Consider the following 72089-nt stretch of genomic DNA (forward strand, 5'->3'; position numbering starts at 1 on the left):
GCTCATTTTAGCTGTAAACGAAAACATGCCTAATAATTCTGCACACCTGAATATAAGGAGTTTTTCACTTCCAGCCTTCACGGACAATTATATATCACATATAAATGATTAAACACAAAATTAACAGTAGTTATTAAGACTGATGTGGTTTGGAATTGGTAAAATGTGTTTGGAAAAAAAATATGACCAGAATATCAACATGCCTAATAATTCTGCACACAGTGTATATATATTCAGTATATATATATATATATATATATATATATATATATATATATATATATATTCGGACTTTCATTTAATATATACAGACTTTCATTTTATATATTCTGACTTTCATTCCATATATTCAGACTTTTAATTTATATATTCGGACTTTCATTCCATATATTCAGACATTCATTGCATATATATTCGGACTTTAATTCAATATATACAGACTTTAATTTTATATATTCTGACTTTCATTCCATATATTCAGACTTTCATTTTATATACTCTGACTTTCATTCCATATATTCAGACTTTCATTCAATATTCAGACTTTCATTCCATATATTCAGACCTTCATTCTATATATTCAGAGTTTCTTTCCATAGTTGTAGTTGTATGGTATGTAAATTATAAAGCAATAATATAAGTAAAATATAAGGTAATATATTATTCCAGAAGAGTTATATTTATTTATATTTATAATTATATTTATTGTATTGGAATGTATAATAGTTATCTACCTAAATTATAAAACATCTTTATGAAAGGTAATATTTATTTCATTATATTAAATATGTTTGTTATATTTTATTATCATCTTAAACATCATGGATCTGTATTTTCTATGATAAAAATGCATATCTGATATGACTTATTATATAATTAGCATCAAACAAACAATATAATTCATATTCTCAAGGATTAAAGATTAATCAGGGGAAAAAAGAGAAAAATGATTGCACAACCATCAATTAGGTGGCGATATACACCAAGTACGTGAATGACCTTTGAACAGAAAAAGAAAGAAGCAGTATGGTGCTCTTTTTCTTAGCGTCTGTTTCCATAGTGACTGACGATTCGTTGCTCTGTTGATGTCTTGTGTGTTAACCATAAACATACTCTGTGTTAAATTAATTTATTCCAGGACGCGTTTTTGGAACCAGCATACCTCGAGTAAGCAAGGTTTGGGTTAATCAACCGAGAGTTCAGGTTTACGTTTTTTTTGAGGAAAACATTTCAGGAATTTTCTCCATATAGTGGACTTTGGTGCCCCGAGTTTGAACTTCCCAAATGTAGTTTAAGTGCGGCCTCAAACGATCCCAAATGTGGTTGTAAACGATCCCAGCCAAGGATGGAGGGTCTTATCTAGCGAAATGATAGGTTATTTTCATAAAAATTATACAGTTTATATACTTTTTTAATGTTTTAAAACATTTTAATGGTTTTTTTCCTTCGTGTCCGAGGCAATTAAGCAGCGACATCGCTGAAATTCCTCCGCATTCAACTTACTGCGGTCAAGCCAGCCTCATCTTGAAAATACACGGTCATGCCAGCCGCACTTTTTTAGTTTGCGCATCTAGTCGTGTACTTACGGTGCTCGAAGTGGTCAAAATGGATGTAAAGACGCTGTCAGAACGCCGTTTTTTTATGCTTTAGCTGATATTTTCAATAGATTGCTGTTCATGAATACTACTGCATAAAATCTAATTTAACACTGAAAATATCATAAAGCGACATCAGAATAGTTACTTATTGCTATTTCCATCAGAATGTAAAAAGTATCAGTACAATTTAAGATTTTTTTTAACATTGATTTTAATGATTCTGAATACATTATATATATGACTTATTTCTGTATCAAAGCTGATTGTTTTAGCATCATTAGTCCAGTCAAATGATCATTCAAAAATAATTCTAATATTCTAATTTGCTGCTCAGAAAACATTTATTAATATATTATGTTAAGTGGCGGAGCCAGAGGGGTGTCCGGGGTGGCACTGGACACCCCTGACATCCGATTGGCCACCCCGGGTGCCACCCCAAAATTTTATTTGTTGCTGGCAGTTCCTGATGCTGATTGACATCTCATTTGTCTAAAGAAGTTTTTGAATTTTGCCGGCAACGCTGCTCAAGCTATTTTCAAATCAAAGACGAGCCGAAGACAAGAGCATGGTGTCAAGGTAAGACGAATAATAAAACGTCATATTTGAAATACGTTTTATAGTTTATTATAAGGTTTGTTTGCTGAGTAACGTTTATTATCCGCTGTGTAAGTTAACGAGGCGCCGACGACATTAGTTAACTTAATGAGATTAGAGAGATCAATTCGCGCTTTAGACAGTAACGCTATACTTCATCTGTGCTAGTATGCACATACCATGTATGTAAGTTATTATATTTAATTTACGATGCTCAAATATTTTGCTAATTTTTCGGAGGTATAATGTTAGGCTAGCTGTTTGTGAGTTAAATTTAGTTGAAATGGAATAGCCAGCTCATATACTTTCTTCAGAATAATGTTATTTAGATCGGTTGCTGATTTTAATGTGCAGGTATGATAATGGATATTTTTAATTAGGATAAATATGTTTCTAACTGGATCAGATGTAACCAGACTGTAATATTTTTGCACAGGGTCAATTAAACATGAAAAGAAAGGGCGAGATATCAGACTTCTTTATATAGAAGCACAAACAGGCAGATCAGGTTCAAACAGACCCGACCCTTTGCACTGGATCCCACAGCAGCTCCATACCTGAGACTAGTCAGAGTCAGTGTGGTCAGACTTCAGGTCCACCAGCAGGTCAGAGCATCTACTAGGCAATCACATGTTTCAACCAATGTTAGAATTTAAGCTGAGCTTCAGGAAAGTTCAACTAAAAAATCAAATTCTGTCATTACTTATTAACTCACAACAAAGTGAGTAGATGATGAGTAAATTATAATATTTTCATATTTTGAATTATATGTTGGTAATGAAATAGATTTGGGTTTTCTAAACACTTTCATTGTGTTTGTGTGTGTGTGCATCTTTGTGACATATCAGGATACAAATTTGTATAACGGTATGAGTATGACAGGTATTTCAGGAGAAGGTGACTTATGAGGACATTGCCCAGTGTTCGCCAAATGTTCCCTGTGAGGGTTGGATTAGGGCAATAGAAAATAGTTTGTAGAGTATATAAACAATGGAAACCTATAGAATGTCCTCACAATTCACAAAAATGTGTGTGTGTGTTTTCACTATTCTATGGGAACTAATGGATTGTGTTGTAAATAGATGTATCAAGGGATGACACAGAGACCTCTGGCTCTGAGCAAGACAGTGAGCCAGAGCTGCAGGGCGGTGAACCTCCGGTTCTTGATGTTCGAACACCGCAGGTTGGTACCCGTAGCATACCTCGAAAGGGCTTAGATTGGTGGCCGAAGATGTATGTAGGTTATTAGATAGTTCAGCCCAGACGAGGTAGCGAGCCCAGGAGCGCTGATGTTCACCCGCAAAGCATCGAAGGAAGCGCTCCAGTTGTTGGTTGGCCCGCTCCGTCTGGCCGTTTGTCTGAGGATGGTGACCGGACGATAGGCTGGCGGTGGTGCCGACCAGACGGCAGAAGGCCTGCCAGAACTTGGCCGTGAACTGGGGTCCTCTGTCCGAGATGATGTCCTTGGGAAACCCATGCAAGCGGACTACGTGCTCGAGTATAAGCTCCGCGGTGGTCTTGGCAGCCTTCGAGAAGCGATCCACAATGGTCAAGATGGTGTTCTTGCCTTGAGAGTCAGGGAGTCCAGTGACGAAATCGACCGAGATGTAACTCCAGGGGCATTTGGGGATGGGGAGGGGCTGCAGCTCGCCGGTGGATGGTGAGTTGGTGGTTTTGGAGTGAGCGCAGATGGTACATGCCTGGACGTACTCCTGTACGTCTCTCCTCAACGTCCTCCACCAAAACGCCCTGCCGATAAAGGAGGTGGTCCTCTGGACCCCCTGATGTCCTGCCAATGTGTAATCGTGACCCCACTGGAGAACTTCTTTGCGTAGATGGTCGGGCACAAAGAGTCGCCCAGTGGGGGTTTCCGGTGGGGGGGGTTCCTGACTGTGACTCTGGTGGACTCTCTCTTCTAACCCCCACTGGAGAGGAGCCAGGATGATGTGAGGAGGCAGGACAGGCACGGGCTCCGAGGTGGTGGTATCTCGTTGATGTTGGCGGGAGATGGCGTCCGCTTTGGCATTCTTCGAACCGGGCCAGTAGGAGAGGTGGAAGTTAAAGTGTTCGAAGAATAATGCCCACTGCGCCTGCCTGGGGTTAAGCTGTTTGGTCTGGCGGATGACGGTGAGGTTCTGAGAGGGCGTCCAGGGCGGTGTTAGTGAGTGGGAGTGGATGACGGTTCTTGATCGTGATCTGGTTGAGTCCCCGGTAGTCAACACATGGGCGGAGACCTCCGTCCTTTTTCTTCACAAAGAAGAAGCCCGCGGCCGCCGGGGAGCTGGAAGGACGGATAGTGCCGGCCCGAAATCCTTCAGCCACGTACTCCTCCATCGCCTGATGTTCGGTGGCCGACAGGGAGTACAGATGGCAGCGGGGAGGTACCGCGCCCGGCACGAGATCAATAGCAAGATCGTAGGGGCGATGAGGTGGTAGGAGAGCGGCACGACTCTTACTAAAGACCTCGGCCAGATCGCGGTACGGGACGGGGATGTTCTCCAGTTTGACATCGGGGACCTCGGACTCCCCTGAACACGTCCCAGCCTTCGCCTGGAGACAGAGCTCCTGACAGGTCGCCCCCCAGTGGACAATTCTGTTGGTGGTCCAGGAGATGAACGGGTCGTGCGTGATGAGCCACGGGTGCCCCAGGATGATAGGAGGTGAGGTGATCTTGGTGATGAAGAAGTGGATCTTTTCAGCATGGTTGTCGATGAGGAGGTGGAGTTCTTTGGTGCGGTGAGTGACGGGGCTGAAGTTGAGGGGGCGACCGTTGATGGCTGTGATATTTAAAGGCTGGGATAACACCTCAATCTCAATCCCCAATTGGGCGGCATAAGCCTGATCGATAAAATTCCCAGCCGCACCTGAATCGACAAATGCGGTGGTCACGATCCGTCGGTGGCCCATGAGGATTGATACCTGAAGGAGCAGCCGGGAATCAGCGGGACAGGATTTAGTGGTAGCGGAACCAGATGAAGACCTCCCCCTCTTCACCTGGTCTGGCCGTTTCCCGGACGCAAAGGGCAGATTGCACGATGGTGATCTGGGGAGGCGCAATAGGCACATAGACCTTCGCGGTAGCGTCTGGCCCTTTCCGCTGCCGTCAGGGAGGTGCGCCCTATCTGCATGGGTTCCCCGGCTCCCGATGAGTGGGCCTCTGGAGCGGCTGGTGGAGGAGGAGATGGCGCAGCGACAGCGTGGGTGAAGGTTTGATCCGGATGGCGGTGGCGGATGGTGGAGCCTGTGGAGAGATGAGAAAAACGTTTAGATACATGTCCCATGCGTTGATCCACCCGGAGGGCTAGCTGGATCATGCCCTCCAGAGTGGACGGCAGCTCACGCACAGCCAGTTCTTCTTTCAGACGGGTGGAAAGTCCCTCGTAGAAGGCTGTGCGGAGCGCCGCATCACTCCACTAAGTTTGGACGGCGAGTGTACGGAATTCCATGGTGTATTTGCTGACGCTGCGCTCGCCCTGCCTCAGGTGGTATAGACGGGAGGCGGCCCTGAGCTGGCTGGTGAACTCGGGATAGGAGTGCGCAGCGATCCCGTCAGCTTTCAGAACCGCCGCAGCCCACTCAGCTGCCTGTCCGGTGAGAAGGGAGATGAGGAGAGCGATTCTGCTGCGGTCGGAGGGATAGCGTGCTGGCTGAAACTCAAATAACAGTGAGAGGTTAGTTAGAAAAACATCGCACCGGGTTCCGGACCCATCCCATTTGTCCGGAAGTAAGATTTTAGGTTGAAGGGCGGGACGGACTGGTTCTGCGGGGGCAATCTGTGCAGCAGCCAGGTCATCATAGTCCGATTGCAGGGCGGTGAGGTCGGACTGGAGAGCCCCGCACTCCGCCCGAAGACCCGCGGTCTCGGCGCGAAGCGCGTTGACTTCCGCCCGAAGCCTCACCAACTCCTGCCTCAGACTAATGATTTCCCCCGACTGCTGCTGGATCACACCCCACAGTGGCTCCAGATCCACCGGGACCATTTCGGAACCAGACATTCTGTCACGGAGGCTGGACGAGAAATGAATGGTCGAGATAAGTCCCCTTGTAGCGTGACGGAAAACTCAAACGCGGAAGTACACGAGTGAGCAGGTAAATCACGCAGTTGGTCTGAGAACGCTCCGATAAGGAGTAGAGATTTCCACCAAGAAATCCGCGTTCTCACACGCACACAGACAGGTAAATAAGCGCTCCGAAGAGCAGAGAGTTTACTCACGTGAATTGGGTAGAAATAGGGACCTGACGTGGAGTCGAGCATGAACTCAATGTCTGGTGCTAGACAACACCTGCTTCCTGCTTAAATACCTGCGTGAAGTTACTTCCGGGTCCTCGTGACCTCACGTGATCTGGTACGTGTGACAATCTAAGAGCATTTGTGTTAAAAAAAAAAAAAAAAAAAAAAAAAAAAGGTGAAGAAGTGAAAATCCAGATCCCTATGTATTTATGTTCTTACAAAGTCAAAACAGTGCAACATTTCTATAACATTATGTAAATTGTCACTTTTCATGAATGAATTTAATTATGCATATTATTATTATTATTATTATTATTATTATTATTATTATTATTATGTGAATAAATACAGAGAAAGCGCAAAATTTGGGTTGATATTCCCTTTATTTTTTCCAGAACTGTACAGTTAATGACTTGATAATTAATACAGCCATGATGACTGTGAATATATATAGTGAAATTTGGACATTACGTAAAAGTCCTAGTAAGCACACATGCTTGGAAGAATTTTATGAGTATTTGAAAATGGGACAAGCTTAATAAAGTGCAAGGATGCACTTTTACGCTTGGGGTGAATTTGCCTTTAATTTTTTTTATTAGCATTTGCAAAATGGGACATGATGCAAAAGTGCTAGAATGCAGATATGCTTGGGGTGAATTTGCCTTTAATTTTCTCCAAAACTATACAGTAAAATGACTTGAAAATTAATACAGTAATAGTCAGAGTGACTGTGAACAATTAAAGGAATGAGCAAACCTGTAAAGGAAAGATTGTTGTGAATGTTTGAGTATGGGACATGATGTTAAAGTGCAAGGATGCACTTATGCTTGGGGTGAATTTGCCTTTTTTGCGAAAAATATACAGTAAAATGACTTAAAAAAATTAATACAGTAATAGTCTGTGACATACAGTAATAGAGTGACTGTGAACTGGAATCAATTGAAAGAATGAAGACAGATGAGGGAGAAGATCGACCGGGTCATGCCGTTAGTTCGGGAACATCTGAAATTACATTTTATGTAGTAATATTCGTGAAAAGCAATCTATTGAAAACATCAGCTAAAGCATAAAGAAAACGCCGTTCTGACAGCGTCTTTACATCCATTTTCTGGTAATGAACTCCACTCTATTATCTTAAAGGCAGGGTAACATTCAACTATACACATTTCTTACATTCACAAGAGAATCAGAAAACAAACACCACCAATAACAAAAAACCTTTAAATCATCATCATAAAGTTTTACTTCAGACCTCTGATTTCTTAATATATATGCATTTGTTTGTTTTTTACCATATATTTATTTATTTGTATTGTTTTCTTAATTTATCTTTGCAATCACTCTGAGTTACAGACATTCTTAGTGACTTTCAGTGGAACCTTTTGGGGGAAAAGTGAGCGAGGGGGGTGGTGTTGTTTGCTCTCTTTGGAGATCTCTTCTCCAGATCAGTTTTATTGTTTTGTTGATTACTGTGCTTTACAAATAATGGACAGACACAGGTACTGTGGTAACATAATGGTAAGTGTTGTTACTGTGATACTGTAACTATAAATACCACAGTAAAACTGTGGTTACTGAGGTAAACCCATAGTAAATGTTGTGGTTATTGTGCTTTAACTAATACCACATTAAAAGTACAGTCACTGTGGTAAAACCATGGAAAGTTTTGTGTTACTGTGCTTTAACTACAAATAACAAATAAAAACACAGTTACTGTGGTAAAAACATGGTAAGTGCTGTGTTACTGTACTTTAAATACAAAGAGTATACAGTAAACCCAGTTACTATTGCAAAAGCATGATAAGTGTTGTGATTACCATACTTTAGCTACAAATACCACAGTAAAACTACATTTTCGGTGGGAGACGCATGGTATATGTTGTAGTTGCTGTGCATTGTCTACACATGACATGGTCGAACAACATTTGCTATGGTAAAAAAAAATATATATATATATGGTAAATGTGTGGACTGTTTACATGATCATGCTTATCACACAATACTTGGTTGATTTGCAACCCACTGTTACAATGTCAACTAATTTGAATGCATACGCTGCCATTTTGACACATGACCCTATGTAATGTGATGCAGAACACTGAAATAATTAAAATAGATTATTGCCCTTACTTACCTGTTTGAAGGTGCACAAGCATCAGGTGAACTGAGCCAACTGAGCCTCACTGGTGACCTCACTGTCGTTGACTATGATGCATGGTATTTGTACCATGTATCATATGCACACAAATTGGACTTAGGCGTATGCATTACATGCAAGATCTTTAATTTCTTTTTATTTTTTTTTCCCACAGTATTTTTTAAAAAAAGCTCAAAACTGGGATGTCAAACAAATTCATCCAAAATGTTTTTATGCATTTTTTTAAATTTTATTTATTTATTTATTTTTATTTCTTTTATGTAAATATACATGTAACATGTACATTTGATTTAAAGGAGAATTTAAATCAAATGTAGAGGTGATTATTTTTGATCACTGTTTGCCTTTTAAGGTGACATGAGGGCAGAACACCCACAAGTGACAATGACATCTTCCAGCAATGTAATTGCTGTCAGTGTGAACGCATTTCAAGGGTGTGCCATATTTGAAAAAAAATTTTCACTAATCTAAAGTATTCAGCAAAATGACATAAATTTGTTAATTTATGGCATGTCATTTTGATTTGTTTCTCTTTTCATAATTTCTCTATTCATAGTTCTGCTTCATCAGTGAGAAAGAGTATACAGCTTTTGTGCCACGCTCTCCAGTCGGCCCCTGTACTCCAGGTTTCTGTAGTTACATTGGGGGACTCCGTCCATTCCATACAGCAGACCCCAGCAGCAGCAAGCAATCACTGCAGTGCTGTCACTGTCTCCTGTAAAGAGAAAAGTATGCACAGGCTTAGAGTCCAACAGAAATTAAGTGTGTATGTGCATTTTTAAGAGTTGCACTTCCTTGAGGTTGATCTTTGTCTGTTGTATGTCGTATTTAACCTGCATAGGATAAAGTGGTTAACCATGGTTTTATTATAGCAAAAGTGTAGTAACCATGGTTTGTTGGTGTATTGATTACCATTTGTAAAACCACAGTTTTACTACAAACACCATGAATAAACTATGGTTAGAATACCAAAACCATGGATAATTTGTAGTTACCATGGTTTAAGTATAGTAACCATGTTTTTTTGGTTTTATTTGTAGTAAAATCATGGTTAATTTTAGTAAGAGAAATGGATGGATAGATGGATGGATAGTTAAAACATTTGCCATTAATATTTTGGTCCCATTTTTTATTAGGTGTCTTCAACTACTATGTACTTAAATACATAATAACTTAATAATAAATCTTTGTTTTGTACAATCTTGTCTTCTTGACTGACCTATCGGTAAGCCCTTAGCTATTTAACTCCTTAATAGTTAAATATTTAGGTTTGTATGTTAGCATGGACTCATTTTTTTGCCGTGGGTATTGTGGCAGAGGAGCCCTGCAAAACCACAGTACCTGCCACACCAATGCCTGCTCAGATCATGCCTGCTACTTCAGGGCCTGTTCACACCATGACTGTTACACCAGGGCCTGCTCACATCAGGTCATGCTCCTCTAGATTTGACCTGGTGGTCTCCTGTTCCAGAGTCTGCCTCTGATCCATGGCCAGGTCCACCAGTGTTTCACTGTCTGCCACTGATCCATGGCCCAGGTCCTCCAGTGTTTTACTGTCTGCCACTGCTTCACGGGCTGCTTCACGGGCTGCTTCACAGGCTGCTTCACACCCCAATGTGGGGTTTGGGTTTTGTTTCATGTTCATGTTTTAATGTCTTTTATTTTGATATTTAGTCATGGTTCCTGTCTTGTCATGTGATTCCCTTGATGATCACTTGCTCATTGGTTGGATGTTTGGATTTTAGATTTCACCTTGTTTAAAACTGCACTTGGGTTCATCGTCACAATTCGACTTCAGTGGACATTTGTTACTAGTTCATTTTATATATTTATTTTGAACTTTGTTTTGTTCTGAATTGTTTAAATGTTTAAAAAATGGCTACAATGTTGTGAACTGTATCTTTAAATAAAACTTTTATGAAGTCATCCATCCAGCTATTCTATTATCCAAACCTCTTTGTCCATATCAGGGTCAAGGGGAGCTAGTGCCTAACCCAGCATCTTGAGCCACAGGTGAGGAAACTCCCTGGATGAATGGCCAGTCCATCACAAGGCTCACACATAGATTTTAATAAGTATTTGGTAACACTTTCTATGAAGCCCATATTTATAATACATTATAAGGGTATTCTTAAGGCATTATAATGAATGCATAATGCATTATAAAAAAAAACTTAATAATAATATGTTATATCATCTTATAAATAATCATAACAATTTTGGTACAATTATAATGCTTACACATTTGCAGTTAAAACAATAGATTATGATTATTTATAACACATAATGAACACCATATTAAATCTTATTTTACATTTATAATGGACTACATATCTTGACATTGTTTAAGATCTGCACAGTATCTTTCTACATCTTTTAAGTGGTTAGGTGTGGAGTGTTATTTGAGTGTTCCCTGTGAGGCTGATATTAATTTTGATTTGAGCTAGTTTAAACTAAAAAAAACTTAATTTAAACTGAAAAAACTGCACTGTTTATATGTTAGTTTACATTTTATTTTGGTGCTCCCCTTAGTCTACTGAATATATTTGACTATAAGCAATGCTGCAACTACATGTCAACTGAGTATTAGTAAGCTTATGTTAAGTTTAGGGTAGGTAGAATGTTGACGTGTTGCAAAGTTACTTATAGTCAGTTTGTCTTTTGGGGAACCATCAAAATTAAGTGTTAGCATATTAGTTAGACATACTACTAATACTCCAGTGGCTGCTAGTTGACATGTAGTTGCAGAGTTACTAATCAACAGCTGACTATAGTGTACCATCAAAATAATCAAACTGATATTACAGTAAAAATTGTTCAAAGCAAACGTGTCATATTACACATTCATCTGATCTGATATCTGATCTTATGGCTGTTTGAGAAAAAAAAAAAATTATTATAACTATACTTATAAGTGGTCATTGATTGCTTTAAGTAAAGTAGCATACGAAAAATGGCAAGATATGAGGCTTATAATACATTATAACTATGAGAAATATAATCCATTGTAACTTAAGTGGATGCAACATGTTCATTGTGTGTTATAAATCATCATACTCTTAAGCTATAACCACAAATAAGTAAATATTATAATACATTAAAACTTTTCTTATGAATATTCATAAGATGATATAAGATATTATAAGTGTTTTTTATTATTATTGTTTTTTTTTATAATGCATTATGCATTCATCATAATACCTTAAGAATACCCTTATAATTGTCAGGCATTCACCACAGCCACCCCCACCGTCTACGTCACAGCAAACTTGCTCCCAGTCACCTGTTTCCACTTTGCTCCACCCTATATAAGCCGTCAGCATTCAGTAGCTCATTGTCTGGTCTACCGTTCACACCCTGATGCTAGCTCCAGACCTCTCCTTGCACTCTCAGCCAGACTCTTCTGCAAACTACCTGGATTCCTCTTTCCATTTCCCTATGGTCTCATCCGCTCAACTTATGCATAAACTTACAGATAAGCATTCCATTTGCTCAACCCTTACTTGCACTTCAGAATATCATCTTTGTCAGTAAAACTCCCTGTTGGTTTGCACCTAATCTTTGTTTCTGGTCTCATCCTTGTAACAACGTGACAGAAGACCAGACTAAAACAGACAATGAGCACTGGAGCACCTACTGCACCCGACCCCTTCACGGATTTGGTGAATGCCCTCAAAGCGTCTTTGTTACCTGCACCAACGGCAACATCTGTCTCAGGAAGTCCCATGGCCGTGCTGGTAACATTCTCGGGAGACGCGGCTGAGTGTAGTGTTTTTCTGCTCCAAGTCGATCTTTACATCTGGATGCAACCACAACGTTTTCCAGCACAGAGCTCCAAAGTCGGATTTCTCATTTCCCTCCTCTCTGGTAAGGCCCTTCAATGGGTAAAAGCCATTTGGAAAACTAACAGCAATATTATCAACTCATTTGAACAGTTTACAACCTATTTTTCCGAAGTTTTCAGTACAGCTACCGGTACACTAACCACTTCCAATCAGCTGTTTCGTCCCACACACTGGCTTCAGCTAGCGGCTGGAATGAGGTAGCACTCCTCAACATTTACCGCCAAGGACTCAACCGGGAGATTCGCGCCGCCATGACGTTGTATGATGACACCATCGGACTGGAATCCTTTCTAAAACGTACAACCAGAATTTCACAGCGCCTAGCCGCCTGCCAGCCACCTGTAACCACTCCTCAGTCTGCGTCGGTGGCTGCCTGTCTACCAGTACCAGAACCCATGAAAGTAGATTCAACTCGTCTCACTTGCACAGAAAGGAACCGCCGTTTGTCGTCTGGATTATGTTGGTACTGCGGCAACTGCCCCGTCAAACCCCCACGCCCCATGGTGAGTACCATTCGATCAGAAGTTGAAATAAATGATCTAACTCAAATACCAGTTACTCTCCATACCTTAGAACGATCTATTTCTGTATCTGCTTTGATTGATTCAGGTTCCTCCGGCAACTTCATCCCTCAAGAATGCTTAAATCAACTCCAACTCACCCGTCAACGACATTGCCATGAATATTCTGTGAAAACCATTCAGTGATCATCTGGAACCTGGACGAGGACATCCGTAACGTCACCCTCCAGGAGCCTGCTCAGAGATCTACGTGCCTCGCTCCCAATGTCAAAACCTTCTGGGCACCGCTCATGAATCTCCGGGCTCTGGACATCCAGGCAGCAGACGGACCCTCTCGCTCCTTCAAGCTTGCTACTGGTGGCCCAGTATGCACCGTGATGTCACCAGGTACGTCCAGAGCTGCTCAGTCTGTGCCATGTCTAACACAACTGATCATCTACCTGCAGGAAAACTGGTTCCACTCCCAATACCACAGAGGTCCTGGTCCCATATCGGAGTGGACTTTGTGACCGATCTCCCAAATTCTGAAGGTTCTCCAAATCTTGTAAACTTATTCCGTTAAAGGGACTTCCTACAGTCATGGAAACTGCTGAACATCTGTTCCAGCATGTCTTCTGCAACTTTGGGTTACCAGAGGAGGACCAGGGTCCTCAATTCATCTCCCATGTTTGGAAGGCCTTCTTCAAGCTCCTTGATATCTCTGTTAATCTGTCTTCTGGTTATCACCCACAGACCAACGGCCAGACTGAGAGAAAGATCCAAGAGCTCGGGCTTTACCTCTGGTCATACTGCCAAGAAGATCAACACAGCTGGAGCAGGTTCCTCCTGTGGGCCAAGTACGCAGAGAATTCCCTCTGTCAAGATACCACCGGCCTAACACCCTTTCAGTGCGCACTTGGTTATCAGCCTCCACTGTTTCCCTGGATGGAGGAGCCCTCGAATGTTCCAGCTGTTGACCACTGGTTCCGAGCAAGCGAGAGAGTGTGGGACTCAGCTCACCATCATCTCCAGCGGGCAGTCCGTCGTCATAAGAGGTTCGCAAATAAATAAAAACTCACCATAAGTAAAAACTGGCTCAAATCACCCTGTTCTCCCCTACTTAGACACTTAAAATAAAGTATGTTCAGTATTTTTATGTGAGGATTGGTCCCCTTTATACAGTTTCATTATTGCAAGTATTCATACTTTATCCCAGCCCTTTTTTTTTTTTTTTTTTTTTTTTTTTTTTTTTTTTTACTACAAACAGAATTAAAATACAAAACAGTTTATTCTAAAATATAGAAAGATGACCTCCATGAAATCCTGCTCGACTCATGAGTTCCTCCCAGTCTGAGCCTGCTCCTAAGAGGGCATCCAGAGCAATCATTGGAGCATCATGACCACTTCGACCACCCCAACCTGATAGACTGAAGCTCTTGTAGGCCTCATCTCGTTCTGCTGGCCCATACGGGTCAGGCCAAGTAACTGGCTCAGTCCCCAAAGACAATCCTCTTTGATCTAAATACCTTGGAAGATAAGAAGAGAATGGAGAGATAAAAATTGGGTAACATTTTACAATAAGGTTCTATTTTTAAAGGGTTTATAAAAGTGTTTATAAATGACCAATAATCTATTTACAAATGCATTATAAATTGTTGATAAGCTGTTATAACTGCATGAATAAAAAAATGGGCGAAGGGCCCTTTTGTTCTTCTAAGGATTATTATTATCATTATTATTTTTATTAGGGCCCAAGCCCTCGGGGGAAGCGCTGCCCTCGGAGGAGGCAGACCCAGCCCTTGCATTGCTGTGCCCCGTCCGCACCTTGTGCATTTATGTGGAAAGCACCCGGAGCTTTAGATGCTCCAAGTAGCAGAAGGGGAATGCTGTCTCCAAACAAAGGTTGGCTCATTGGTTGGTGGATGCCATCACCTTGGTGTACCAGTCCCAAGTTGAGCCGTGCCCCCTGGGAGCCCCCTGTTACTGTGTCCGGTAGTGGGTTTGCTATCTTCCCCTCCAGACTTGGCATTGATGTCTCAGTATCCACCATGGTTGATCTCCACCGTGTTCCCCTTATTCCTTTACTTTCCTTAATAATTCCACATGACCTTACATTCTGTCATTGTGCTCAGATGTGTTTCCATCATAGTTTATGCACATCTTCTTATTGGATAAAAACACTATCCGCCTCAAATGAGCACATACTTTTTTTTGTGCACATGTTTAGAATTTATGTGCATCTTGACATTTCCATCCAGCATTTTTTATGTGATATTCCAAAATTCACATAAAAATAGGTGGATGGCAACACAGCCAGTGACCGAATACAGTTTATACACACACTCACACAAGCACACAAACACACAGCAATTGTTTTTGTTGTGCTAAATTTAAAGTCCTAAAATGAATACAGTATAACGTTTTTTGTCACTTTAAATGGTTCACTTTATTAAAAAAAAAAAAAAAAAAAGATTATTCTTTGTTCTTCAATCAAGTTTTTGCATAAATTGGAAGTGCTACCATATATCAAAGTTTGAGAGATCTTTCATCCCCCGTCTCCCCTATTGTTAAAAGCGCTGTATGAATAAAGGTGACTTGACTTGACAAGACTTTAAAAATGGAAGAGGTGATTGTAAATACATTGCTGAGCATGCGTCAGTGTGAATTTTTGATGGGACAGAGAATGCGCATGACCCTTATGAATGGGCTATATCTCATTTTAAAAATTGTCAGAGAAACGCCAAAAAACAAAAAAGTTGCTAATGCACTTCAAGCACTTTTTGCCTGATACAATGTAACTAAGAAAATATTAGAGTAAATGAAAACTGAAAACAAGTCAGTGACTATGCCATGTCATTAAGAAATTGCTAACATTTAGATGTTTGTATGAAGTGAACCAATTAATTGCATTATATTTTGCAGCATATTCTTATATAATTTTGTTTTTTAAGGGACACTGTTGTATCAACACTGAACTAACTGGAGCTGAATAAGGACATTGCTGTCATTAAAAAGGCAGCTATAAAATTCACTGTTGAGCAATAAACAGGCATTTGAAGCTGCTGGTGTCTCTGGAGTTCCAAGAACCCAGGGAACATGCAGATTCGAAGTAGTGCGTAAGCTGCATTTGAGCTGCCACCTCTAACCAAAGCTCACAAAGAGAAATGTTTATTAAAAACAAATAAAGAGGTTATCTAAAAACAAACACTTTCTTTGGAAATCTAAAACCTCTATGTTTATTTTACTGAAATGCTACTGATATGCCATTTGCATAATAATCTGAAACTGTGTACTGCAGCAAAGTAACAGCAAACCTCATCATTCACCTTAAAGACCCCAAAAACCAACCGCAGAGAACTTCACAAAGCTAACATCCAAGAAAGAGCTGCAACTGCTAAAACTTAATCACATCTCATATCTATCACAATCACATATCAATTCTAAAAAAAAGAAGAAGAAGAAAAAAAAGACGGTGTCTGTCCTGAATCTAACAGTCTGCAGTTCAGATACTTTGAGGTGGTGGGCAGATTTAAAAAATTAACATTGTGTCACTGTATAAATACTTTCTGACCTAACATTACATGCATTCAAATCAAGATGGTCCAATAAAATCTCCCTGATAACATATAAGTGTAGGATTATGTAATAGAACCATATCTTCATGCATTGTGCCTTTAATTCAGCTTCTTACCATTTCCATTTTCCAGTAAAGTAGCCCCAGTCGCTCTCAGTCTCTGTAACAGCATATCCTGCAGACTTAACAAATGTTTTTGCAACAGGACAAGCCTCTTCTAATAAACCCAGACCCCAGGTTGTGATTGGTCTTCGCTGGACTGCATAAGAGGTGAACAAGGCTGAAGCCACAGCTCCAAGGAACCCAGTTGGATGAGGATGGGTCATTCTTCCAGTCTCCACAGCGACCTCAACCAGTGAGGGCAGCTGATCAGGATAAGGATATCTTTAAAGCAAAGACAATTAGATATACCCACTACTACTACTAAATATCTGTGAAAATACAAAAGGAAGCATGTTTCACCATCACCTAAGGCCAATGCACATAGACCTCATGGCTGCCCCACAACCTGTGGCTTCTGGGTTGTACAGCACCCTGTAACCCCCTTCAGTGCCTGGGCGCAACTGTGCAATACCTTAAGGGAGAGAAGTAAAAACAAGATACAAAAAACAAGTTGAAAGTTTTCTGTCAGTATTATTTATCTAAGGCTGTGTTTACACTGCAAGTCCTAATGCACAGATCTGATCTTTTCACCATATCTGATTTTTTGGACCACCTGTTTACACTCACTTTAGACACGCCTCGTATTCGATATCAGTGTTTACACTAATCTCCCGCTTAAAATCATTCCACTGGCTTTCACGACCAGGAACACAACGATTGACCCTCAAATTCTAAATGGACTTTTGCTTATTCATCTTTTCCAAAGTCGGCAAAAGTATACCCAACAGCAAATAATTAATAAAAGAAAGCGAAAGCTGCTTTTAAATTCTGTCATCGTAAGGACGGCGTTAATGCTTTCTACATCAGTGTCACGACTACTGTGGGAAAGACCAAGGAGGCAGGAGTGGTGGAACCCAGTCAACGCTTTTGATGAAAAGAAATGGCTACAAAATTTTTGCATAAACAAGACTAGCTTTCAGTTTCTATGCAAGCGCTTTTGCACTCTTTGTTTAATTATTTGCTGTCAGACAGTGCTTAATTTGTAAATGAATAATTGCAGGTGTTTTCCAAAACAGCAGTTAAAAGGCGTTTTCCTGGATCATTCAATGACATCACAGAGATGACAGAATGCGCATCCTGTTTGTTTGTTTTATTTTACAAAAACACAAATGTTCTGTTTTCACCGTGAGTGTGCAAAAAATAAAACACTGCGGTTTCAAATGATGTCTAACTCTTATCTGACCAAAAATAGTAGAGTATTTCAGCTATTCGATCACGCCGGCACCTCGGTCATACACAGCACATATTCTAGCAATTCAAACTTGACATCGCAATCTGTACATTATCAAAATAAAATACAGTCAACCAAACATATAAAAGGTTACACTGGTGAATTCAAATAGTCTGTTGTATAACTGGTCCACTCTGCTATTATTCCAAACACATTTTTTCACATATGAAGAGGATGATTTTTTTTTCTGTCGATTTATGAACGTGTGTTTAGTACAAAGCCTACAAATATAATATAAATAACAGTTTATCATTCAAATACATTGCGAATATGGAAACATTTGGATTTGGATTTCGCTTTGTTTTGGAGTCAGGGGAACTAACATATAGCTATATTTATAGTGTGTCTAATAGAGAGTTAATAGGGCACTGGTTTTCAAAATTTGATTTATTGCCCCCTCATAAAAATTCCTCCCCTCCCACCCCAACTGGACATCTGTTTATGTACATCCCCACCCCCCGAACAGGACATCTGTTTGTACATCTGTTTATTCACCTCAGTAATCCAAAGGAATTTATGACTGTTATCTTATTGTTTGGGAAAATGTTTTTTGAAGTGGGGCATTGAAAAATGTTCAGAACTATGTGCTTTAAACTTTAAATTGTGAAACGGTTGGGTAAAACAGGATCAAGGGGTAGTTTTTATTGAAGTTTTTCACATTCAACAGAAACACTGTGACGACTGTGTTTTTTCCAGAAACAGTAAAACAAGTCAAGACGAGCATTTATGTATTGTTAAACAATTTTGGTGATACATTTAAAACAAAAATGTATCAAACACGATTGTTAACCAGTAACAAAAAGCAGTCAGACACATCTGTGTAAAACAAAAAGTATACCATAGTTGTCAAAATATTGCAAAATTGTTAACGGTGAGGTCTGACAGTGTCACAAACCCACTCCTGTACGTCTGTCCGCTTGCCACCAGAGGTCGCTTTAACACTCACATTTCACTGACTGTTTACTACACCCCGGACTACGTTTCCCATCTGCCATTGTCGCCGTCACCTGTACCCAATCAGAGACACTACTTAAACCCCGGACTTCCTGTCAGTTGTTGCCGAGTATTGGTTTGCATTTAACACTTGTAGTGTGTGTTAGCAACTGTACGGAGCCAGTTAGTTCAGTCGTGTTTTCTAGTTTAGTCTTGTCTTGTTCCTTGTCATCCGAGCCTTGAACCTTCGCATTGTTATATTGTCCTGTCTGTCTCGCTGCCTGCCTATCGGAACTCTCGCCTATCTGGATTATTTATTTCCTCGCCCTTCGGATAACGTTTGCCGTGGATTGACCCTTGCCTGTGTTACGGATTACTCTTTGTCTTGCTGTCTAAATACCTGTTTGCCACTGTTTGACCCTGCCTGCCTTGACCATGTCTTTGTCTCGTCCTTTAAATAAAAGTATGCAATTGGATCCGCCCGCTTCACGCTTCATCTCTGCGCACTCCGTAACAGAATACTCGTCCCAACAAGGACCCAGCAAATTTTCACAAGGATGTCACTCAGGTATGGACACTGCAAGACTGTTGTTAGCCCTCGAGCAGGGCACACGATCGCTCGAGGGCTACATTCAAGAGTATCTGGACATTGCACACTATTCACACCTTCCGGACTGCGTGCTGATTGACTTTTTCATCGAAGGAGTTAATCAGCCGCTAAAATCAAAACTCAGACGCGAGGGTCCGCGTTCTTCACTTTGTTTGTTTCTGGACTTTGCTCTGATGTGTGTGGGCTCGCCGTTTACTGTAGGTGTCGCGGAGGAGGAACGCTACAACGCGGTAATGGCGGCCGCGCATCCCGCTTGCAAAATGGCGGCCGCGCCAGAGCGCGTACATACCTTGGCGGCGACAACGGAGCCCGTGCACAAAATGGCGGTGACAGCGGTGCCCGTTCGCAAGATGGCGGCCGCGCCGGTGCCCGCTCACAAAATGGCGGCGAAAAACAAAGCTCTGTCATGTCACTGCTGCCACATCAGAGCCAATCAAAGTTGCAGCTGCGTTTCCTGTGTCCAGTCAAGTTGCAGCTGCGTTTCCAGAGTCCAGTCAAGTTGCAGCTGTGTTTCCAAAGTCAAGTCAAGTTGCAGCTGTGTTTCCTGAGTCCAGTCAAGTTGCAGCTGCGTTTCCTGAGTCCAGTCAAGTTGCAGCTGCGTTTCCTGAGTCCAGTCAAGTTGCAGCTGCATTTCCCGAGTCCAGTCAAGCTACAGCTGCTGCTCCAGTGTCAAGTCAAGCTACAGCTGCTGCTCCAGTGTCAAGTCAAGCTACGGCTGCTGTTCCAGTGTCAAGTCAAGCTACGGCTGCTGTTCCAGTGTCAAGTCATGCTACGGCTGCTGCTCCAGTGTCAAGTCAAGCTACGGCTGCTGTTCCAGTGTCAAGTCAAGCTACGGTTGCTGCTCCAGTGTCAAGTCAAGCTACGGCTGCTGTTCCAGTGTCAAGTCAAGCTACGGCTGCTGTTCCAGTGTCAAGTCAAGCTACAGCTACGGCTGCTGCTCCAGTGTCAAGTCAAGCTACGGCTGCTGTTCCAGTGTCAAGTCAAGCTACGGTTGCTGCTCCAGTGTCAAGTCAAGCTACGGCTGCTGTTCCAGTGTCAAGTCAAGCTACGGCTGCTGTTCCAGTGTCAAGTCAAGCTACAGCTGCTGTTCCAGAGTCAAGTCAAGCTACGGCTGTTGTTCCTGTGTCAAGTCAAGTTAAAGCTGTGTTTCCTGTGTCAAGTCAAGTCAGAGCCGCACTTCCTAAGTCAAGTCAAGTTACAGCTGTGTTTCCTGTGTCAAGTCAAGTCAAAGCTGTCGTTCCTGTGTCAAGTCAAGTCAGAGCTGCTCTTCCTGAGTCAAGTCAAGTTACAGCTGTTGTTCCAATGTCAAGTCAAGTTAAAGCTGTGTTTCCTGTGACAAGTCAAGTCAGAGCTGCTCTTCCCAAATCAAGTCAAGCTACAGCTGTATTTTCTCTGTCAAGTCGAGTCACGGCTTTTGTTCCTGTGTCAAGTCAAGTCAAGGCTGTATTTCCTGCGTCAAGTAAAGTCACAGCTGCCACGCCTGTGTCAAGTAAAGTTACAGCTGTATCTCCCAAGTCAAGTCAAATTACAGCTGTCGTTCCTGTCAAGTCAAGTTACAGCTTTATTTCCTCTGTCAAGTCACGTCACGGTTGCATTTCCTGAGTCAAGCAACGTCAAAGCTGTCGTTCCTGAGTCAAGCAACGTCAAAGCTGTCGTTTCTGAGTCGAGCAAAGTCAAAACTGCGGTTCCTGCATCAAGCAATGTCAAAGCTGTCGTTCCTGAGTCGAGCAAAGTCAAAACCGCGGTTCCTGTGTTAAGCAAAGTCAAGGCTGTGTTTCCCCTGTCAAGCAAAGTCAAAATGGATTTTCCTGAGCCAAGTCAAGCCACAGCTGGTCTTAGTGAACCAAGTCACGTCACAGTTGGTCTTCATGAGCCGAGTCCAGCCACAGCTGATTTTCATAAGTTAAGTCAAGTCACAGCTGGTCTCCACGAGCCAAGTCAAGTCACAGCTGGTCGTCGCGAGCCAAGTGAAGTCACAGCAGTTCTTAATGAGCCAAGTCAAGTTATTGCTGTTGTTCCTGAGTCAAGTCACGTCTCGTCTGTCCGCCCAGAGCCAAGTCACGTCTCATCTGTCCGCCCAGAGCCAAGTCACGTCCTGTCTGTCCACCCAGAGCCAAGTCACGTCTCGTCTGTCAGCCCATCCTGTCACAGTCATGGAGGCTACCTCTGAACTCTCTCCCTGCCATGTCCCTGCCACGTCATATCAAGAGGCCTATCATGAACTATCTGCCTGTCATGTCATGGCCAGGGAGGCCAGTCATGATCTCCCTGCTCTGCCTGCTCTGTCTGCCCGGCCATAGCTCCCTGCTCTGCCTGCTTTGCCTGCCCTGCCATAGCTCCCTGCTCTGCCTGCTTTGCCTGCCCCGCCATGGCTGCCTGCTCTCCAAGCTCCACCATGGCTCCATGCCCCTCCGAATACAACATGGTGGACTTCTGCTCCAATGGTACACTGTCTGCCACAGTTCCATGGCCCAGGCCCTCCAGTGTTCCACTTTCTGCCATTGGTCCACGGCCCTGGTCCTCCAAGGTTCCACTATCTGCCACAGCTCCACGGTCCAGGTCCTCCAGGGTTCCACTGTCTGCCACTGATCCACGGTTCAGGTCCTCCAGTGCTTCACTGTCTGCTACTGTTCCATGGCCCAGATCCTCCAGTGCTTCACTGTCTGTCCCTGCTCCACGATCCAGGCCCACCTCCTCTGCACGGACCTGGCCCTCCATCCCACCCCCTGTGTTGCCTCTGTTCCCCCACCCCCCTGGACTGTTGTTGTTTTGAGCGCCAGGAGTCGCTCCTAGAGGGGGGGATTCTGTAACACCACGCCAGCAGAGGGAGCCCTCAACCATAGTCTGTTACTGCTCCCTCTGCTGCTTCTACAGTTACTTCCTGTTTGGCAGCCATATAAGGCAGGCCATGCCAAACATACCCTGCGAAGTATTGTTTTGCTGTGCGGACTCTACTAAGCGTTTTCTCTGATTTCATTGCCTTGTTTTTGTTATTTTCCACGGTTTTGTTTCTTGTCATAGTTTTGCCTTGTTTTTTGCCATTGTTTTGTTGTTTCTTTGCCATAGTTTTGCCTAGTTTCATAGCCTTGTTTATTTTGCTTCCTTGGACTGCTCACTTGGACTTTGACCCTCTGCCTGTTTATTTTGGATTTTGCTTTTGTCATTGCCCACATGTTACTGTTCGCTTGGAGATCTACCCTGCCTGTCTTGACCACGTTGTATTCATTAAAGCTCGCATCTGGATCTATTGCGCTTCTCACGAGTCATCGTTACACAAACAAAGCCACATACTCCCAAAGAATCCAGGATTTTATTTAATTGTTTTTTTTTTTTTTGCCCGATCCGAGCATCCCATCCACAAAACTAAATCCATCAGAGGATGATCAGTCACTGTCCTTTACAACAATGTAGGTGAAAAGGATTCTACGGAGAGTGAATCCATGCAAAGCTACTGGCCCAAATGCCATTCTGGGACAGGTGCTAAAAGAATGCTCAAGTCAGCTGACAGATGTCCTTACAGACATCTTCAATATCTTGCTAGCCCAGTCTGTAGTTCCAGCATGCCACAAAACTTCCACCATCATTCCTGTACCAAAAAGAATACCAGTAACTTGCTTTGATGACTATCGTCCTGTGGCACTCATGTCAATCATCATGAAGTGCTTCGAACAGCTGGTGATGGCTTACATCAAGACAATTATTCCACCTACACTGGACCCTTTACAGTTCACTTACAGACAAAATGGTGTTACTGCAAATACCATATTGCATGTCATCCACCTGGATCTTTCACATCTGCAATACAAGAACAGCTATGTCAGGAAGCTTTTTGCTCGCTGATAGGAGGGTCCTGAAGACGGTGGTAAAGGCTGCCCAGAAGATCACTGCGTCTAGCCTCCCATCTATGGAGGACACCTCCAAGGTACGGTGTGTCTCAAGAGAGCAACTAACATAATGAAGGACAACGCTCACCCCACTGCTGGATTGTTCTGCCTACTCCCATCTAGACGAAGACAGGTGTTCGAGCTTGAACTACAAGACTGAGAAATTGTTTCTTTCCTCAGACGATCAGGTTATTTAACAGCTGTGGCTAAACAATGCCCTCATCTTGTACCTCTGTCTCTTGTGGGCAACAAAAATGGATGCTGGATGTTATGTTTAACTCTCCTTTTAAACATAGTTAGTGTTAGTGAAGTTAGTGTTCCTGTTAACTTCTATAGATATATAGATGTGTATATAGAGAGTGAGAGGTGTGTGTGTGTTTTGAGGTGTTCTTGCTAACTTCTGTTGTGTGTGTTGTTTTTTTTTATATGACAAACAGTCATCCGACATTGAATTGGATGAAGACTGGCAGCCAGTCAGCAAAAAGTCATATACAAAGAGATATGATGACAGCACCTCATCAGGAGAGGAACCCAAGGTCGTCTGAGGTGCAGACAAGCAAAGACACCAAATGATATAGGCTTGAATTACTATGTGTTAGCATAGTATTGACAGTGAATCTGGATAGGGGATATAATAGCTCTAAGTATAACCTTTCATTGGAGCCCAAAATTATGACTGTACATTACAGTGCCCCTATTATGCCTTTTCAGATATGATCTTTCATGTAGTGTTTCATGTAGCTGTATGTGAACATAAACTATCTGCAAAGTTGTGAAGCCGACAGTGCATGACACATAAAGTTATTGTCTATCAAAAAAAAAGAGACACATTTGCTTGAACGAGTTGTCAGGATTTCAAATCTTTTTCTGTTACGGCCACACGTCACGAAGTAACACATTTGCATAATGTCCACCCACGTTCTATGTCGCGAACAACTTGCCCGCCCATAAATTTCCATGTGGTTTATGTCACACGGAAATTTACACGTACATTATACGGAAGACGCTATATCCTACGCTGTGAGTAAAATTGTTTTATATTCACTTCCAAAAGATGAATCTACAAAGATTGTATTTTCTAGCGATCGTTCAAAATAAGTAGTTGTGTATGTTATGTTGTGTAACAACCATGCACATGTCATGCTAACCGGCTAAATCACGCTTCTGTAGTTCTGTTGTTCAGCTGTGGACCCACTGTAGTCTAAAAATTTGTGATCGATGCAGCTTGACTGTCTGTCTCATTAGTTGGATTAATGATAAAGGATGGCGCACGAAGCGGCTTTCACACCGAATGCGGAAAGCGCTGTGCTATGAAACCCATTCGTTTTAATTGCTTCCGCCCTGCGAAGACAGCTTGTTTCTGCCTCAACCAAAGCGCACGTGCAGCGGAGCGCGCACGCCGCAGACAAAGTTCAAATGAGTTGTTCAAATAAACTTTTGCCGTTCGGTGTGAAAGCCGCCTTAATGCATTATACATTGTTGAAGTTTACAACATAGAGTTGTGCCTGGTTCACTTATATAAGCAAATTGCGAGCACTTTCCACAGTAGACCGTGCTAACCACTTCAGCCGTTTCATCGTCAGACTCTGGCTGGAATTGTTATGGTAAAATCGATGCTATCTTTTCTATGTATTGACAAGTATCCAGGGCTGTCAGTCAGTTATGGCAATGGGCGTTTCGTTTTCCAACACGCCGTACGCGGTAGACCAATCATAAAGGACTGCGCCATCTGACCAATCACAGCAGTGAGGGCTCACGGAAAGGAGGGGTTTAGAGAGACTGATTCTTCAAACTGCTTCGCACGAGTCGTTTATGAATCATTTAGAAATGGGGTAAAATTAAATCTATTTTTGTTTTTTGACCTTGCATACATGTAAACCTGTTTTGGGAGTCTATTAAAACAATATTAGCAACCTTTAAAATGGCATAATAGGGGCACTTTAAAGCATTCAAGAATTACAGCCTTTTATGTGTCAGTGGTTACAAAGGGTCATTTGGAGTCTCCCAAGTGGCCTTTTTTGGGAAGCGCCTAGACATCAACTTATAAACATGTAAAACTCATTTTCTATGGTATTGTTATCAAATTTAAAATTTGTCTTGGTAAGGTTCATGCTTTGATCACAATGTAGTTTCCAGCTAATAGCTCACAATTACAGTCAACTGCAGGCATTTGTTTACCAAAAAAAAAAATTATTTAATACAGAGTTCAAAGCAGTTTGTATTGTTAGACTATAATACATGTTCTTTCTCAATTTCCAGGAAGCAGAGCAGCTTTTCCATAAACAAAATTCTGATGCTGACCCAGAGGATGCAATGGCAGTACCAGAGATCCATTGCCCCATCAGACAAGAATCTTATTTTGACTGGGATCTTGATCTTCAGACACCTGCTATTATGCAAATATTTTTATTTTGACTGGGATCTTGATCTTCAAACACCTGATATTATGCAAATATTTTAATTTCTTTGGAGCTCTTGATTAAAACAAATACAGTTCACAAGTACACAAGAGGTTGCACTTTATTCTTATTAGTCATATTACTTTCTTTCTACTGGACAGGTAAACACAAATTAAGATTTTTAGGCAAATAATCCATCTCTGTGAGTCCTAAAGATGCTTTAAAAACCACACACAGCGACTGTGACAGTAATCCATCTGACCCTTAGTGGCTGAATCAGTGTCTTTTGAAGTGAAACAACAGAGTTGAAAGAGTTGAAATGATTGTTAAAAATGTATTTCCAACTTTAAATATTAGATGATAATGTTCTAAATAAAATAAAATTATCAGCATGATAAAAACAATTGGCAGCAAGAGCATTCTTTGTGTCGAATATGTAATGAAATGAGCTTGATTGCCTGGTTGGAGTGAAACTTTCTTGACTGAATATGGCAGTATTATTTTTCAAATGTAACAGCTCAACCTAATCAGACCCTACAGTAGAAAAGAATCATGAGCAATAAACAAATATCTTACGAGAACATTGGACATTAGACCCCTTACGAAAATTAACCATGGTTTTACTATAAATAAAAATCATGGTTACACTTTTACCATAATAAAATCATGGTTAATTTCAGTAAGGGACAATATATCCAGTATTATACACAGTACTTTAATAATTAAACACTGAGGGGTAACTCATTGTCAGGATTATGTTCTGTTTGTCTTGCCTTCCTTGTGTTTTTCCCTTGTGTTTCTTGTGTTTTTGGTTTAGTCCAGGTTCCCCCCTTAGGTTTTAGTGCACTTGGTATTGTCTTGCCCATATTTGTACTTCCCCTCATTATCTCGTTTGTGACCCCTCCCTTGTCTTTATGTATTTAAGGTCTGTTTGTTCCACATGGTAGTGTCGGTGATTATATTGTCATTTCAGTTTATGGTCTATGCTGTGTCTGGTTTCCTGCCGGTTCCCTGCGTTTGTTTTATGTTCACTTTTGGATTACTTAATAAAACTACACCTGTTGGGATCTCCGCTCTCCTCCAGCTTATTCCCATGCACACCGCAACGACGTACAGCGTGACACTCATATGGTTACACCGTAGAGTTGGTGCTCAGCGCTTGCCTCAGAAAATATGGCATGCACTCCCCTCAGCATGGCAGCGTGGATTTTCCATTCCACATAGCGACTGCTTGAGGATGCAGTGTGAGTTCCCTTGAAGGGTAATGTCTCAGGTTATGCATGTAACCATTGTTCCCTGAGAAGGGAATGAGACACTGTGCCTTCTTTTCCTGTCATGCCTCAGGACACATGCTTCATTATTGCAGATGACGAAGCGGATGACATATTCCCCTGGTGCCCTTTTATACTATGGTTGCACTGGTAGCAAAGGTCGCGTTAACTGGAAATTGTCCAACAAAATTTTTCATCAGTGACGGAAAAATCTGAAATGTGCCAAATCGGCTGTGCAGATCCGCTGTGGTGACCCCTGATAAAGGGAACAAGCCGAAGGAGAGAGAGATTGACTGAAAAATCTGAAGGCTGTCCGTCACTTTGACAGATTATACTGACTGTGGTTTATTGTAAATTGTAACTGTAATTCCCACCCTTGTCCAGATGGTGGTGAGTGCTCTCCAGTGTAGCAGCAGAGCACCAGATCCAGAACAAAAATGAAACTGTCACGAATCTTTTGCTATGATTTGATTATGCACAGCCGAGTACCCAGTATAAGCTACAGCGATCTATCACACCACATTAAAGAGCACCAAAATGGTAATTATTGCTTGAATTTCTTAATAAAATGGACAGAATGTGAAAAAGTAACAAAGCACAAAGCTTAGTCTATTGTGATTTATTGAGTGGGAGGCAGACTATGTAGCCTACTATTCATTCATTAACTGAACACAGCACAGACCAAAAGATCGATTGGGATTTAAAGGGGTCACCGGATGCCCATTTTCCACAAGTTGATATGATTTTTTAAAGTCTTAATGAAAAGTCTATAATATACTTTGGTTAAAAATTGTCAATGTTAGTGTAAAACAACACCCATTTTACCTTGTCAAAATGACCTCTGCAAAAATCAACCCATTCTGATTGATTTTTCCTTAAAATGCAAATGAGCTCTGCTCGCCCTGCCCCTCTCTTCTCTCTGTGAAGTGACAAGCTGTGTTTTAAAAGACTGTTTACTTTAGCTGCATTTAGTGCGTTTAGCCGTGAAACTTGATAGCTAGCACGTTATTAGGAAAGGTGATTACAGAAATTCATTAAAAAAAACCTTTTACTCACTTCTGCTGTAGGTGAAGCTGGATCACAAATGATTTGCGAGAACATAGATGCATTTATGTAGATCAGGAGGTGCATTCCCTTCACAAACAAACATAATCCACTGCATCTTCAGCGGCTCAGATATCGGGAGTAAATGACAACCATTATGTTCAATTATTACATCCAGCAACACAACACCTCAATCGGAGATATTCTTGTCTAACTTACATCCCTGCTCCGGTATCGAAACAACATAGGTACGACTGTTATAGCTGATGTAGGGCGGATCTGAGGTAAGACGCTCATGTCCAATTAACTATCGCGAGAGTGGCCAGAAATCTGAGAATGGCTCGATTTGAAAAAGGGGATATTATTTTTACAGATTAATTAAAAACCACTGCATAGATTTTTATCATTATAGGATAGATGTGTACATACACACATTAATGTTCAAACATCATGTAAAAGTGAACTTTGCCTCCGATGACCCCTTTAAGAATCCATATTGGTTCATAAAAATGAGAATCTATTAAATTTGAGAAATCGATTTTTTTTTTTTTGTACCCAACCCTAGCGTATTTTGCTGTTTGGTGTTAACCATGAAAAGTGACACACTCTCTGTTCATCTGTTCTCTTCAAAAATAAATTAATCCATAAACCATATGCTTGTCCTGTAAGTTCATGATTAAAAATGAAAATGTGAACAAAAATAAAAGCAATTAAATGTGTTATTATAATTCAAATATGAAAATTTAAATGACGGGTAATAATAGATTATGACAATATTTTTATGACCCTGTCCGTCAAAATGACAGACAATGTTAAAATCTAACGCAACCTCTGGCTGGTAGTGACGTTATTGGAAATCTTTACACATTAATCTATTATTTGTTCCAGAGCAAATAGTTTTAGATGAGGGCAAGTTTCATAACTTTATATTGTTTGTATAACTTTATCAGAGTGCTGCCTTTGAACTCTTGACTGAATTGCTTAGTAACTTTTGATTGGCTATTATTGTTTATTAAATATCATTGTTCAATAAATAATATTTTAGATAAATATTAGTAGTATTTAATAGTCTTTGGTAATGAGAAATTGTGTTATTGAAGGTGATTTTGGGTAGATGGTTACTCATGTTATCAACTGTTACAATAAGTTGTTGCATACCTATAATACTTGATGGTCCTGGCTTCCTCCCTTCCATGTCCTTCATTCCCTCCACATATCGGAAAGCAACCTCATGCAGTAGCTCCTCACCTGCTTTTCCTGCAAGGAAATGGCAGCTCAAAATATTTGTTGCATTTTAGAAAAATCAGTATCATAATTCTGTTAACTGAAATTCAGTTAACAGTTTTTCAATCCCCGACTGGATGGACTAACCTGTTGCTAGAGCCTCAGCTGTTGCCAAGTGAAGCACAGTGTCATCACTAACTGGCCAATCAGGAAGCTCAATGGAGATGTTTTTCAGCCCCCCTAGCTCTTGCAGTTCCTAGTATATTATAATAGATTAGGGTGATTTCACACAAACTCAGCTTGAATAGGTAGCCTACAGTTTTTAATGCTCTACTTGCAGGCCTTTCAACCAGTGCCTTTCATACCGAAACAGATAATTCAGAATGTGGCAGCACATCTGGTCTTCAATCAGCCAAAGAGAACCCATGTCATACACCTCCTGATCTCACTCCACTGGTTCCCAGTTGTAGCTAGAATCAAATTCCTCCTCACCTTAATCCACTACTACAAATGAATTGTGGTGAACAGCACATTCCAAGACCCAAGTTTTATGGCGGGAACCCTCTCTGACCACGACAGTGGACAAAAGTTTGTGACATTTTGATTGGATCATGGTGGACTATCACAAACAAACTGTCCAATACCTCTGGTACCAAGCCTGGGAAAGACATGACTTTTCATTGCTTCACATGCAGTTTCTGCCCTTCATCCATATAGAGTCTAATTCCTAAAGTTTTTTTCCTAAGGTTCTTTGGAGTGTTATAAGCTGTTTGTGCATATATAAGATCCGTAAAGTTGCAAAGCTTAAAGTCTCAAACCCAAAAAGATATTTATTATAAAAGTTCAGACTCAGCCACGCCTTTCTAAAATGGCTTGTTCAAACACGCCCCCACATGTCTACATCATGGTGTGGGTAGATTTGCATAACACAGCCCAAATGTATATGCAAAGAAAGAAGGCATAACTTTTTATACCGGCTGTAGTATTGTTGCAGCCGCCATGTTGTGGAGATGCTGTGTGTTTCATTGCGGAAGCGAAAGTACTTCCAAATGAGGACAAAACTAGATATCAGTGGCCAAGTTATATTTATAACACTGTTCCGGAACAGTACAACACAAATATTTGAGTGGGTGCTGCACATTTTACGAAGGGCTGTTTCCTGAACCTGGGACAGTAGCCTACAATGCCAGCTGTACACAAAGGGTTAAGGCTATAAAGTGGGGCAATTCCAACATTGCAAGTACAGCCTGGCACTTCTGACTCACGGCCCGTAAGTCCGTTTTCATATTTTAAGAAACAAACACAATCCCAGGTATTTATTCAGTACAGTGGCTAAATTAACAACACTGACAGTATGGCATCAGATACTATGCGCATTAGATCACCTCCTATGTTAGACTCTATACCAGGGGTCACCAGAACTGATCCTGGAAGGCCAGTGTCCCTTCAGAGTTTAGCTCCAACCCTAATCAAACACACCTGAACCAGCTAATCAAGGTCTTACTAGGTATACTTGAAACTTCCAGGTAGGTGTGTTGAGGAAAGTTGGAGGTAAACTCTGCAGGACACCAGCCCTCCAGGAACAAGTTTGGTGACCCCTGCTCTATACCATCTAAGCTACTAAAAGAGGAGCTTTCAGAAGTCATCGATTCTCTTCTGAATAATATTAATTTGTCATTGTCATTAGGATATGTCCCAAAAACCTTCAAACTGGCTGTTATTAAGCCTCTCATAAATAATAATAATAATAATTACACACTGACCCAAAAGAATTGTTAATTACAGACAGATCTTGAATCCCACTTTTCTGTCAAAGATACTAGAAAAGGTAGTATGTTCGTTCTTAGAGAAAAATGGTATCTGTGAAGATTTCCATTCAGAATTTAGACCATTCCATTAACGTGGCAGGTTACGTGAGTCAAGCTCGCATCAGCTGACTTTCAGCTGATCACATCTACCTATAGGAATACAACACCTATCACGGCATTCCTATATAAGCTCTTCAGTATTATTCGGCAGCTTTGTCGCTTGTTCAGGAGCAAAGCAGATAGTTGGCGATTTCGATCTCTATAAGCGTTCAATCAGGATTTCACAACAGGGGTTCATTTCCCACAGAGTTGCTCACCAGATTCGAGTTCTTGAACTCGAACGTGAATTCGCCATGTTGATTGTTATAAGCTGATGGACTCGGAAGTGACCTGAGCAAGCACTGCTTCTCGCAACGACACATCATGATATAAACACTTTGCCCGCGATGCCCCCAATTTTCTGCTAATGTGCCTGCATCACAAGATCTGCTTTCCCCACTAGAAGCAAGACATCAAGAAGATTTAAAAGCATCCACGTAACAACTGGAATGTCATGGCCATTTCACCCTTTATTTATCTTTGAATGTCTTCACGAAGCTAAGCTATTATTCATTTCATTCTCATTGCCTAATGCTATGTTGGCAAATATGCTATCGTTAAATATTGCTCGTATTTTAAGGCTAGTTATTCAGTAACGTTGTTTGCTAGGCACGCTGTTGCTTAGGCTATTGGTTGTATTATGACACGCTGGTATTATTACTAGTTAAACTTACCACATCGAAGCTCGTTTTTAAATCTGTTATCAAGGCTGTCGGATGTGAAACAGGCTTGCTGTTTTAGTATTGGGAATGCGGTTTCATTAAATTTATCCAACTATTATTTCCAAAAAGCTGTGTTTTAGTCAGTGATATGCTGTTGATTAAAGCTATCTAGTGTATCGGTAACATGTTTGATATGATACTTAACACGCTGTATTTAGATTTTGCTACTTAAAAAAAAAAAAAAAAAATGGCAACATGCCTGTTGCACCATATGCTGTACTGCATTAAAGGGGCATGCTGCTCTTCTCAGCTTCTTAATAAAGAAGAGCACCCTTCGCTGCTTTTTGCTCTTCTGTAAAGAGCATACTGCCCCAGTCTATGCTATTTCAGAAGGTCTTGCTTTAATGCTACCATGATATTGGGATTTTGCTTGCTTGTTAAGGCTTATCTAGTGTTCAATATCATGTTTGTTGCTAGACCTGCTTGTACGTACCTGCTGGTACGCAAACAAAATGCTGAGCTTTGCCATTTGTTTAATTCTACCCCAATTTAAAGCAACATTTAAACTGAGTATGTAATTCTAACAAGCAAAATACCGCTTTTAGTATAAAATAGGAAATTGGAATGTCGTAAACGGTCAAATGACATTAAATTACCTCATCTTTTGCGTCAAAACTGACTACATCCACAACGGTAGCGTGCGTATGATAGAATGCCCACAAAGTATGCTGCTTTAGCAAATCGCACTGCTGTTCATTGTATTTTTAAAGTAGATTTGTAGCACTTAATAGCACGAAGAACAAATATTGACACAGACTGTAAATAGACATTGATTTAAGAAACTCTTTGATTCAGACACATGCCCCGTTGTAACGAGGACGCTGAGGCGGCGTTAGAATCCAAATGCGGAACTTTATTAATCTCAGCAGCAAACATAAACGTATAAACAGGCAGAGGGTCGAAACCAAAAAGCAGTCCAGTAGCAACCAAAACAAGAGGGGTAATCCAGATAGCAATAGTCAAAAGGCAGATGAGGGTCAAACCTTGAAAACAGTCCACACAGGCAAACAATCCAAACAGGGGTAATCCGTAAACACAAAATCCAAGAACAAAGCAGAACAGCAACAGGTAATCCAACAGAGTAATGTACAACGCTCGGTAAGGCAGGTTAACTGGCAATACTTCGCAAATTCATGAGCACATGGTCAGTCTTTATATAGTGCCAAACAGGAAGTAACAATAGAAGCAGCAGAGGGAGCATGCAGGCAGTCCTAGGGTGAGGGCTCCCTCTGCTGGCGTGGCATTACAGAATCCCCCCCCCTAGGAGCGACTCCTGGCGCTCAAAACAACAACAGTCCAGGTGGGTGGGGGAACAGAGGCAAAACAGGGGGTGGGACGGAGGGCCAGGTCCATGTAGAGCAGGTGGGTCTGGATCGTGGAACAGGGACAGACAGTGAAGCACTGGAGGACCTGGACTATGGAGCAGTGGCAGACAGTGGAACACTGGAGGTCCTGGGCCGTGGAGCTGTGGCAGACAGTGGAACACTGGAGGTCCTGGGCCGTGGAGCAATAGCAGACCGTGAAACACTGAAGGGCCTGGGCCTTGGAGCAATGACAGACAGTGAAACTTTGGAGGACCAGGGCCGTGGAGCAGTAGCAGATTGTGAAGTACTGGAGGACCTGGGCCGTGGAGCAATGGCAGAGTAGGGGACCATGGTGGGGCAGGCAGAGCAGGCAGAACAGGAAGCCATGGTGAGGCAGGCAGAGCAGGGAGCCATGGCGAGGCAGGCAGAGCAGGCATAACAGGGAGCCATTGCAGGGCAGGCAGAACAGGCAGAGCAAACAGGAGCAGAGCATAGCAGAGCATAGCAGAGCATAGCAGAGCGGTGTGTACTTGAATGATTACTTTGGTCTTCTTGATTGCGACATGGCAGGTAAAGAGTTCATCGTGGAATGCCGCCCCCATAGGAGGATCTACAGCTTGCGCTGACACCTCTGGGGGCATGGGCGCAGATGCTTGGGCAGGTGTGGCAGGGAAGTTATAAATGGCCTTCCTGGCCGTGACAGGACAGGCAGAGAGTCCTTGAGGAAACGCCGCCCCTTTAGGAGGTTCTGCAGCCAGAGCTGCTGCTTCTGGGGGCATTGGCGCAGACTCTTTGACAGAAGAGGCCTCTGGCGTAGACTCGTGGACAGGCGAGGCCTCGGGAGCAGACTCGTGGACAGGCGAGGCCTCGGGAGCAGACTCGTGGACAGGCGAGGCCTCGGGAGCAGACTCGTGGACAGGCGAGGCCTCGGGAGCACAGTGTGCAGCCCACACACTGAAGATGGCTACGGCCATTACAGGCAGCACAGCAGATAATGGGGTGTCTGTTGACCTTGAGGGTGCTGATGATATGGGCTTGTGGCTTGGGAGTGTGGGCTCTGCGTGGCTTGGGAGTGTGGGCTCTGCGTGGCTTGGGAGCGTGGGCTCTGCGTGGCTTGGGAGCGTGGGCTCTGCGTGGCTTGGGAGCGTGGGCTCTGCGTGGCTTGGGAGTGGGGCTCTGCGGGGTCAGCTGATACGTGAGGTGGCTTGAGAAGGTCAGAGGGGACCTGGTGAGATTCTGGTAGAATAACAGTTTTATGACTTGATTCAGGGAGGCCTGCCGTGGCCGGACTTGACTCAGGAGCAACAGCAGTAACCTGACTTGGTTCATGGAGATCAACTGTGGTGTGGCTTGGTTCAGGGAGATCAGCTGTGGCTTGACTTGGTTCATGAAGGTCAACTGTGGTTCGACTTGGCTCGGGAATAACAGCAGCAACTTGACTTGGCTCATGAAGATCTGCTGTAACTTGGCTTGGCTCATGAAGATCAACTGTGACTTTGCTTGACTCAGGAACCACGGCTGTGACTTTGCTTGACTTGAGGGCTACAGCTATAGCTTTACTTGACTCAGGAGCAATAGCTGTAACTTGACTGGAACCAGGGGTAGCTGCCATTTTAGCTGCCCATACAGCCATGAGGGGTGAGTCCAGTATGTGTGCCATCATGTGGTGTGACTTGGAGACAGCGACCATCTTATGGAGTGGCTCTGGGATGGCGGCCATCTTGTGAACTGGCTCTGGAATGGCGGCCATCTTGTGAACAGGTTTGGGGATGGTGGCCATCTTGTGGACTGGCTCTGGGATGGCGGCCATCTTGTGGACTGGCTTGGGGAAGGCGGCCATCTTGTGGACTGGCTCTGGAATGGCGGCCATCTTGTGAACAGGTTTGGGGATGGCGGCCATCTTGTGGACTGGTTCAGGGATGGCGGCCATGGCGTGAGCAGGCCCTGGAGTGGTAGGCATGGCGTGAGCAGGCCCTGGAGCGGCAGGCATGGCGTGAGCAGGCCCTGGAGCAGGAGATGTGACGTGAGCAGGCTTTGGCTTTGCAGGCATGACGTGAACAGGCTTTGGCTTGGTGGATGTGGCCTGAGCAGGCTTTGGCTTGGCAGGCATGACGTGAACCGGTTGTGGTCTGGCAGATGTGGAGTGAACAGGCTGTAACTTGGCAGACGAGACGCTAGCAGACTTGGTTTGAGGGGGTTCTGGCACAATGGTGACAATACCAGACATGAAGGTTGGGGTGTGAAGGGTCTCTGGTTTGTTTGATATGACGTGAGCTGGTTGTGGTGTGGTGGTTACTGCGGGATTGCGGGGTCCCTCGTCCGCAATCCCCACAGTAAATGTGGATCCACTTAACAGCAGGGCATGATCAATATATCTCTCCAGTGACCAATGAATTTTCCCTCCAGGTAGCCACGAACGAATGGGATCATTCAAACCCACCCGAAAAATGTCCTTCAGTGCCACGTCATTAAAATCAACAAGGTAACACAGTCCACAAAATTCCTCTACATATTCCTCTATAGCCTTGTCCCCTTGACGAAGGCAGAGGAGACGAGATACTGCTGGGTTCATGTTGGCTGATCATTTCCGCTGGATTCTTGGTAGGCGAAGTATTCTGTAACGAGGACGCTGAGGCGGCGTTAGAATCCAAATGCGGAACTTTATTAATCTCAGCAGCAAACATAAACGTATAAACAGGCAGAGGGTCGAAACCAAAAAGCAGTCCAATAGCAACCAGAACAACAGGGGTAATCCAGATAGCAATAGTCAAAAGGCAGATGAGGGTCAAACCTTGAAAACAGTCCACACAGGCAAACAATCCAAACAGGGGTAATCCGTAAACACAAAATCCAAGAACAAAGCAGAACAGCAACAGGTAATCCAACAGAGTAATGTACAACGCTCGGTAAGGCAGGTTAACTGGCAATACTTCGCGAATTCATGAGCACATGGTCAGTCTTTATATAGTGCCAAACAGGAAGTAACAATAGAAGCAGCAGAGGGAGCATGCAGGCAGTCCTAGGGTGAGGGCTCCCTCTGCTGGCGTGGCATTACACCCGTGCGAGGTATTGTTTCTCATGTTTAAAATACAAGCAAGAATGCAATTTTTTCTGAATATCCAAAAGTTTGCAAATGTTGACTATTTATAACAGTTCAACAAAAGGTAATATTAAGTGAAAATTTTAAATGTAACCTACATTTTAAACACAATATTGTCAATATTTTTGTTATTTTACAACAAACAATAGTTCCAATGAATAACCCATTCATAACTAGTTTTAGTGTAGATTTTAGTGTAAATCTACAAGTATTGTTTAATCTGGCCATCATTTGTTGCTTTCTTTTGTATATTAATAATACACTTAATAGAAGGTAAAGAATATGACATAAAAGATGAAAAAAAAAAAAAAACACTTTAACTAACACTTTAACTCTAGCTTATACAGGTTAGAATGTTAAATGCCCCAGGCAGGTACACTGTAAAAAAAATAAAAAACACAATTTGTTGAGTCAGCTTAAAATAATTTGTTACCCTGCAGCCAGGTTACAAATTATTTTAAGTTGACTCAACAAATTGTTTTTTACAGTGTACCACATTAAAGGGGCTTGCTGCTTCTTAGCTGTTTATGAAGAAGAGCACCCCTTTGCTGCTACCCTTCTCGCTAAGGGGCTATCACACAACAGTGGTCCTGACAAAAATTAAGCATATAGCGTTAGTTCTGGCAAGTCACATAAGTCAAGCTCGCATCAGCTGACTCTCAGCTGATCACATCTACCTATAGGAATACGACACCTATCACGGCATTCCTATATAAGCTCTATTCAGTATTATTTGGCAGCTTTGTCGCTTACTCAGGAGCAAAACACCATTTTGCCACAGTCAGGACTTGGCTTCTGATATTCCTCATTGAATCAGACTCCTTTTATCTGAATAATGTCTTACACTTAAATATCATTAAGTACATCTGCTTGTTCTGTTCTGTTTACCCTGGAGGGTTATTATTGGTGCTCTCCCTGCTCATTCATGACATGCTGCATGGATGGGCAGGCAGTTTTTTGCCCAGCACAGAACCATGCCGCCAAATCAAACTGTATGCTAACTGCCTATCATTTTGACAACAGTGGTCCTGATAGAACTGAGATTGCTCTTATCATCTGATTGTGATTATATCTCTTTATTAGTGCTACTGGATCTAAGCTCTGCATTCAACACTATCGACAACAACATTTTTTTGGATAGACTAAAAAATTATGTTGGCATTAGTGGAAGTAAAGTGGCATGGTTGAAATTATGCTTAGCTGACCGTTATCAGTTTGAAGCGGTGAATGATGAAGAATCATACTGATTCATGGGCTGTGCCCCCCAAAAGAGTTACTCTGTCCCCCCTTTTCCATTCTCTGCCCTCCTTGCTGAGCGTGATGAATTTCAAAAGTGAAAGTGAAACCGAAAAAACAGTGCGCATAATCACAGATTGTACACTTCCCACCCAAAACACCTCCTCCCGCTCATTGTGATTTGTGCCCCCCCACCTTGACTTGACTTGAAGGCCATTAGACTCAATTAAGCTGCCATTCTATGTACCACTTCCAAGCAATTTACACTTGCTTCCATTCTACCTAATATTTCAATAAATTATTTAAATTATTTTAAAATTTAATTCCCGAGTTCTTCTGTTACCAGTCCTCAAAGTTAGCAGCATGGGCTCCCTGGACCCTTTCCAGGAGATCGTAGACACACTCAGCTCTAACTTTCTCATCACCAGTCACCACATCTCCCTCTCCTGCTATCTTCGCCAGTCCTGTGGCCAATCCAACGCCCCACTCTGGCTTGGCAGAGGATTGTAATGGATTCCTCCTCCAGTGTTCGTTGGGCCTAGAGATGCAGCCGCATTGCTTTTCCACTGAACAATATAGGCTCAAGCAGTCACCCAGTCACTGGATTGTTTTCTGAATTTTTTCCCAGAGGTGTTTGGTCGACCAGCTGGCGATTTTTTTCTTTGAGTGAACAACTATATAGTTTTCGTCAGGGAAAATTGTCCATAACAGCTAATGCTCTGAAGTTCCACACCCTCACGGCAGAAATCCTGAAGTGGGGAAATCACTGTTTCTTTAGCTGTTTTCCACATCTTCCTCTACTAGTTCTGTGTAAACTTCCAGTTTCAACCTTACACTCCACCTCCATTAAAAAATCCTGTTGAGAACATTCCAACCTGCTATGCCACCCTTAATGATGTTTTGGTAAAACTTTACGGTAAGGGTACATGAATTACCATGTATTCATGCATTAATTATGCATTAATTCATGCATTAATATGTCATGAATTATCAGGAACTAACATTAATTCAAAGTCTTTCATTCATGACTTCATGGATGAACAACACCTTAATTAAGACATTAACTATGATGGGTACACGATCATGATTTATGATTTAACACATGATCATGATGTTTTCTTTATTCACAAAAAAAAAATTAATTAACCTTGTCCGACAGCTTATTAGAATTCTCAGCCAGAGTCCGACCCGAGTCCGTCTTTTTTACCCCTTTTCCCAAAACAGCTTATACTACTGTTTCAGCTATTAAAATAGTTCAGTTTTATATGTAATGGCAAAGCGATTATATTTCTTTTAGTTTTTTTATTAGCCTAAGTTAATTTAGAAAAATGTTTGAAGCATTCGTTCAGTTTTTCGTTAAATATATATTTTTTGTTTTTTAAAGTAATGACCGGTTAGTGGAAGACTGATCATAGTCTGATTAATTTTGCCATCTTAAAACATCACGACTTGCCTAAAATATACAGTTCAAGCGTAAAACAATGTTATTTTAAATGTTAAAGCTAGATAAATGTGCGCTATCAGGCGCATATTCAATCGTTTGTGTGAAGAGTGGAAGCTGAAGCCGCTTTGCTGGACATGGAGGCACCAGCGCGATCACTTGCATTTTTTTTTTCAGTGGAAACTATTTAAAATATTCTGTCGTTTTTGCTCATAAAGGTAAGAGTAATACATCATTTGGAACTGTAAAGGGTCTACCTGTAGTTGTGTGCACTTACAATTATATTTTATTTATAAAATAAAATAAATAACACAAACATGATGCGTCGTCTCAACAGGAGCGCTTTACAAAAATGAACCAAAACTCAGCGAATACATACCTCACAGACATGCTAAATATATCTATAGAAAGCTTTAAATTATTACTTAATGAAATAAAACTAATTGAAAGCAAAAACTCTTTCATTATTTAATCTGTAAAGACACTCTTCTCTCTAAGGGCATGTCCAAAAAGGAGATGGCGAGTCAGGATCAGCAACTTTATCCCTGCCACACTGACTCAGAAAACAGTAGTAGAGCCGGTCTCGAAAGTCTCTTTTCATCACCATAATTGGTGGATGTCTAAAATATAAAAATAAGGAGACGCCTAAAACAGGCCTGAAGCCCAGGCCTAGGGGCATAAAAAAGTTGGGGCCCGTCAGGCTCGGGCTAAAATGCAGGGCTCTAGACCAAGTCACTACTTTAGTTGAGGGGCCACAAACATGATGATGTCTGGAGTAAACGATGACTGCTATGATCATTATTACATCCAACAACACAGAGCACACAACAAATCAGAGACGTTGTCTTCCCTTGCACCAGGGTGGACACAATGGCAGTCGGACTGTTACAGCTCAGTCAGGGCGGGTCTAAAGTAAGATGGCCTTTTCAATTAACTATTGTGGGAGTGGGGTTTGTTTGACGTCACACCGAAAAGAAGCTGGAAATGGCATGATTTGAAAAAGGGGATATTTCTTATAAAGATTACAAAAATACCACTGGGTGTTTTTTTTATCATAATAGGGTGGCTGTGTACACACACTGCCAACACACATTTATGTTCAAACAACATGTAAAAGTGAGTTTTGCATCCGATGATCCCTTTAAAACTACTTCAAGCTTTTAAAACTATTTAAAACTTTCAGTCTATGGCTTTCTCAAGCCAACTTAAAGTTTGTCTAAAAAACTAGTTCTGTTGTCTTAAGAAAGCCAACATACTGTCATATTATTTCAACTTATTAGGGGCCAAGCACCGAAGGTGCGATGGCACCTATTGTATCCGTTGCCGTTCTTATTATTCTGCTTCTTCTTCTTCTTCTTCCGTTTCTTCCGCCGCAAGTCTATGGCAGCCCATAGAACCGCTTGCGGGAAAGTTGTATAATTTTGCACACTGATAGAGGACAGTCCCAACATTAACCATAGCAAGTTTGGAGTCTCTAACTCAAACTCTCTAGCGCCACCACTTGTCCAAAACTTTCAAAAGATTTATGCTAATAACGTTTGAACCGTAAGTCACACAACAAAAATTCTTTTTTCCTCTGATTCCTTGGCTTATGCCGAGTTGAATGGACACCAAAATTCAAGAATCGTAAGGTTTAGTTTTTTCGCTATTCTCAATTGTTCGTAAAACCTACTTTTTCGAACTCATCCTAGGCCTTTGCACCGATTGTCACAAAAATTGATCCAGATCATCTTCAGACCACGCTGGCAAAAACTTATGGAATTCAAGTCGATTCGTCCAGCCGTTCACGAATAACACGCGAAAGAATTGTACGAAAAGCTAGCAAAAATCAATGTGAGGCTATATCTCCGTAATAGTTTGTCATATTGACACCAAACTTGGTGTGTGTTATAACAAGCATGACCTGAGGCTACCTGCAGTGTTTCGGTGCAGTGCCCCCTAGTGGTCAGGAGATACGAAAAATGGCTATTTTTCTTTATAACGTCTGAATGATTTGTCCAAAAATCACAAAACTGGTCTCTTTAGATTCGGTGTGTCATACCGAGTCGAACCATATCCAATTTTCCCATGTCAGCCATTTTGGGTGTCGGCCATTTTGAATTTAGCTTTAAAATGCTGTATCTTGAGAACGGATTAGCGTATCGTTTCGACATTAATTACAAAAATGTTCGGCACCATGCCCTGAACGTACATAAAAATTTTGGGGCCAGCGCCACCTTGTGGTCAAAAGTTATAACGAAATTTCAAAAAATGCTAATAACTTTTGCGTACATTAGCCTATTGAAATGAAACTGATTTTGATGGATTCCTTCGGTCATGCTGAGAACAATTTTGGCTGAACTTCCTGTCCGCCATTTTGATTCATGTTGAAAACCTACTTTTTCGAACTCCTCCTAGACCGTTAGTCCAATTTTCACCAAATTTGACTCAGATCATCTTCAGACCATGCTGACAAAAAGTTATGGATTTTGCGTCGATACACGAAACCGTTTTCGTTTAGCGCATCAACAAATTTACTGGAAAGATGCCAAATTGCATCTGAGTCTGTATCTCTGCAAAGCTTTGACATATTGACACCAAATTTTATATGTGCTATTGTCAGCACACTCTGACCAAGCCACATCAATTTGGTAACAGTGCCACCTATGGGTCAGAAGTAATACGCCATTCACTAAACATTAATAATGAAATTTACAAAAATGCTAATAACTTCTGTTTACATTAGCCTATTGGAATGAAACTGATGCCAATAGATTCCTTGGGTCAAGTCGAGAACATTGATACCCATTAAGCCGAAATTGGCCAAACTTCCTGTCCGCCATTTTGATTAATGTACAAAACCTACTTTTTCAAACTCCTCCCAGACTGTTAGTCCGATCTTCACCAAATTTGACTCAGATCATCTTCAGACTATGCTGGCAAAAAGTTATGAATTTCGTGTCGATATACGAAACCGTTTTCGTTTAGCGCATCAACAAATTTGCTGGAAAGATGCCAAACTACATCTGAGGCTGTATCTCTGCAAAGCTTTGACATAATGACGGCAAACTTTGTGTGTGTCATTGTCATTTCACACAGAACACGTCACATCAATTTGAAAACAGCACCACCTGTTGGTCAAAAGTGATAAGCCATTAAATTTTATTACGATTGGTTGTATTTATGATTTTCAGCCATTTCAACTGATATTATCCTAAAATGGCTTAAGTTACTCACTGTTGTAGTCGGATTGCTGCTACTTGCCATGCTTAACTCCTCATTCTGCCTCTGTTGTGCTTGGCCCCGCAATTGCTGCTTGCAGCTATATTTATTATTAGTGTTGCTTGCCAAAAGCCTTGGGATCACTATTGTTCTATTGCATACTTATTCTTCCTCTTCCACACAATTCTTTGCCGTAGACCAATTCAAATCGACTGACTCATTGAAGAGAGGTGTGCTCTATCTTTTCTAAGCGATTGGACCTACGACGTCCGTACAGCAGATGAAAAACAGGCATAAAAATCCCATAGTATTACAATGGCGTGAATTTGAACAACTACCAACCGCCTAGAACACCATAGTAACCACCCAGAACGTTTTAGCAACCACGCAGCAATACCCTAACTACCACCCAAGATACCCTAGCAGCTGCATAGCAAGACCCTAGTAGCCCAAAACACAGCTGGTTTATGCTGGTTTAGTCCTGGTCCAGACTGATTTATGCTGGTATTGTGCTGGTCCAGGTTGGTTTATGCTGATATAGTTCTGGTCTAGACCGGTTTAAGCTGGTATAGTGGTAGTTTTTGCTGGTTAATGCTGGTCCAGACTGGTTTATGCTGGTATAGTGCTGGTCCAGTTTGGTTTATGCTGGTTAGTGCTGGTATAGTGTTGGCCCAGACTGGTTTATGCTAGTACAGTGCTGGTCCAGGCTGGTTTATGCTGGTATTGTGCTAGTTTTTCTGGTTAGTGCTGGTTTATGCTGGTTAGTGCTGGTATAGTGTTGGCCCAGGCTGGTTTATGCTAGTATAGTGCTGGTCCAGGCTGGTTTATGCTGGTATAGTGCTGGTCCAGATTGGTTTATGCTGGTATAGTGCTAGTTTTTGCTGATTAGTGCTGGTTTAATGCTGGTCCAGGCTGGTTTATGCTGTTATAGTTCTGGTCCAGACTGGTTTATGCTGGTATAGTGCTAGTTTTTGCTGGTTAGTGCTTGTATAGTGCTGGTCTAGCTAGTGTTACAGCGTATCCATGCTGTTCTCAAGCAAAATGGAGCTGGTGATGCTGGTTCACCAGCATGTTCTTGCAGGGTTGAGTGTCATAAGGCCAGCTGTCTGTATGCAAGTAGGGTTTTAGGGACAAAAAGCTTTTGCTTGCATCTTTCTTTATTTAACACATTAATGATGCAACAGAGAATTTCTTTTGCTCCCTCTCCTGAAAGTAGAACTGAAAATCTTAATTGCTTTAGTTGTGATTACATTATTAATTGAAGTCACTGATAAACTGATAAAACGTTTCAGAGCATTAAAGGAATTTTCTCCTCTTTCATAAGATCTGTACACAAATCAGTAAAAAAGAGCTTGAGTACAATGCATAACAACTTCATTAGAGATATGAAAACAAAAAAATGCCTAATAGAAGCTTAATCATAAGCAGTTTGTTTATTAACAGGGGTTATGAGAAGAGCTCTTTTAATGGGACAGTTAATAACAACTTGAACTTGATAATGAAAGTTCAAAACTGAAAGTTGTTATTTTTAGGACTTTATTACTTATCTGGAAAGTCACATATGTCCAAATCCAGCTGTCAGTCACTGATTTTAAAAAGTGCACATAGTAAAAGGTATGTCAGTGCAGTGAAGACCATGAAATATTGTTGAAAATAGTGATAGCGTGCGCGTTCTGCGTGCAACTGCTGAAATAGAGTTAATTCAACCAAAGTCAGTGGCCAAGTGCTCAACTCTTACCATTATTTACCATAAAGGTAACAGACTTCAACAACCTTTGTACATGCACCATATGAAAGAAATAAAGCCAAACTGGTTTGCAGTAAGTGAATATGGTAATTCTGTTGTTGCAGTTGTTTAATCATCATCTGGTGAGATGTTGATTTCATCTAAGGCTGTGTTGCTTTAAGTAGTTGTTTATCGAGGTGTCATCGCTAATGCTTAGTCATCACTTGTAGAGCGAATCTACTTTATTTCACTGACTATAACACTGCTTCAGTGTTACTTTTACTCTCTATAGATCAGGACCATGTGAAAACTGAGCAGTGTTTAACACTGGGAATTTTACTGTGTAAATATGTAGCCAGCAACATGTGTTTCTCTTTATTAAACAATTTATTAAAATTAATTTGGAAAATTGTCTTGGTTTTTAACTACAAACAAACCAGTTTCAAAAGTAACATGATATGTAACGCATACACAAGTTTTGTTGTGATCTTTCTGGGATCATACCAGCACTCAAAAGACAACAAATGCTGGTCCACCAGCACACCGGCATCCCAAGCTGGTCCCAGCATGCAAAACATACCTTATGCTGGTCCACCAGTACACCTGCTTACCATGCTGGGGACCAGCAAGCCAGCATCCCATTCTGGGGACCAGCAAACAAGCAACCAGTACCCCATGCTGGGATCCAGCAAACCAAAAATGAACATTCAGTGCTGGGGACCAGCAAACCAGCAACCAACATCCCATGTTCCGTGGACTGGTTTTTATCAGTGGATATGAAAAACCGATATGTAACTTCTTGACTCAGATTACAGGCTAATAAGTACCACCAGAACACCAGTCTGATCTTTATTCAAGTTTCAGTAAGTAATAGTATTGTTTTTCTTTCCTTTACTAAAAAAAAAAAAAAAAAATCTGTTAAAAATTAAAAATAATACTAAATAAATATATAAATAAATAAAACATTACAATAACACTGCTCTAAAATGCAGTATTTTGAGGCTTGGGTACCACAATACTAGTGTAGTATGTTATATTTCTTCGCGGCCTGGCGAAACGTACCAATTTGAAAAACTAATGGATTGTGTAGTTGAGTTAAAAAATTGGATGACAAGTAATTTCTTACTGCTAAATTCTGAAAAAACAGAGGTGTTAGTTATTGGGCCTAAAACCTCAGCGTGTAATAACCTAAAACACTGTCTAATACTTGATGGCTGCTCTGTCAATTCTTCGTCATCAGTTAGGAACCTAGGTGTGCTATTTGATGGTAATCTTTCCTTTGAAAACCACATCTCTAGTATTTGCAAAACTGCATTTTTCCATCTCAAAAATATATCTAAACTACGACCTATGCTATCAATGTCAAATGCTGAAACATTAATTCATGCGTTTATGACCTCACGGTTAGATTATTGTAATGCTTTATTGGGTGGTTGTTCTGCTCGCTTAATAAACAAACTCCAGCTGGTCCAAAATGCAGCAGCTAGAGTTCTTACTAGAACCAAAAAGTATGATCATATTAGCCCGGTTCTGTCTACACTGCACTGGCTCCCTATTAAACATCGTATAGATTTTAAAATCTTGCTAATTACTTATAAAGCCCTGAATGGTTTAGCTCCCCAGTACCTGAGTGAGCTCTTATCGCATTATAGTCCCTCACGTCCGCTGCGTTCTCAAAACTCTGGCAATTTGATAATACCGAGAATATCAAAATCAACCGCGGGCGGCAGATCTTTTTCTTATTTAGCACCCAAACTCTGGAACAATCTATCCTACAATGTTCGGGACGCAGACACACTCTTGTCAGTTTAAATCTAGATTAAAGACCCATCTCTTTAACCTTGCTTACACATAACAAATCCACATTCTTATAATTCAAATCCGTTAAAGGATTGTTAGGCTGCACTAATTAGGTCAACCGGAACCGGGAACACTTCCCATAACACCCGATGTACTCGGTGCATCGTCAGAAGAATGGCATCTACGCTAATATTAGTCTGTTTCTCTCTTATTCCGAGGTCACATTAACCACCAGATCCAGTCCGTATCCAGATCAGATGGTCACTGCAGTCCCCCGGATCCAGTCCGAACCCAGCCCAGACGGTGGATCAGCACCTAGAGACGACCTCTACAGCCCTGAATGTCAGCGGAGTCCACATCAACTAGATGAGCCCCAGAGACGGATCCACATTAAAGACCACATCACCTAGACGGCTGTCGGCACAAGACCACGGGAACTTTGGCCAGAGGAGAACTGGCCCCCCGACTGAGCCTGGTTTCTCCCAAGGTTTTTTTCTCCATTTGTCACCGATGGAGTTTTGGTTCCTTGCCGCTGTCGCCTCTGGCTTGCTTAGTTGGGGACACTTTCTCTTAACACAATTTTGCATTTTATTTTATTGTTTTTGATTAACTACCTTTACCTATAATGTGAGTGTTTAATGTTGCCTTTGGCATTGTTGATGTACTGTTTCCTATTTAATACTGTACAGCCGCCTTGTCACAATTCTGTATTGTTAAAGGCGGTATATAAATAAAGGTGACTTGACTTGACTTATAACAGTGCAACACTACATGACACTGGAAAGACAGACAGACTAACAGACAAGTGTAAATGATTTCCAGTGGTAGTAAGCAATTAGATTCTGTTAAGTTAAAATATTCCTTCAAGAAATGTGCCAAAAATTTTTTTAACAGTAACCATATTCCTCTATAATACAGACATATGTCTAACAAGAAACTGCATATAAAAAAAAAAAAAAATAAATAAATAATAATAGTAATAATATATATATATATATATATATATATTGTGACGAGCGTCCCGAGAAGGTATCAGCGTCGCCCTGGAAACCAACGAGCACCGCCCGCTCACGTTCATCACGGCCGATCGATCTCAGCTGCACCTCATCAGCCCCCCACCTCAGAGCCGGCGTCCTCATAAGCGGCGAGGCGCCGGCTCATTGTGAGAAGCTTTCTCCGAGAAACAGACGTACTGATGTTTTCTCTCCTTCAGCAGCTGAAGACCGATCCGCACACCGTTCACTGGACCCACACGGAGCACGAGAGAGACTGAGAGCACGCCATTTCACCGCTTCACTTCCCCGTATTGTTTATACACTTCTGCACTTTGTTAAATATATTCCACCCTCCGGGGCTACAAATTTGAGTTTTCTGTCCTGTATTTCTTCACCCCGTGACAGTTTGGTGGAGAATGCGGGCAGATTAGTGAAGAATTCACGGACATAGAAGCTCAAATCACTTACCCCAAATTTTTTTCCTCTCTCTCTCTCTTCTCCCCATGCGCTCCTCCCACGAGATGGAACAGCTTCTCCAACGGCTCACAGAGGTCAGCATCCGCCAGCAACAGATAGTGGAGGATCTCGCCACCCGGCAAGGCGAGACTGAGCAGGAAGTCGCGGCTCTTCAAGCCGCCACCGCCCAGCGCGCTCTGCTACAAGATCCCCGCACACAAGCCGCCCGCTTGCTGCCGAAGCTGACGCCACATGACGACATTCCGCCCGAGACGGAAGTCAGGCCGCGGACCACGCCCACGCCCCGTGCTACTGGCCACAGACAGCGGGAGAGACAGTGAGTCCTTCTCAATACCCTAACGTCTTTTATGATGTCTTCCAGCAGGTAACAGAAGGGGGCTCATTCGCTCGGGAGCAGCGGGAGGACGACAGGCTGAAGCATTGACGGCCGCGATATCCAGCCTGCTCCTCATCCACTCCCGCATTTCGTGGTCCAAAACGGCCTGCTGTATTGTGTCGCGCAGCGAAGGGGGGAGAAAAAACGTCTCCTAGTGATGCCCCGGACTAAGACTGAGACGGTCCTGGAGCTAGCGCACTCTCACCCTATGGCTGGACACCTGGGACAGTAGAACACGATCCAGCGCGTCCGTGACCGTTTCCACTGGCCAGGATTGGACGCAGAGGTGAAACGTTTGTCAAGCCTGCCCAACGTGTCAACGGACCTCCCCAAGGAAACCTCCCCCCTCTCCGCTGATTCCACTGCCCATCATCGACGTGCTCTTCGAGTGCATCGGGATGGACCTGGTAGGGCCGCTGCCGAAGTCTGCCCGGGGTCACGAACACATCCTTGTCGTGGTCGACTATGCCACTCAGTACCCTGAAGCTGTCCCCCTCCGAAAAGCCACCGCCAAGACCATCGCGCAGGAACTGTTCCAACTGTTCAGCCGAGTTGGCATACCAAAGGAGATACTGATCGATCAAGGTACTCCCTTTATGTCCCAGCTAATGGCGGATCTGTGCAGTCTGCTGCGGGTGAAGCAGTTGAGGACCACGGTCTATCACCCTCAGACGGACGGACTCGTCGAACGTTTCAACCAAACCCTAAAACAGATGCTTCGACGGGTCACAGTGGAGGATAGGCGGGACTGGGACCTGATGCTGCCGTACGTCCTGTTCGGCATTCGTGAAGTTCCCCAGGCCTCAACTGGCTTCACCCCATTCAAACTCCTGTTCGGCCAGCAACCTCGCGGCCTCCTCAACGTGGCAAAGGAGGCCTGGGAGCAGCAGCCTGCCCGTCACCATTCTGTTGTCGAGCACGTCCAACAGATGAGGGAGAAGATCGACCGGGTGATGCCATTAGTCCGGGAACATCTGGTCAAAGCCCAACGGTCCCAACAACGACACTATGACCGGGCAGCCCAACCACGGGAGTTCCAACCGGGGGACCGAGTTATGGTCCTAGTCCCCAACGCTGCCTGTAAGTTTCTGGCCACCTGGCAGGGCCCCTATACTGTCTTGGAAAGGATCGGACCAGTCACCTACCGGCTACGGCAACCAGGCCGAAGACGCACGGAGCAACTATATCACATAAATCTCCTCAAGAAGTGGGTCAGGACTAGAGACCAGCTCGCCGCCTTCAGCGCCTCCGAGCCCGTGGTTGTAGACGTCAACCCCCACCTCTCGGCTGCCCAAAAGGGAGAATTACAACACCTGATCGGTCAGTTCTCAGATGTGTTCTCACCCCTCCCCGGGCGGACCAACGTGTTGCACCATGACATCCGGACACCACCAGGAGTTATCGCCACGAGTTATCAGCGGCCTTATCGGGTCCCTGAGGCTCGTCGGCAGGCTATTGAGGTCGAGGCTATTTAACGACTTCAGACGCCTCAACGAGATATCCGAGTTTGACAGCTACCCCATGCCTCGAGTGGATGAACTTCTGGACCGATTGGGACGGGCCTGGTACATCTCCACTCTGGACCTTACAAAAGGGTATTGGCAAGTACCACTCTCAGAATCTGCAAAACCTAAAACTGCCTTTTCTACTCCTAGCGGCCACTGACAGTACCGGACCCTCCCCTTCGGTCTTCATTGGGCCCCAGCATCATTTCAGAGGTTAATGGACATCATCCTCCGGCCACACCAAGCATATGCCGCCGCCTATTTAGACGATGTAGTCATCCACTCTGAGACATGGGAGGATCACCTCGATCGGCTGTGGAGGGTGCTGTCTGAACTACGGAGGGCTGGACTGACTGCCAACCCCCGAAAGTGTCATCTGGCTCTCCATGAAGCGAAGTACCTGGGCTACCAAGTTGGACGAGGGTTGATTCGCCCACAGGAAAAGAAAGTGGAGGCTGTCCGGACTACACCCAAGCCCGAGTCCAAGACCCAGGTACGAGCATTCTTGGGGTTGGCGGGGTATTATCGCTGCTTCATCCCTAACTTCTCCTCTTTAGCCTCCCCTCTGACAGACCTGACCAGGAAGGGACAGCCGGAAAAGATCCAGTGGACATCAGCAGCGAACGAGGCATTCCGACGAATCAAGCAGGCGCTCACCTCGGAGCCTGTCCTACGCGCCCCAGACTTTAACTGTCCCTTCCTGCTGCAAACCGACGCCTCGGATACCGGCCTGGGGGCCGTACTCTCCCAAGTCCAGGGGGGAGAGGAACATCCGGTGCTATACATCAGCAGGAAGCTGACCCCAGCCGAGAGAAATTACGCCACCGTGGAAAAGGAGGCCCTAGCCATCAAGTGGGCAGTCCTGGAGCTGCGGTATTGTCTCCTCGGTCGGAGGTTCACCCTGGTCACCGACCATGCCCCGCTTCAGTGGATGGCCAAAGCTAAGAACACCAATGCCAGGGTGACCAGATGGTTTCTTGCGCTCCAGGACTTCCACTTTGACGTCAAACATCGGGCTGGGGTCGCGAATTCCAACGCCGACGGGCACTCTCGGATCTGGGCAACTTTCGCAGGTCTGTCAGGGGTCACTCCCCACCCACCCCCTATCTCTCCCCTGCTAACTCATGTCATTCACAGGACCAGGACGACGCTTAGGGGGGGGGGAGTGTGACGAGCGTCCCGAGAAGGTATCAGCGTCGCCCTGGAAACCAACGAGCACCGCCCGCTCACGTTCATCACGGCCGGATCGATCTCAGCTGCACCTTATCAGCCGGCGTCCTCATAAGCGGCGAGGCGCCGGCTCATTGTGAGAAGCTTTCTCCGAGAAACAGACGTACTGATGTTTTCTCTTCTTCTGCCTCATAGAAAACAGCTGAAGACCGATCCGCACACCGTTCACTGGACCCACACGGAGCACGAGAGAGACTGAGAGCACGCCATTTCACCGCTTCACTTCCCCGTATTGTTTATACACTTCTGCACTTTGTTAAATAAATTCCACCCTCCGGGGCTACAAATTTGAGTTTTCTGTCCTGTATTTCTTCACCCCCTGACAAAATATATATATATATATATATATATATATATATATATTTAAATATATAATGATTTTTCTAACAGTAAGAACTGGTGTATTGTTGTATGTCTGACCTGGTGGATGGCAGGGCCGGATTGGTTGTATTCCCACAGCTGATTCCTGTAACCCAGAGCATCTCCTACACCACTGAGCAGCATGCCTGCTGTGTAATGATCCACAGTACTGCAAGAACATTCATTCATTTTATTATTAATATAGACACATTCTAAATATTACATATCACTTATGGTACAATGCCACCTCGTGTGCAGTCGCATCCACACAGCTTTCAAAGCATACTAGTTCACAGATTAGTGTGGATTGCTGAGCTCGACACATGCACTGTAAAATTGTTTGGACTCTTGTGTATCTGGCAAGCTTTGGGACATACTATCACATCACACAATTGTGTCTTTACCCTGTCACAGTAAACTGGCCTATCAATCATTTTGTCACAGTTAACATCCTCCAAATTTAATTTAATTTAACTTCCTACTGTATTGGACAGAAAAGAAGTAGCACGTTGATCTGCCAGTCGTTGGTCTTTCATGCCAAAAACTCTGCATAATTTTCTGCATAATGATGCATTTAAAAGTTAACGACCAAATGGATGTTTATAAAAGTTCACATTGCTGTTGCAGATTAAATATATAAAATAATAATATATAAAACACAGATAACATTAAATAAATATTTTTTTTTACCATGTTAAATGTTTATTATTGGAAACTCAAACCTCTTTTCTAAACATATCTACCTAAGTTTGTAGTTTTTTTTAACATGTTTTATTCGTGTTAGTAGTTCTGGACTGAATCCTTTGCAAAAGCACAATGGATTGTGGGTAATATTAGCCATTAGAGTGTGCATGGATCCACACTTCAAAACTGACCTGAAATAGTAAACCATCCGGGGACTTTTGGCGTACTCTTTTCAGCATACTATACTTTGGGACACACTTACTGTAATCTCACAACTAGGATGGATAGTATGAACATTGGGACACAGGGTATATTTTGCTGCGCAATATGGTCTTTTGTGATTGGCCATAATACCTGCAGACCGCAGCCAATAGAAATGCTTCTCTATCAATGCGTGTCCTGCTCCTCACAGCACGTTTCATGAAAGTAGACTGCAGTTTTTGTAATTCATTTATAACAAAGTGCAGAGACAATGTAAATAATAGATTCAGTGTGCTGTGTAGAGAGCTTCATTAAATAGGATGAAAGTCTGTGAGATGGTGATGAACTAAGATAAGTGACAGTTTTTAATGATTATAAAGAGAGTTTGCAAAAGTAAAACTGAATTTAAACTGAACAGTTTTATACATTTTTGATTTTATACAAAAGTGACATACATTTTAGGAACACTGTTGTCTGATTGTGCTATATTTTTCGTCAACAAAAATAGTTCCAAACAAAGCCACAACTGAGCCGCCGCGCATTTATAGACTTTGACACAGAGCTGTTCCGTTTATGAATGACTCTACTTTTTTTTTTAATCAACTGAATGAATTATTCTGTCACAAAGACTACTAATTTAAAAGCTTAATATTTCTATATTCAAAACTTTATATTTAAAACATTAATCTCATAAAATTGTCATTATGAAATGCATTAATGCCACCTCTGAATCTTGTCAAAAATCTGTAAATATTCCTTAATGCCACATTTGTGCTCTTCTGTGCCGTGCAAAGGTGAATTGTTGTTGCTGACTTCATTTGACTGGTAACTTATTCTTCTTGATTGTATTGTATTATTTTAATTTAATTTATTGTTTAATTACAATTTTTGAAAAAAAAAAAAAAAAAAAAGCTGCTCACTGTCCCTGCGTGATGGTCTTTGGCAAAAAGAATCTATGGATCTATGGCAAAAAAAAAAAAAAAAACATTCTGTCAGCCACTTAAGTGTGTCAGGAAAATGCCCCAGTAAGCCCGATTTCCAATCCAGCCCTGGTCTGTTTTCCTTAAAAAACAAATGTTTGAAAACTGTTGTTTTCCATTTCCTTTGCCATAAAAAATAACATAATTAAAAGTTTAATAAGTGTAATTTCATTACATGTAAAGTACAACATTTCTAAAGTTTTTGTTTTAATTTTGATGGTTAGAGCTTACAGCTCATGAAAGTCAAAAATCCAGTATCCCCAAATAGTAAACATTTCCTAAGATCAATTAAAAAAACAGGTTTGCAAAACAGAAAAAATACTTTAAAGTATGTTAATATATGCACTTAATACCTGGTCAGCAGCACATATTACAGCAAATTCCTTGCTCCTAGCAAAAATTACAGCATCAGTAAAATGTGACATCTAAGCAATCATCCTGTGGCACTGCTGAGGCACTATTGAGCGTTCAGATCATCTGTATATTGTTGGATCAACTGTTTCTCATCTTTCTCTAGAAAACATCCCATAGAATCTCTATAGGGTTCAGGTCAGGCATGTTAGTTGGCCAATAAAGCACAGTAATATCATGGTCAGCAAACCACTTGGAAGTGTTTTTTGCACTGTGGGCAGGTGGAAATTAACATCTCTATAAAGCTTGTCAGCAGATAGAAGCATAAAGTGTTCCAAAATCTCCCGGCAGACGGCTGCATTCACTCTGGACTTGATAAAACACAGTAGACCAACACCAGCAGATGTCACGGCACCCCAAATCATCACTGACTTCAGAAACTTCATACTGGACTTCAAGCAGCTTGAATTCTGTGCCTCTCTTCCTCCAGACTCTGGGATCATGATTTCAATATGAAATGCAAAATTTATTTTTATCTGAAAACTTTGGACTTTGGACCACTGAGCAACAGTCCAGTTCCCTTTTGGGAGCTGCGTCGAAACGGTAGGAGAACACCCTCAGCGTGACCACGCTCTGAATCACGTGTGTAATCAGTCCAGTGGAGCAACGAGACGTCACAAACAGGGCCTGCGCTATTTCGGGTGGGGATACACACAGTCTATTTGTTGTCTGTTTGGGGGTGAAGCATGGGAGTCAGATCTCGAGGGAGCTGACTGCCCGCATTGGCGTTCTCCATGGCCGAGGCAGGGCAGCAGCTGTGGTTGTGGGAATCGCACACAGACCTATGGATACAGTAGAGACGGGCTCGCCTTTTCTCTGCCGTTTTCCCTAGATCTAGTGCTCTCTCTCGGGGTCGGAAGTTTCTTCCCCCTTTTGAGTGAGAGCTTGCAGCGAAGCTGGCTGTGTCAGCTCTCGAGGGAATTGACTGCCCACACTCTCGCTGCACACACTGCTCCCGGAGCTCTCTTAATGAAAGAGGAGCTGAGCATGCACAGTCCACTCTTGAGGGGGTGGGCTGTGGCCATTCATAATGTGCCCATTTAATTCAGAGGAATTAAATTTATTTACTGTGCTTTACTACACTCTCACCCCGTACTTTCACTAAGTTTGTCGATGCTGCTCTGGCTCAGCTGTGACTCCAGGGCATCTGCATACTGCAATATATTGACTTTTTGTAGATATTAGCTCATTCTGAGTGGCTGATGGCTCGGCATCGAGATTTTGTTCTTGGCCATATGAAAGAACTGGGGTTGTGACTGAATGCTGGGAAAAGTGTTCTCCATTACAGAGAACCACTTATCTAGGCAAGGTGTGGGATTCGACCACAATGCAGGCACGTCTGTCTCCTGCTCGAATCGTTATATCTGACAGTATTATGTAATTTTTCCTATTCGCATATTAAAGCATGTATCATAGATTCTTTCAAGTGTAACCAGGTCTGGACTGGTAATTGGGCATACAAAGAAAAACAAGTGCGGCAGCCCACTGGGAAAATGGCGGCATTTTCCCAGTGGGCTGCCGCACTTAAGGGGCCGACAGAACGTTGTTGTTTTCTTTGTTTTCTTTTTTTTGCCAAGGACCATCACACAGGGACAGCGAGCAGCCAGTGTCCCATTGGTTTGTCTCCTGTATTGAGAGCGTAAACCACCCAGTTACAATGCGCTATAAACTAAGCGGTTAATTATTTTGCTCCGCCTATAACAATCACTTTACCCCAACCTCTTCCTTGTTGGCTTTTCCCACGTTTTCACAGCAGATTTGTCAAGAACAGGCTTGCTCTGTGGTGAGTGATGCGGGCCAAAGAGCCAGGCAGGAGGAGAAGAAGAGAATAGTTGAATCGGTAAAGTGCTTGATAGGGACTTGCAACGGAGGCAGACATCTAACCGACCTATCCTAATGTGTGCACGCCATGAGTGTAGACTAAATAAATACTTTTTAATATAACGTAAATTCGTCCCTTTGTCCCAATTTTTGGCCAAGTCAATTCAAGTGTGTTCATAGAGGTTTCCATTGGCCATTGTGAATAAATCTAGATTTAAATTAAAAAGACACAATATTGTCGGACCTGATGTTTTATTCTTATCCAAAACAACTAGATGGAATTACATATAAATACATATCTACGCTACCAGTCAAAAATTTTTGAACAGTAAAATTTGTTTTTTAAAGAATTCTCTCCTGCTCACCAAGCCTGCATTTATTCGATCCAAAATACAGAAAAGCAGTAATATTGTGAAATATTTGTACGATTTAGAATAACTGCTTTTTATTTGAATATATTTTAAAATTTAATTTTATTCCTGTGTTCAAAGCTAAATTTTCAGCATAAATTTTCTAATATGCTGATTTGCTGTTCTATTACTGCTTTTGCTGTATTTTGGATCAAATAAATGCAGGCTTGGTGAGCAGAAGTAATTTCTTTAAAAAACATTAAAAAAAACTTACTGTTCAAAAACTTTTGATCAGTTTTTTGTCCCAGTCCAGCCCTGGTAAGTAACTGGATCAATATTATGTTATAATTTTACATGTAATGTTTATAAATAGTAGGTCAATTGGTATCCTCGACATAAAGCAAGGTAATTTACAGTCAATGCAACACAGTTCTGCTCTCACTACTTTCTGCTGTCACTTTTTAAAGACCAAAAACAGATTTTCATCTTGTATTACAGACTAATTATTTTAAGCTTTGCAAACAGCCTAGCCTAAGACAGAATGAACATAGGCCAAATATACAAATTTGTCGAGATATATGGCCAGGGACAATTTCTACCGATTTCTACCGAGGGGAACGCGATCGCGATTTCTACCGAGGGGGACCACGGAACACGGGGGCACCGAGTTAACATGCTCTCCAGGGGGCAACCGTGGCGACGCCCCTGTGCATGGCTGAAGTGTGTTCAAAAGAAACTGAAGTGATTTCACTGGGTATAGATGGCAATAAAGTTTCGTCCTGACTACTCTTTTGAAAGAGTGGTTACTGGAGCGGTTACTCTACATACTGTATAACAACGTATTACGTTAGTGTAGGTCCTCATATCAAAGTTCAATGAGAATGCAGCGCATTTGACTCACCAGTCCATGTTTGAATATCAAGCCAGCTTCAATGGCCCGTTACCAGAGGACGTGACTGAACACCGCCGCGGATATAAACTTTTTACTCTCCTATTATGTTTACCAGTTGTTTCAATTCCGACTGACACAGCACCTACGCAGAGTATAGCCTACTGCTCCCCTACTCACTTGCACAGGCTGTCTGCTGAAGTTCCCTTGGCCTGACGTGAAATGTATGGCAAGCCCTTTTAGCATTTAATACACCTGGCTCTACCAGTCGTAATGTAGGTAACATACAAAATACAAATATCTGTTCTGCAATTTTGACTTGTCATAATGACAACAGTTGTATCTTTATGAGTCATGATTACTATTATTATTATTTTTAATTATCATCATCATCATCATCATTCTGGCTATTCAAATTATAATACAATACTAATTGTAATTATGGCTCATATAATATGAATTATGACCCTGCCCTTCTGAATTATTTATTTAGTAATTGGGGGTCTTCTTTTGTCCACTTCAAGCACTGTGGGCTTCTTTTGTCCACTTCAAGCACCATTATATACATACATACATACATACATACATATATATATATGTATACATACATACATATATATACATATACATATATGTATATATATATACACACATATATATATATACACACATATATGTATGTATATACATATATGTGTGTATATATATATATATATATATATATATATATATATATACACACACACACACACACACACACACACACACAAACAAACTCTCCAGTGTTAAAATCCTGGTGTTAAGGACTTAAGCTTAAGTTAAACTTGTGGTGTTGAATTTACACTAGCAAGTGTAAATATGGAGAGTCACCCTTATTAACACTGTTGATTGTTATCAGTCACACCTGGGACATTTGTTTGTGTGTGCGCCTCACCCATCTGAAATATTTTTCAGAGACACCATTTTCTTTGATTGCAATGCGGAGCATATGAGGACGGGAAACAGCAAAATATGACGTTTAATCTTACTCACAAAATGTGCCTTGTAATATCATATCTGTAACGTAGCGAGGAAGACGTGAAGCGGGCGGATCCATGTGCGAAGCTTAATCGGAATGAGACAGAGACATTGTAATAAACATCAGGGTCGAACAATAACAAACAGGTATGTTGGAGCAAGACACAAGAGTAGTCTGAAAGGCAGGCGAGGGTCGGTAAACGGTGAACGTAATCCAGGGGGCTAAAAGGGTAATCCGATAAACAAGCGAGATATCCACAGGGCAGGCAGCATGACAGACAAAACGAGAAGACCAGGCGAGAATGCTGAACTCAGGAAACTAGGAAACAACTCCGAAAAGGCTGCTAACACTAGGAGAGTGTTAAATGCAACATACACAAAATACAAAACAATACTCCGTGAGATGAAAGGGCAAGTCTGGGGTTTATATAGAGAGTCTGATTGGGTACAGGTGTGTGCGTGTAATCAGCGCAAAGGATGATGGGAAACGTAGTCCAGGGTGTGGTGCAACAGTCTGTGTAGTGTGAAATGTCAGTGAAATGCACAGGCGACCTCTGGTGGTGGGCAGACCAGACAGGATTCATGACAATATCATTTAATAATGATATTTATGTGCTGTATGCGGCTAAACTTTTCTCAAAGACATTTTTTTCCACTCGCGATGTGGAACAGATCAGAGTGCTGTGTACTGCTAAGCTTTTCCTCAGAGAGATATTTTCTTTCTGTCATGATGCGGAGAAGACAGGTTTTATCAAGGAAAACACCAAAAGTGTTGCGATATGCATTTTATAAGATAATATTACTTTATGATGATATTTATAATGTTATGGTGTTTGCGCCTAAACGAGCCTAAATGTTTCTCATAGATTTTAATTGCTTTAATTGCAGAGTTCGGTTTTAACAGGGAAACATAAGAAGCAAGTGTTTTACCTCATTTAAAATATGTATTTTATAACATCACATTCATTAATAGCGTTATTTATGTATTGTGCACTCCTAAACTTTTTTTCACTCACGATGTGGAGCAGACAGGGAAGTTGGTTTTATCAAGGAAAACACCTAAAGTATGAGTTTTATCTCATTTACATTATGTATTATATAGGATAATACTACTCTGTGAAGATATTTGTATGCTAGAAGCACCTAAACAAGCCTAAACATTTCTCACAGATTTGAATTGGTATGCAGTGCCGAAGCAGAGGTCGCTTTTAACAGGGAAATGTAAGTAAGTGTTTTACCTCATTTAAAATATGTATTTTATAAAATCATATTGATTTATAGCGATATTTGTGTGTTGTGCACTCCTAAACTTTTCCTCAGAGAGATGTTCTTTCACTCGGGAGATGATGTGCTTGAAGAGTTTGAAGCCACCAATACATTAAGTGGGATGAAAAGAGCTTGTTAGGACACATACCAGAGAGATGGGTAAGCCACAACTGCATATTTTAAGATTATTGATTGTCATACTTAATTTATTGATTACTAAACAGTAATAACAATAATAAAAAGAGTCTGATCACCTTCTAAAAAATGTATCAAATGTAAGTTTTTAGTATGCTTGCACTTTCTTCTATTTATTCTTTTATTTATTTATGACTTTCTTTCTGTCATGAAAAGACCAATTTTTTTTTTTTTTTACATACATTTACAATGAATTAAATGCTTTTCCTTAAGGCAATAGCTCACCCAAAAATAAAAGCTGAGTCATCATTTACTTACCCTTGGCCTTGTGTTGCTCTAACGCCATATGCCTTTCTTTCTTTTTCTGGACCACAAATGGAGATCAGTGTTGCTTCCTAAGTGGGCAGTTTGATTTCACAGAAGTGTGATTGACTTGGAGTTACATTGTGTTGTTTAAGTGTTCCCTTTTTTTTTTGAGCAGTGTATATTATCACGGGGTGAAGAATCACACGACAAGAAGAGCTCGAATTAAAGCCCCGGAGGGTGGATTTATTAAACAGAGTGAAAGTAAGTGCAGGAATACGGGTAGGTGCTCCGGTGGTGAGGCGTGCTTTCTTCCGTGTGCAGCAGTGGATCCGTGAGTGCTCGAGTGGGGCTGGTCGGTCCTCAGCTGCTTTCTGAATGAAAAATAGGGAGAGAAAGCATTAGTGCCCAGTCTCATGGAGATCGTTCTCAATACTAGCCGTGTTCCCTCCATTTATGAGAACGCCGCTTGATGAACCGCAGCTGAGGCCGATCAGCCTGTGATGAGGACGTGCAGGTGTAGCTCGTCCGTTTCCAGGGCGACGCCGATGGATCCTCGGGACGCTCGTCACACTCCCCCCCCAAGCATCGTCCTGGCCCTGTGGGTGATATGAGACAGTAGGGGAGAAATAGGGGGTGGGTGGGGAGTGACCCCTGACAGACCTGCAAAAGCTGCCCAGATCCAAGAGAGGCCATTGGCGTTGGCATTAGCGGTTCCCGTCCGATGTCATAAGTGGAAGTCCTGGAGCGCAAGAAACCACCGGGTCACCCTGGCGTTGGTATTCTTGGCGTGGGCCATCCACTGGAGATGAGCGTGGTCGGTGACCAGGGTGAACTTCCGGCCGAAGAGGTAATATCGCAGCTCCAGGACTGCCCACTTTCCTGGCCAGAGCCTCTCTTTCTCCACTGCGGCCGGGATCAGCTTCCTGCTGATGTATAGGATCGGATGCTCTTCACCCTCCTGGACCTGGGACAGGACGGCTCCCAGGCCTGTGTCAGAGGCATCCGTTTGCAGCAGGAAGGGACAGCTGGAGTCTGGGGCTCGTAGGACTGGTTCTGAGGTAAGGGCCGTCTTTATCCGCTGGAAAGTTTCTTCTGCTGCAGGTGTCCACTGTATCTTCTCGGCTGTCCCTTCCTGGTCAGATCTGTCAGGGGGGTGGCTAAAGAGGAGAAGTTAGGGATGAAGCAGCGATAATAACCCGCCAACCCTAAGAAGGCTCTTACCTGGGTTTTTGTCTCTGGCCTTGGTGTGGTCCTGACGGCTTCCACCTTTGTTTCCTGGGGACGGATGAGACCCCGTCCGACCTGATAACCCAGGTACTTCGCCTCATGGAGTGCCAGGTGACATTTTCGAGGGTTGGCGGTAAGTCCAGCCCTCCGGAGTTCGGACAACACCCTCCACAGACGGTCTAGGTGGTCCTCCCATGACTCGGAGTGGATGACAACGTCATCCAGGTAAGCGGCAGCTTAGGACTGGTGGGGCCGGAGGACGATGTCCATCATCCTTTGAAATGTCGCTGAGTACTGTGTAGGGGCCCTGCCAGGTGGCCAAGAACTTACAGGCCAGGCTGACCGCGCTGCCGAGGAGGGCATGGAAGGGCTTCCCGTTAATCTTTACTTTGACTTCTGGGGCTCCGATTGGCAGGTCGCTGTGTACGATGCAGCCTGCCAGCCAGTTCCGGGTGGGAGGCACGGGGACCTCCGTGGGCATGGACTCCTCGCGGGGAGAGGGAGCTGCCGGCCTGCTGATTGGTCGCGGGGTGCTCTCTGGTGCACGTCGCTCCTGGACCACCCTCCGGGGAAACGACGGCGCTCGCTCACCCGCGTCCAGTTGTTGGGCCACATCCGCCAGCTCAGTGGCCTCAACGAGCTCCAGGGTAGTGTTGGGATTCCTCATTCCCGACGGCCTGGCGGTGAGAGCGGGGAAGAGCACGGAGCAGCCGATCGATGACGACGCGCTCCGCCACCTGTTCAGCCGTTGGATTCTCCTCCAACAGCCAGTGGTGTGCAAGCCGCGAGAGCTCAGCAACCTTGGCACGGGCAGGCAAACAGGGCTTGTATTCCCATTCAAAGAAGTATTGTGCCTAGGATTTCCCTCTTCACGTCCATGTAGTGGTTAGCGGAAACAGTGGGGAGGGAGAAATATGCACGCTGGGCTTCACCCGTTAAGAGGGGGGCCAACGCCCGTGCCCAGACTTCCTCCTTCTCCAACAGCCTCCTATATGCCAGATACAAATATACAACATTATGGTCAGACGCCCCCAGTGGTGGGAGCATGGAATGCAGAATAAGCATTTTTTTACATTTCCAAAACACATATCAAGAGTCTTATTCTTCCTAGTGGGGCAGTCCACATACTGGTAATAAGTACGTAGTGATTTTTTAACTGGACAGTTATTAAAATCTACAAGAAAAAAACTTTGGTGCATCGGGACTCAAATTTCTGTGACTAGACTTCAGAAACAAAAATTTGAGGTAACTCCCTAGGCAGGTAAAAAGGCCGGAGGGAGACAGAAAGCAGCTCTATATCGGAAGTACAGGTGTTCTCTCTCACCACAACTGACTGGCACCACGTCCTGTTCTAAATTAAATGATTTGTGATACACACTTTAAAGTCTCGTTCTGAATTAAATGATTCACCATACACACTTTGAAATCCCATTCTGAATCAAATTATTCACAATCCAATTGAAGCGCTTCGAAATAGTGAATGATTTTGCGACGCAGTGGTTTACTGGTTCGGAGTTTTCAAAAAGCTTTGTTAATACTGTGTTTTTTGCTTGCTTTTTCTATATAATTTCTTCATTGTTTGAATGAAGTCATTACAATTAATAGGCCTAACTTACAATGTTTTAATCAAATTGTGATCATGTTAGACACAGGTTCCGTTGTATCAGAAACATTGCCTAAAAAGACGGGTATATAATGTGCATTGTTAACAGATTACACTTATAACATTAGACAACATCAGGTTACTTAGCTTTAGCCTTACTGAAGTTGGGGTAACCTCCACCTATGTAATAAAAAGTAAAACAAGGAAAATCCAAAAACAGGGGCAGGTAAACACACGTACAACAAAAGAACACTAAGACCAGACAAAGGGAAACTGAACAGGCATGAACTAATATACACAGGAAAATTAGGAACAGATGGAGTAGTAATCAATTAACTAAACAAGAACAGGAAGGAGACCAAATAAGGAAATACAGGAACTAAGGCTGGGGGGAAAACACGGAAAACAAAGTCCAAACCCTGACAATAACAAAAATATAAAAAACAGGATAATTTCACAACCATTTATTAGGTGAAATATCAGAGACAAATATCAATTACAATAGTCCAGACAAGTCATCAGTGCGGAGTGTGTCAAAGCAGCTTTACAGTATTAAACAGGGAAATAGTGTGTTCTCCTCTGGCCAGACGAAACCAGCAGCTTAAATCTAGGCTGCAACAAAGTCAGATTGAGCAGAGGACTTGTCTGGTTCCCGTAGTCTTGTGTAGTTGACGAGGTGTTTGCAAGAGATCAGTCTCTGGAGCTCGTTTAGTTGTCCTGGTCTCCGCTGACATTTAGGGCTGTAGAGGTCGTCTCTAGGTGCTGATCCACCATCTGGACTTGATCTGGGTGACTGCAGTGACCATCTGATCTGGATACAGTCTGGATCTGGGTGGCTACGGTGACCTCGGAATAAGAAAAAAACTGACTAATATTAGCGTAAATTCCATTCTTTCTTACAATGTAACAAGTACATTGTGTGTTATGGGAAGTGTTCCCAGTTCTGGCTGACCTAATAAATGCAGCTTAACTATCCTTTAATGGATTTGAATTATAGAAATGTGTAAATGTATTATGTGTAAGACAGGTAAAATAGATGGGTTTTTAATCTAGATTTAAACTGTCAAGATTCAATGTATCGAATGACCAGAGTTGATAATACTCAGAATATCAAAATCAACTGCGGGCAGCAGATCCTTTTCCTATTTATTTCCCAAACTCTGGAATAATCTACCTCACACTGTTTGGGAGGCAGACACAATCTGTCATTTTAAATCTAGACAATACAATAGAATACAATTCAAAATAGTTACTATAGATAAAGTAAGTAATTATAGATAAATACTATATATATACATATAGTATTATATAGTATATGTATACATATATATACAGTATATATATATATATATATATATACTGTATATATTGTGACGAATGTCCCGAGGATCCATCAGCGTCGCCCTGGAAACAGACGAGCTACACCTGCACGTCCTCATCACAGGCTGATCGGCCTCAGCTGCGGTTCATCAAGCGGCGTTCTCATAAACGGAGAGAACACAGCTAGTATTGAGAACGATCTCCATGAGACTGGGCACTAACGCTTTCTCTCCCTATTTTTCATTCAGAAAGCAGCTGAGGACCGACCAGCCCCACTCGAGCACTCACGGATCCACTGCTGCACACGGAAGAAAGCACGCCTCACCACCGGAGCACCTACCCGTATTCCTGCACTTACTTTCACTCTGTTTAATAAATCCACCCTCCGGGGCTTTAATTTGAGCTCTCCTTGTCGTGTGATTCTTCACCCTGTGACTATATATATATATATATATATTGGAACAGGGTGAAGAATGTATATTGACATTATATGGATAAATTTATTTGGGGATTTTTTTTTTTTTTTTTTAATCTCCATATGTGGTCCAAAAAAAAAAAGAAAGGCATATGGCGTTAGAGCAACACAAGGCCACAAAGTAAATGATGACTCAATTTTTATTTTTGGGTGAGCTATTGCCTTAAGGAAAAGCATTTAATTCATTGTAAATGTATGTAAAAAAAAAAAAAAAAAATTGGTCTTTTAACGACAGAAAGAAAGTCATAAATAAATAAAAGAATAAATAAAAGAAAGTGCAAGCATACCAAAAACTTACATTTGATACATTTTTAGAAGGTGATCAGACTCTTTATTATTATTGTTATTACTGTTTAATAATCAATAAATTAAGTATGACAATCAATAATCTTAAAATATGCAGTTGTGGCTTACCCATCTCTCTGGTATGTGTCCTAACAAGCTCTTCTCATCCCACTTAATGTATTGGTGGCTTCATACTCTTCAAGCACTTCATCTCCCGAGTGAAAGAACATCTCTCTGAGGAAAAGTTTAGGAGTGCACAACACACAAATATCGCTATAAATCGATATGACTTCATAAAATACACATTTTAAATGAGGTAAAACACTTACTTACATTTCCCTGTTAAAAGCGACCTCTGCTTCAGCACTGCATACCAATTCAAATCTGTGAGAAACGTTTAGGCTTGTTTAGGCACTTCTAGCATACAAATATCTTCACTAAATAATATTATCCTATATAATACATAATGTAAATGAGATAAAACTCATACTTTAGGTGTTTTCCTTGATAAAACCAACTTCCCTGTCTGCTCCACATCGCGAGTGAAAAAAATATCTCTGAAAAAAGTTTAGGAGTGCACAAAACATAAATAATGCTATTAATGAATGTGATGTTATAAAATACATATTTTAAATGAGGTAAAACACTTGCTTCTTATGTTTCCCTGTTAAAAGCGAACTCTGCAATTAAAGCAATTAAAATCTACGAGAAACATTTAGGCTCGTTTAGGCGCAAACAGCATAACATTATAACTGTTATGCTGATGATACTCAGCTCTATATTTCTTCGCGGCGAAACATACCAATTTGATAAACTAACTGATTGTGTAGTTGAGTTAAAAAATTGGATGACAAGTAATTTCTTACTGCTAAATTCTGAAAAAACAGAGGTGTTAATTATTGGACCTAAAACCTCAGCGTGTAATAACCTAAAACACTGTCTAATACTTGATGGCTGCTCTGTCAATTCTTCGTCATCAGTTAGGAACCTAGGTGTGCTATTTGATGGCAATCTTTCCTTTGAAAACCACATCTCTAGTATTTGCAAAACTGCATTTTTCCATCTCAAAAATATATCTAAATTATGACCTATGCTCTCAATGTCAAATGCTGAAACATTAATTCATGCGTACCTCAAGATTAGATTATTGTAATGCTTTATTGGGTGGTTGTTGTGCTCGCTTAATAAACAAACTCCAGCTGGTCCAAAATGCAGCAGCTAGAGTTCTTACTAGAACCAAAAAGTATGATCATATTAGCCCGGTTCTGTCAACACTGCACTGGCTCCCTATTAAACATCGTACAGATTTTAAAATCTTGCTAATTACTTATAAAGCTCTGAATGGTTTAGCTCCTCAGTACCTGAGCGAGCTCTTATCGCATTATAGTCCCTCACGTCCGCTGCGTTCTCAAAACTCTGGCAATTTGATAATACCTAGAATATCCAAATCAACCGCGGGCGGCATTGTCACAATTCTGCATTGTTAAAGGCGGTATATAAATAAAGGTGATTTGATTTGATATAAATATCATCATAAAGTAATATTATCTTATAAAATGCATGTCACAACACTTTTGGTGTTTTCCTTGATAAAACTTGTCTTAGTGACAGAAAGAAAATATCTCTCTGAGGAAAAGCTTAGCAGTACACAGCACTCTGATCTGTTCTGCATCGCGAGTGGAAAAAAATGTCTTTGAGAAAAGTTTAGACATAAATATCGTTATTAAATGATATTGTCATGAATCCTGTCCGGTCTGCCCACCACCAGAAGTCGCCTGTGCATTTCACTGAGATTTCACACTATACAGACTGTTGCACCACACCCCGTTTTCCATCATCCTTTGCGCTGATTACACGCACACACCTGTACCCAGTCAGACTCTCTATATAAGCCCCAGACTCGCCCTTGCATCTCGCGGAGTATTGTTTTGTATTTTGTGTATGTTGCATTTAACACTCTCCTAGTGTTAGCAGCCTTTTCGGAGTTGTTCCCTAATTTCCTAGTTCCCTGAGTTCAGCATTCTCACCTGGTCTTCTCGTTTTGTCTGTCATGCTGCCTGCCCTGTGGATATCTCGCTTGTTTATCGGTTTACCCTTTTAGCCCCCTGGATTACGTTCGCCGTTCACTGACCCTCGCCTGCCTTTCGGACTACTCTTGTGTCTTGCTCCAACATACCTGTTTGCTATCGTTCGACCCTGCCTGTTTATTACAATGTCTCCGTCTCATTCCAATAAAGCTTTGCACATGGATCCGCCCGCTTCATGTCTCCCAACATGCTGTGACTGAAAAATAGAATCATAAAACACAACATAATAACATCAATCAGTTTTATTTGTGCGTTGTAATCCAAGTCTTCTGAATTCATACGACTGCGAGGAACAAACCCAAATTCAACCCTTTATTCAGCGATCTTCATTCATCCTCAGCAATGACCATATAAACACCAAAGCCCTCGCTGATTTGTTTGTCCGAATTCAAAATTTACCACTTCAAATAACTATGTGTTATGAATCCTGTCTGGTCTGGCCACCACCAGAGGTCGCCTGTACATTCCATTAACATTTCACACTACACAGACTGTTGCATCACTACGTTTCCCATTACCCTTTGCGCTGATTGCTCTAACACCTGTATCCAATCAGGCGCTCTATATAAGCCTCAGACTTCCCCTTGTTACTCACAGAGTATTGTCTTGTTTTGGTTTGTTGTATCACGTTGTGTTCCCTAGTTCCCTGAGTTTAGCTTTCTCGCCTGGTTATCTCATTTTGTCTGTGTAGCCGCCTGCCTTGTGGACCTCTCGCTCGTTTATCGGTATACCCCTTTGCTTTTCCCCCTGGATTACGTTCATCGACCCTTGTCTGCTTCACGGACTACTCTCACGTCTTGCCTACACTGTACCTGTTTGCTATTGCAGACCTTCTTCAGTGTGTTAAACAATATAAAACCTTAATGGATTGATGCACCTAAACAAAAAATTGCATTACGGAAGAGCGCGGTGCAAACAACTTGTGGAACGTTAATGAACCTTTAAAATCAAAACTCAGACGCGAGTCACATCTCAGCTGGTCATCCATAGTCAAGTCACGTCTCGTCTGACCTCCCAGAGCCTCATCACGTCTCGTCTGTCCTCTCAGAGCCTCGCCATGTCTCGTCTGTCCTCTCAGAGCCTCGCCATATCTCGTCTGACACCCCAAGGTTACGACCTATTATGATGGCCAGTGTGTTGGACCCACCACTAGTGTCGGTGCGGGCTGCAGGCATCCCAGTGGCATCAGCACTTACAAGCCCAATCATCATAGAAATCCTGCCACCCGCTGCAGCTCTTCCCCTAATGGCGGTTGCCATTTTGTGCGTGTGGGCTGAACACTCACACTGTCCCAGAGGTCTCGTCTGTCCGCGAGTCTGCTCCAGAGGCCTCGTCTGACCGCGAGTCTGCTCCAGAGGCCTCGTCTGACCACGAGTCTGCTCCAGAGGCCTCGTCTGTCCGCGAGTCTGCTCCAGAGGCCTCGTCCGACTGCGAGTCTGCTCCAGAGGCCTCGTCCGACCGCAAGTCTGCTCCAGAGGCCTCATCCAACCATGAGTCTGCTCCAGTGCCCCTGGAGGTGGCAGTTCTGGCTGCAGAACCTCCTAAAGGGGCGGCGTTTCCCTATGGACTCTCTGCCCATCCTGTCATGGCCATGAAGGCTGCCAATGAACTTTATGCCAGTCCTGTCACGGCCACGGAGGCCGTCAACAAACTCTCTGCCCATCCTGTCACGGCCACGAAGGCCGTCAGCGAACTCTCTGCTCGTCCTGTCACGGCCATGGATGAACTCCATGCCCAGTCTGTCTCAGCCGAGGACATGCTAAACAAGCCTACTGTTCTCCCTGCCTCTCTCCTTGTTGCTCTGTTCTGCCTCTTCTGTCCCTGTTCTCCCAGGTCCCGGTCCATGACGCGGGTGCCTGCTCCGCCCTGGAGGGCTCCTGCGCCTCCTGCTCCACCCTGGAGGGCTCCTGCACCTCCTGCTCCGCCCTGGTGGGCTCCTGCGCCTCCTGCTCCGCACTGGTGGGCTCCTGCTCCGTCTGCTTCACCCTGGTGGGTTCCTGCTCCATCTGCCCTGGTGGCCCTCAGCCTCGCCAGCTCTGCCCTGGTTCCCTGCTCTGCTGGTCCTGCCTGAGACCCAGGTTTTCCACATGGACCATGGATTGTTTGTCATTTGGAGTGTCTGGAAGCCGCTCCTTGGTGGGAGGTATGTTTGAATGATGCGTGCTTTCACAAAGTGGATCAGGAGGATAGTCTGGATAATGGCCCTTTCTCACATTTCCGGGTTCCTCATAGCGGAAGTCATCATAGTTGGGTAAAATCCGAGAGCAGTGAATGAGAGAGTACTGCAAATATATTTTTTGTATTCCCATTTGCTCAAATAGAATAAGAAAAACTACACCACAGTGTTTTCATGACTTTCAATCAAAGGGGAAAAAATGAGCTAGACTGATATCGGCAGTCAGAAGAGAGAACAATGTCAAATTTACCATCCCTCACATAGACGTGGCATTAGACATACTCTTGCATAGCATTAACTAGTTTTTTTGTAACTTCATCAAAAGGTGATATAATACAAAGTATAGTGTTACAAATGTACATACATATTTTTAAAAATCAAAATATAAAAAACTTTAAAGGATTTATGATGATGATGACCATTGAAACGCGCCATCACAGGCTTGTGAAAAGGGTCCATATTTTCAGCGATTAAAGGGGTCATCGGATGAAGTTGATATGATTCTTTAGGGTCTTAATGAAAAAGTCTCTAATATACTTTGATTAAAAATTCTCAATGGTTTTGTAAAACAACACCCTTTTTACCTTGTCAAAATGAGCTCAGCAAAAATCATCTCATTCTAAGGGGTTGTTCCTTTAAATGCAAATGAGCTCTGCTCACCTCGCCCCTCTCTTCTCTTCTCTGTGACGCCACACCGACAGGCATCTGAGAACGGCTCGATTGGAAAAAGGGAATGTTATTTTTACAGATTAATTAAAAACCGCTGCATGGATTTTTATCATTATAGGGTAGATTTGTACATACACTGCCAACACACATTAATGTTCAAACAACATGAAAAAGTGAACTTAGCATCCGATGACCCCTTTAAAATCGTCTCAGTTACAACTGTATCCCTCGTTACCTGAAGGAGGGAACGGAGATGTTACGTCATAACTGACGTATTTGGGGTCTGCACCCTTCAGGAACCTGGCGGTCAGGTGATGCTTCCCTAGGGACGACCATCCACGTATGTGCCATGATGGCAAGAAGGAAAGCACAACTCTGACCGAGCATCTCAAGGGGTCCGCTCGGCAAGTGGAGCACCATATAATGAAAAGACCTCACCTCAGAGCATATGCCTGCCTCATAGAGGGGGCACTAGCATGAGTGATAATGTCTACCACAGCCTGGGAAAGGCCAGTGAGGTCTGTAATACACTTGCATTGACTACATTAGGCTAATTGTTAATAAAAACCTTTAAACCTTACCTTGTTCATTTATGTAATGAGATAAATTCACATTTATTACGAAAATTTTAAATGTATCAAATTTAAAGGGGACAGTACGATTTTGGTATTGTAAAAGTATGTAAAATTATTGTAAAAGTTGGTATTGTATAATCGTCACTTATGTTTTTTTTTAAAGATGTGTTCCACTTATCATAAAGTGTTGACATTTGAATGACAGAATCAACAGTTCTTTATATGCAGTAGGCTACACATACATATGCTGCGTCCGAAATCGGATACTTCCCTACTATATAGTACGCGAAAAACAGTATGCGAGGCGAGTAGTATGTCCGAATTCATAGTATTCGAAATTCAGTAGGCGAGAAGTACCCGGATGACCTACTGCTTCCGCCCGAATTCTGTAGTACGCATACCATGGACACTTTCCCATCCCATGAGGCTCCGGGAGAGGATGCGTTGTATTCGAAAAATGGCGGAAGGTGGAGACGTGGCTCATTTCAAGTGTAAGTACCTCAGGAAAAAAACGTTGTTTATTGTGATTAAATTACACTTGTTTAACACGATCTAAATAAACGGATGACTTATTGAAAGTTTAAACATTGTAAATCGAAACGTTATTTGACAAATAATCTAGAAGCTGTCTACGAAGCCGTGATCTGCGCGCAGCTGACCAACGCCTTCTCTGAGCTGTCTGTCCAATCAACGTTAAAACGCCGAACATTGCCGGTGCTGGTGTTCGTGCAGTGGAGCAGTCTCTTTAAATTTCGCGCTGTTGTGACGACGCATGACACGTGACAACATCAATATGGCGGATGTAGTACGTCCGAATTCCATTCATACTACCCACATTCATACTATATAGAACGTACTTTTTAACGGTCGGGTAGTACGTTCATATTTAAATGTAGTACCTACTTAACCAGTATGCGATTTCGGACGCAGTAATAGATTAAATAGAGGTTGATTGCTTTGACAGTTTAAATAAGTAACATGACATTGACCTTCAGGCCTTGTTCATCACAACTTGATATGAAATGTGTCCAGGTCCTCCACATACTTAAAGATGAATAAAAAGACATACATTACTTCTTTGGGCATTTTATATTTATAATATAATATTTCAATTCAACAAATAATAAATTAAAAATAATTCAGTTTAAAATGCTACAAAAATATACACTACCAGCCAAAAGTTTTTGAACAGTAAGATTTTTATTGGGTTTTTTTGTTTTTTTTTTAAAGAAGGGTCTTCTGCTCACCAAGCCTGCATTTATTTGATCCAAAATAACACAAAATTTAAGCTTTCATTTGAGTATATTTTAAAGTGTAATATATTTCTGTGATCAAAGCTAAATGTTTAGCATCATTACATCATTACAGTCTTCTGTGTCACTTGATCCTTCAGAAATTATTCTAATATGCTGATTTGCTGCTCAAGAAACATTTCTGATTATCATCAATATTTAAAGCAGTTGAGTGCATTTTTTCTGGATTCTTTGATAAATAGAAAGACCCAAAGATCAGCATTTATCTGAAATAAAAAGGCTTTTGTAACTATCATGTCACACATTCGTTTTTTTTTTTTTTAGCACCACCTTGTGGCGGTTTGGTGTAACAACAAAGAACATTGATAATTGTGAGCTATTGTTCTTAGTGGTTGATTTAGACCATGTGACTTTTAGGTTAGAGGTTAACCAGGAAGCATTTGCAATGTTCCACATTCTCTCCATGCGATTGTCCAAGACGTTTCTTTGCTCTGTTTCCTTTGCCTTTGTGCCTCTGAAAGGCTTTGCCTGTAAGTCTGTTACCTTTTTTTAGTATTTGAATGAATGTATATTGTGTAAGTGAAATTCATAAGTTAGAGTTTAAAACAAACTACTCTTCAGTGATAATGATACTAAGCAGAGCGCGAACGTAGCCCTTTGTTATGTTTGTTCAGATAACATTGTAAATAATGTAAATTCATTTGCATTTATTTGTGAACCCTCTGTAACAAGACATTTGTAATCTTTATATGTTTCAGTTTTACAAAAAAGAAAGAATAGGAACGGAAGAGGTAAGAACATTACAGTAAAGCGTTCAACTTTACTCCTGCGTCTGCCCCTTTTCTGACTTCTGACTGTTAGCTATCTGTCAGTTTTGCGTAGATGAAACAGGCTTCTAGGATAGAATAGTAACATTATACACTATACTGTTCAAAAGCTTGGAGTCAGTGTGTGTGTATATATACATTATTATAGAATTAATAGATTATAGAAATTAATACTTTTATTTAGCAAGGATGCTTTAGATTGATCAAAAGTGATGATAAAGACATTTATAATGTTTCAAAATATTTCTATTTCAGATAAATGATGTTCTTCTGAACTTTCTATTCATCAAAGAAACCTGAAAAAAATCTACTCAGCTGTTTTCAACTTAATAATAGTAATAATATTGAGCAGCAAATCAGAATATAGAATTACACTATATTGCCAAAAGTATTCGCTCACCCATCCAAATAATCGGAATCAGGTGCTCCGAACACTTCCATGGCCACAGGTGTATAAAATCAAGCACCTAGGCATGCAGACTGTTTTTACAAACATTTGCAAAAGAATGGTTTGCTCTCAGGAGCTCAGTGAATTCCAGCGTGGAACTGTGATAGGATGCCACCTGTGCAACAAGTCCAGTCGTGAAATTTCCTCTCTCCTAAATTCCATAGTCAACTGTCAGCTGTATTATAAGAATGTGGAAGCATTTGGGAACGACAGCAACTCAGCCACAAAGTGGTAGGCCACGTAAACTGACGGAGCGGGGTCAGCGGATGCTGAGGCGCATAGTGCGAAGAGGTCGCCAACTTTCTGCGGTCTCAATCGCTACAGACCTCCAAACTTCATGTGGCCTTCAGATTAGCTCAAAAACAGTGCACAGAGAGCTTCATGGAATGGGTTTCCATGGCCGAGCAGCTGCATCCAAGCCATACATCACCAAGTGCAATGCAAAG

At 42.3% G+C, this 72089-nt stretch overlaps 1 protein-coding gene across 1 annotated transcript; it reads right to left on the reverse strand.

The window, feature by feature from the left end:
• Positions 1 to 8812: 8812 nt before the first annotated feature.
• On the reverse strand, positions 8813 to 56157 carry adprh (ADP-ribosylarginine hydrolase). Its single transcript, XM_051124040.1, has 8 exons — positions 55987 to 56157; positions 50699 to 50807; positions 29406 to 29514; positions 29193 to 29291; positions 16969 to 17074; positions 16618 to 16884; positions 14238 to 14452; positions 8813 to 9296 (listed from the first exon to the last, which is right to left on the reverse strand). Exons 1-8 carry the CDS (start codon positions 55992 to 55994, stop codon positions 9148 to 9150), a joined length of 1062 nt encoding a protein of 353 aa, XP_050979997.1. The 5' UTR covers positions 55995 to 56157; the 3' UTR covers positions 8813 to 9147.
• Positions 56158 to 72089: the final 15932 nt, after the last annotated feature.

The sequence above is a fragment of the Labeo rohita genome, chromosome 12 (genome assembly GCF_022985175.1).
Source record: "Labeo rohita strain BAU-BD-2019 chromosome 12, IGBB_LRoh.1.0, whole genome shotgun sequence".
Classification (NCBI taxonomy): Eukaryota; Metazoa; Chordata; class Actinopteri; order Cypriniformes; family Cyprinidae; genus Labeo; species Labeo rohita.

Coding starts and splice junctions, on each gene's coding strand:
- adprh (XM_051124040.1), bottom strand. Junction 29,515..50,698: donor CCGGCCCTGCCATCCACCAG/GTCAGACATACA, acceptor ATAATATACTAG/GAACTGCAAGAGCTAGGGGG. Junction 9,297..14,237: donor TCGAGCAGGATTTCATGGAG/GTCATCTTTCTA, acceptor TTCTCTTTACAG/GAGACAGTGACAGCACTGCA.